A 72,089-nucleotide genomic window follows, 5' to 3' on the forward strand; every position below is an offset into this window, starting at 1 on the left:
TGCAGTTTGCCATGAACCACCAGAGTAAACACCAGGGATTCTTCCTTCAACAATGTTGAAACATGAGTCCACAAAAAGAAGAACAGCGATGATAATCATGATACCCATTCTTAATTGGGGCTTAAAGGCTTATGGAGTTGAGGTGGTTGAAGAAAATGATGGAAGGGGAAGGACTACTTATAAGAGAGAAAAGAAACGAAATTATGTGTATACCTAACTTTGGTCCTCCTTAATCAAAGGACATATTGGCGGAAACAAAAACATAAAAAAAGAGAGTATTTATTTTGTTTTTGGTTTTTCATTCGATGTCTAGAGCCCACATTGAAGATTGAAGTTTCATTGGAGGCTTGACTAAATACAGATCGTACACTGCAAGGCTTATTCAAAGATGGCGCTTCCAACATGATATTTTTTTCATAGCTCGAATCCAAAATCTCTAGTTAAGAGTGAAGTCGTCTCACCAATTTGATTTGATTTGATTGAAATGGAATGGAATAAAAAAAAAAAAAGGAAAAGATAGGTCCACATCAGAATAAAGGTCTCTCATGAAAACAGTTATTGCCGCTTTTTATCTTTAATTCCGTCAATCTGCTACACTTTTTACACATTTTCATTAATTACTTCCGAATTTTCCGCTCCCACTTTTCTCCTCTGTTTTATGGACTATCAATTCACACATCCATCCTTTTAACATTCTTGTACAACCGTTGAATTCAGGAAAATTGCCACAATATGCCCTATTCAACCAAATTTGAAATATAAGTTTCATCTTTTATAAATAACAAACTTCACTCATCATTTTATCAATATAACGACAAATTTAATAAACTTATTTAACGCACTTTCAATTTTTTCATATATGTCTACATTCAATCATACAAAACTGAAACACATGTTTAAATTGGCTAAAGTTTCAGTCATACGTATTTGAATGCAGAAGAAGAAAAAATATAAAATGAGTATTAGGATGATAAAAAATAGGACAATTCGTTAAATTCTTACGATTAGGTGGTACAGAGAGATCAAATTATGAGCCTAAAATGAAGGATAGCCATATTCCCCTAAGTTGCTTGTGTTTGAAAATTGCTGTTACGTTGGATAATTAATTGAAAGTAGGTACAAAAATAATAATTAACAGTCTCATCTCATTGTATGATATAAAATTCTGTCTTAAAGCATCATGTTTTAGGCCAAAACTTTGAGCATAATAATAGTAGTTTTTGTTTTTTTTTTTGTCTAGTAGTTGATTAGTGGTTTCACTTTTTGCCAGCTTAGCTGCTGGAAGTAAAAAATTTGAAGTTTTGAAAAATAAATAAATAAATAATATAGTGTGTTTGACAATATGGAAGGTGGCCAAAATTTGAGGTGAATTATCCGCAATCATCGGTCCATGTATTACGCCCTACATATCTCACTTGGGTCAAACTCCCTTTTTTCTTTTTTTTCTTTAAAGGGAAGCATTAGTAGTTGATGGTCTCACAAATCATGGATGTGGCTCCCTTCCAATAGTCTTTGGTTCCAATTCGTCTAATTAGTTTTAGAGCTTGTTTGACATTATTATTGAAAATTGTTTATATTTACAAGTATTTTTTAAAATATTATTTTAGAAAAATGTTTTCTTTTAAGAAAATAATTTATATTTGATTAATTTATTTGAAAAGTGTTTCTAATAAGGTTTAACTAATCTTTTTCTAAAAAGTACTTTTGTGAGTCATCAATGTACTTTTAATATTAAGATTATTTTATAGAGATAAATATATCTATTATAAAAATTTAATTAATCTAAAATGTACATATTCAATTTTTCAATCAATATTATATTTTTTATTCTAATCTTGCAAAATAATACGTTGGATAACATATAAAATGTAAAAATAATAAAATATATAAATGTAAAATAAAATAAAATAAATTTTTTATATAAAAATAAAAAATAAATTTTTAATTTAAATTTAACCAAACTTATGAAACTTACTAATTAATTAATAAGAGATATATTGATAAATATGTGTATAGGAAAATGATATTTTGGTTTTGAAAAAAATAATTTTCTGCTTCTACTTTTTCTAAGAAGCAGATTTTTTAACTTTTTCAAATGGAAGAAAACTGCTTCTTCTTCGATTTAAAAGTAGTTTTACTGATTTTCCAAACACTTTAAAATTTAAAATTTAGTGATTTGACCTGCCAACAACAATACCAAACAAGCTCTTAAATCTTATTATACTTGTACATTAACAAATCTAAGGATCAAAATCTGCTTAAGAAAAATAACTCATAAATCATGGTTAAACTAAGAATGTTCTAAAAAAATTATTTTGAATCTCACATCCCATGTCATATTAATGTGAGGACTCTTATTAATGGACATATGTGAAGTTAAAAGTCTTACTAATCCAATATTTTCTCTAAACTTTTTATCCTTTCCAATTTCCACACTACTCACCTAATTATTTCTTCGTCCAACAGTCCCTAATTTCTTTAGCTCAATATCTACGGGTGACTATTCTTCCATTTCCTCAACAGTTTTTTGAGTTTTCCTTTGAATATTGATTGGTCATTTTTTTATAGTAATTTTTAGTAATCAAAATATTATGAATTTAATTTTATTATTGTTATTGTCTCAGTAGAGAAAGACCACAATTTTTAGCAGAAAATAGAATTTACGGGAAAATGATTTAGACTTATATGGGTCGTGGAAGAAATTAGGGTGGGGAAAATTTTAATTAGAAATTACCTAAATACGCAACTTATTTTATCATATTCTCTAAAAATCTCTACCATATGAAAAAATTACAAAAGTCTCTGCTCTCTCCTATTCTCGAATACATCACTTTACGCGATGTATCGGGATGTACACGATGTATCAGGACGCTGAGTGATGTACTAAAGCATTGAATGATGTATCAGAAATTGAGATGTGATATATCAGAAAGTTGAGTGATGTATGTGAAATGTTAAGCATAGAGTAGCTGCTAGTCATTTATTTCAGTTAGTTACAAATGAATAGTAAAAATCCAAAAGTTAGTTTGTTATAGGTTAACTATGGTCAGGTTAACATTAACTATACTAGTTAGTTTACAGTTGTTAGTAGATAAGTCACACTATATATGTTGGTACTGATTCATTGTATATGCTCTTGATCTAATAATACATACAGAATACAGTTTCTCTTTTCTATGCTGCCATAGCTGCTCTTAATTCATCATGGTATCAGAGCACGAGAGAGTCCTTTGAAGATCGATTTCTCTTAGATCTTTCTGCTTTCAGTGTAACTTGTAGCTCTTTAGAGGAGGTGCTGCATTGTCCATAAAGTAATTCAGATCGTTTTTTGTTTTTTACTTCAATAGCAGCTTCATTAATGGCACCTGAGATTTCTACCAGTTCGGAGCAAGGAGGAGTGATTGTGATTGATGCACATCATCCACTGTATCTTCAAGCGTGTGATACTCCAGGTAGCTCCTTGGTTTCTATTCAGCTTACGGGATTTGAAAATTACTCTTTATGGAGTAGATCTATGAAAAATGGATTGCTAGGTAAAGGTAAATTAGGCTTTGTTGATGGCAAATGTCTCAAAAGCATGTACCCTGCATCTCTGCATGACCTCTGGAAAAAATGTAATGCTATAGTGCTCTATTGGATCATGATCTCTGTTAGTAGGGAATTACTCAGTGGTATAGTGTATGCAAGCAGTGCTATACAAGTTTGGAATGATCTAAAGGAAAGATTTGACAAAGTTGATGGTTCTAGGATTTTTTATCTACACAAGGAAATTGCAACCCTAAGTCAAGGTGTTTCTTCAGTTTCTAGCTATTTTTCTAGACTCAAAGAGCTATGGATGGAATTTGACTCTCTCATGCCTTGTCCTGGTTGTGCATGTGAAGTGTCAAAGACATACGCTGTTCACTTTGAATATCAAAGATTGATGCAATTTCTTTTAGGGTTGAATGAATCCTTTAATCAGTGTAGAAGTCAAATAATTATGATGGATCATACACCTAGTGTGAACAAGGCATACTCCTTAGTAATGGCTGAGGAGTGTCAGAGGATCCTTGATAAAGCCAATATAGCTGGAAGTGAAGTCTCCTCTAATTCTATGATCCCTAATTCAAGTCAGTTGAGTGTGGCCATGGCATTAACAAGGGGTATCCTACTAGCTCAGGCTCAGGATCTACTTCAGTCTCTAACTACAGATCTCAGAAACCTCAGAATAATAGTAACTTGTATTGTGACTATTGTAACCAGAAAGGGCATACTAGAACTATATGCTTTAGCCTTCATGGTTATCCTGCTAACTGGAGAGGTAAAAGAAGAACCAGTCCTAGCCCTACCACTGCAGCCAACCTTGCCAGAGTCAACTCCACTAATGGTTGCCTCATGGAGTACACAAACTTCACTGGTCAAGGTAGCTCTTCTGGTAACAGTTCCAGCAGGCCTCAGCTGAACCAAATCCCTTCACCAACAGGTTCTATTGCCTTCAATCCAAATTCTTCTCATGCTCTTATGACTAATCTGCAACACTCAGTATTAGTGTCCTCAGTATCAGTATCCTCAGTAATGGCAGTACCTGTATCCACACAGCCTCCTCACCAATACCTGCAGACGTCTCATCTTCCAGCTCCTGAGAATGATAAGCTTACTAGTGATTGTACTATGAGAACATCAGGTATGTTAAGTTGTTCTCACTACACTGTCGATGATAAATGGCTAGTAGATTCAGGCGCTTCCAAACATATGGTAAACAATATGCATCTACTAACCAAGTCCACCAATATCTGTGATTCTTCAGAAGGAAAAGTTCACTTGCCTAATGGTAGCCTAGCTCAGGTTGATCACATTGGTTCTTCTCAGATCCTTGGAGGGATTGAGATTACCAATGTACTGCATATTCCTGAGTTCAAATACAATCTGCTTTCAGTATCAAAGTTGACTAAGGAGTTGAATTGTTGTGTTTACTTCTATCCTGATTTCTGCTTGTTTTAGGACCTCTCCAATGGGATCTGTATGTGCTTCATGTTGATTGTCAGTTGAAGTCACAAGGAGCTCCACTTACCTCCACAGCTAATGCAGTTTTTGTTTCTAAACATTGTCCTCCAATTATCTCTGATAAGAGTAGCTTTTCCCTTTAGCATAGAAGACTAGGACATGTATCTTTTTCTACAATTAGGAAGTTGAATTGTTTCAAAGCCTTAGCTCCTACTGCTGATGAACTGTGTACTGTTTGTCCATTGGCAAAACAATCCAGACTTCCTTTTACTTTGAGTAATACTACAACTACTACTTGTTTTCATACTCTTCATGCTAATGTTTGGGGTCCTTATAGAGTACCTACTCATGCTGGAAAAAGATATTTTCTAACCTTAGTGGATGATTTTTCAAGATATACCTGGTTGTTCTTATTGAATTCCAAGTCTAAGGTTATTGTAGCACCTAGGAATTTTTTTGCTCAGATCAAAAATGTTTTTTCTGCAACTATTAAGGTATTAAGGAAAAATAATGGTTGTGAGTTCTTTAACTCCCAAGTGGTTGCTTTACTTCAGTCTCTAGGTGTGCTTCATCAGAGCTCTTGCATTTACACTCCACAACAAAATGGAGTGGTCGAAAAAAAGCATCGACATATTCTAGATACAGCCAGAGCCTTGAGATTTCAAGCTAGCCTGCCCTTACGATTTTGGGGGGAATGTGTTTTGACCAGTGTGTATCTCATCAACAGGATTTCATCCTCCATACTCAAAGGGAAGACTCCTTATGCATTGTTGTTTAAGTCCTCTCCACCACTTGCACATTTAAGAGTATTTGGTTGTTTGGCATTTGCTACTGAAGTTAGAAAAGTTGATAAGTTTGCTTCCAGAGCAGTCCCTACTGTCTTCATTGGTTGTTCCAGTTTGCAGAAAGGTTACAGGTTGTTCACCTTGCACACCAAGGAATTCATCGTTAGTAGGGATGTCATGTTTAAGGAAGATACTTTCCCTTTTCAGGACATGAGTTCATCTGTTCCAACTTTATTTCCAGTTCTACAACCCACGGCTGTCAGTGAGACCTCTCCTCCTCTAGTTGTTCCTTTGAATGATATTCCTCTATCTGAGACTGTTTGTCCTTCTCTTCTGCTCCTCCTCCTCCTCCTCCTCTGTCTTCTTCTTCTCTCCCTGTGAGAAGATCCTCTAAACCAACCAGACCTCCTATTTGGATGCATGATTTTCACATCAATCAACCCAAGTCTAGGTGTTTATATCCAATGTCCAATCATGTTAGTTATGATCACTTGTCGTCTAGTTATGGTACAACTCTGGCTACCTACTCTAGTGTTTCTGAGCCTTCTTCCTTTGCTGAAGCTGCTTCTCACCCTCAATGGGTTGAATCTATGAAATCAGAAATAACTGCTCTTGAAGCTAACAACACTTGGACCCTTACTGACCTGCCTCCAGGCAAACATCCCATTAGGCGTAAATGGGTGTTTAAGGTCAAATATTTGGCCTCAGGGGCTGTTGAAAGGTACAAAGAGAGGCTGGTTGCTAAAGGTTTTAGTCAAACAGAAGGTATAGATTATTCAGAATGGTGACTATTAGATCAGTGTTAGCTGTTGCTGCTGCCAAGCATTGGTCTGTGGTTCAAATGGATGTACACAATGGTTTTTTACATGGTGATCTTCCTGAAGATGTATACATGGTGGTTCCTCTTGGCTTTTGCAGACAGGAAGGGTCTGGTAAGGTCTGCAAGCTCCTTAAGTCTTTATATGGTTTAAAACAAGCACCAAGACAATGGAATCTGAAATTGACTGAGGCATTGATTCAACTGGACTTTGTTCAAAGTCATTATGACTATTCTCTTTTTACTAGCAGAGTAGGTAAAAAGTTGATAGTAGTGCTTATTTATGTAGATGACTTGTTGATAACAGGAAGTTGCAATGACTTAATTGCTCAGACTAGAAACGACTTAAAGCTCAAGTTCAAGATAAAAGATTTGGGGGAGCTGAAGTTCTTCCTTGGTATTGAGTTTTCCCGATCCAAGGAAGGGTATGTAATGAACCAACGTAAGTATGCATTGGAGTTGATTTCTGAGATGGGTTTAAGTGGAGCCAAACCAGTATACACATTTGGATCCTAGTTTGAGGTTAACATCCATTGATTATGATTCACATGTCCAAGGATCAGAAGTTACAAACTCAGATAAGCCCTTAAAAGATATTGGGAAGTATCAAAGATTAGTTGGGAGATTGCTATACTTAACCATGACCAAAATAGATATTTCATTTGCAGTTCAGACATTAAGCCAGTTCATGCTTGCTCCCAAAGAGTCTCATATGGAAGCTTCCCTAAGAGTGGTGAGATACATCAAATCAGCTCCTGGTCTAGATTTGTTTATGCCCTCTCAGAGTACAAATAAGTTGACTACCTACTGTGATTCTGACTGGGGGACTTGTTTACAAACAAGAAAGTCTGTAACTGGGTACTTCGTCAAATTTGGAGATGCTATAGTCTCTTGGAAATCAAAGAAGCAAGAAACAGTAGCTAGAAGTTCTGCTGAAGCCGAGTTCAGGAGTATGGCTTCAGCAGTTGCAGAAGTAACTTGGCTTATTGGACTATATAAAGAGCTCGGAGTAGACATCAAACAACCAGTGAATCTATTTTGTGATAGTAAAGCTGCAATACAAATTGCAGCCAATCCTATTTTTGTTAGAGAAAAGATAGCTCAAGGTATGATCAAGACTCATCATGTATCTACCAAAGATCAACTGGCAGATTTACTCACAAAAGGATTGTGGAAAACTTCTCATTCGTATTTGATGACCAAGCTGAGTCTAAAAGATATATTTCAGCCATCAGCTTGAGGAAGGGTTTTGAGCATAGAGTAGCTGCTAGTCATTTATATCAGTTAGTTACAAATGAATAGTAAAAGTTCAAAAGTTAGTTAGTTTGTTACAGGTTAACTATGGTCAGGTTAACATTAACTATACTAGTTAGTTTACAGTTGTTAGTAAGTCACACAATATATATTGGTACTGATTTATTGTATATGCTCTTGATCTAATAATACATACAGAATACAGTTTCTCTTTTCTAAGTTGCCATAGCTGCTCTTAATTCATCATGAAACCGGGACACGATGTATCGGAACGTTTTGGGATGTATCCGAATTTCACCAAATTTAAGTGATTTTTATAATTTGAAAAAGAGTAGGGATAGAATGTAATTAGCTTTTAACACTATGAGATTTGTATGAAATTCCCAAAAATTAATCTAAAGGACTTCCTACCCTATCAGCTTTGATTCTGTATTTCTTTTTCATTCACAGTTTTTTTCACAAATTACTACTTATCTCTGTTTCAATTTGTTTTGATTTGACATGAAGTTAAAGAAAAAAAAATATGATTGTAAACTAAAAATATGTAGAACGTATCAAAATATATTTTAATCTTGTTGTCTTAAATATGATACGTAAGAAATTGATATTACAGAGGAGTAAGAGTTACTAAAAATAAATAAAAATTAACGAATTAAAAATTAAAATGAAATAAACAAATTAAAACAAAAAAAATATTATTTATAACTATTTGGAAGAAACTTAGGTTAAAAATTTATGAAGGGTTCATATCTGTATTTCTTTCTTTCCTTATTGTGGGATTTCTTTCTGGAAAAAAGATTGTAAAGTACTCAATTAGTTTTTAAAATCTAAATTTATATAGGATTAATTATTTGAGTGAGTATCTTTTAATAAATAATAATTATTGTGTTTAAATATACTTTTTAATTACTACCATCTATATAGTAATATATAAAGTAGCAATATTAAGTAATTCATTGAACTTTCTTTCTCTTTCTTTGGCGCACGCTCTTTCTCCCTTTCTTTCTCTTTATACTTTTTCTTTATGATCTCTCTTTCTATCTCTCATACCATAAATAAAATTGGGGTTCTATCAAAAATCAAAGAATTAAGATTTACATTGTTATCCAAAGAGAAGTTAGAGCTATTTAATTTTATAGCCCAAGAAACTGGGGTTGCTCAGCTTGTTGGAGAAGTCGGGTAGTTTTTCATTATTTTTTTTGACATTGACAATAATTCTCATTCTAATGACGGTTATTTTAACAACCGTGTCATATCCGAAGAATATTTAAAGATATGGAGATTTGAAGGTATGAAGGTTTGAAGATATGGAGATATGAAGATTTGAACATATGAAGGTTTGAATATATGAGGATTTAAAAATATGAAGATATAAATTTTTGAAGATTCTATTAAAATTGGAAGAGAAAATGATCAAAATAATTCTTAATGTATAGGGATTGAAATGTTTTGATCCTTTATATATACCACTTAATAGATATAGTCATTAATGTATGTAAAATGTGATCATTTTGATCGTAACCCTAAAACTTAACAAAGTATATGTTAATGTTAACCCTAAAACTTAACAAACTTTCATTTGGAACCAATTGTGAAACAATCTAAAAAGAGAGCGAAGAACGTGAAATCCAATTGCAGAAGCAGCCGAGGAAGAAAGGAGGAGAGAGTGTAGAGGATGAGGATGTTTATGAGTTTTCCCGTTAAAGTTAACATATACTATGTTATATTTGGTGTTAGGATCAAAATGATCACATTTTACATACATTAAGGACTATATCTATTAAGTGGTATATATAAAGGACCAAAACACTTCAACCCCATACATTAAAGATCATTTTGATCATTTTTTTTATGTCTATAATTTGCATTGAAAATGTTATATCCTTGTATTATATTGTATTATAAGTGTATTATAAATTATTATGGTTGATATCACTAAAAAAAGGAGTGATGTTTGCAATATCTATTATAAATGTATTGTTCATGAATAAAACATATATTATAGGTGTCTTATAAATTATTTTGACTTCTATTACTAAGAAAAATGGTGATTTTTGCAATATGTATAAAAATATATTGTGACTGCATTATAAATGTACTATAAGTATATTATCTATATATATATATATAATAGGAGAGGTGATAGCACTTATGTGTCAACACCACAATTAATCTTTAATTTTAACTTTTAAATTATCAATTAATTAAATATAACAAGTTACTGTTTTAAAAGAACAGATAAAGGTTTTTTACCCCAATTAAAATTGTTAGTTTTTTAAAATTAAAAAAATGTTTCAATTTCTTTAAAAGACATGTTATAGTCTTTCATTTTCAGTTTTCAAAAAAATTATATTATAATATTAATAATAATAATAATAATAATATATATATATATATATATATATATTATCTATATATCTATATATAAAAGGAGAAGAAAAAACGCCTATGTGTCATTACCACAATTTTTTAGAATTTTAAATTTTAAATCATTTTAAATAATTATTTAAATAATTACAAGTTGATAGATTTTGCGGTAGTTACACAACAGTTTTTTTAAAAAAATATTAATAATTAATTACAAAACAAGTTGATAGATTCTGCGGTAGTTACACAACAATTTTAAAAAAAAATTATAAATAATTAGTTACAAATTATTATTTAACTATTACATCATCTATCTACAAATACTTAATTTTAATTACAAAAGCTTAAATTTTAAATTAATATATACAAAAATATTCGACTGTGACATCATATGTTTTAAAACACATAACCAAGATAGATACCAAGCAATATTCGATAAGACATTATAAATATAATCACCAATGTACAAATTTAAAGTTGTTCTGAACACCTACTTTGCCTGAGAGACAAAACTTAAGAAAATTTTTCAGAATAGCGCATGATGAGCTTCACAATGAAACTTAAATAACTCAACTATCATGGTTAACTGGATCGAGGCAGCCTCAAAATCAGAAGATACATAATTTTAATTACAAAAGCTTAATATATCATTATTTTGTATTTATAATTTATACCAAACAATAAATATATTTTAACAGATAAATACAAGCAGTTTTATAACTTCTCAATAACCATCCAATAAACAAGGAAACTTAAACTACAATTATTTACTGCATCTATTAATTTCCCTACTATATATAGACATCTTTCAGTAATAACTTTACATACAAACTTTACATTGTTCGTCGATTGTTCTGCGATATTCAGTAATATAGATGGCTTTGCACTTTCACACAATCTGAGAAATTACATCTAAATCAATGCACTGGAACTTAAAAGTTCGAGTTATTCGATTGTGGATAGTTCCTGATAAATTCAAACCAGAAATACCTTACTCTTTGGAGATGATTTTACAAGATGAAAAGGTACCACTCATACAAATAGTTTTTATATACTTGAAAACAATTATCATAAAACAATATTTTGTTTTATTACAGGGTGATCGTATTCATGCATCAATTGGAAAGATATTAATTAAGCATTTCAGAGAAATTCTATATGAACTTGGTGTTTTTCGGATGAATTACTTTGTGATTGCCCCAAACATCATGAAATTTAAGACAACAACACACAAACACAAGCTTAACTTCACTGTGACTACAAATGTAAGGAAATTCAAGTTCCTTCTTTTCATATGGATATATTCTATATCCGCACCTTTGACAAATTGACAATTCATCACAATGTTGATGAGACTGAGCTTTTGGGTAATAATGATATGTTATTCCATTTATTATATTTTAAATTTACAATATATTAATAATATATTTTATTTGCAGATGTTGTTGGACATGTTTCTTCATATCAACCAATTCAACAGATAAAGCAAGGAGATAACAATAGTTATTTCATCAATATTGTTCTAGAAGATGATAAGTAATTATTTTAAATTCATTTTATCCTTTTATATATAGATATATATTTTTTATATATTAAAATGTAATTAAATTCCATTCATACAGTAAAAATAGACTGTCAACAACATTATGGGGTGAACTTGCGGACCAAATACAACCACATTTGACGGGATCTGCAGATGAACCTTTGATTATGGTTTGTCAATTAATGAAGGCTCACAAATTTAGAGGTTAAAACATTGTAATTGCAGCAATTGTATATAAAATACAAATTTAAGTAGTATAATTTTTTGACATTGTTTAATATCAATCATCAGAAAATTACTCAGTACGTAGTTGTTGGTATCAAACCAAAATCTGGATTAATCCTAATCTTCCTCAGCCTACTGAATTCAAAGACAGGTTAGAAAATTATTTAGTTTTGCTTAGGCATGTTTCTCAACATTTTGCAATATAGTTAATTCTTCTTTTGTTTAATAATAATAATAATTCTAAATTATATCAAAACTATTTGTTATGAATTTTTTTGCAGATTGATTTCATCATGTGATTATAAATATGAGAGGCTCTCCCAGACAAGTTCTCAAAAACATCATTCTATTACTGATGAGTTGTCTAAAGGTATTGTATCTTTTACATATCTTTCTGATTTGCTTCAATGCTACGAGGTGAGTCTACTAATCTATTTTAAATTTTCTCACTATATATTTACATATTTACTGTATAATTGGTCTATTTAACTTAATTGATATGTTATTTTAATTTTTAATACAAAGGAATCTTCCTTTTGGATTGCTGCAAAAATCATCTGTTTGGAACTTGACCATGGATGGTCATACTTGGCTTGCAACAATTGTATTACAAAGGTTGATACAGAGAGAACCAAATATTATTGTAAAAAATGCAATTCTAAAGTTAAATATGTTATTCACAGGTTTGTATAAAAAATCAAACTATTTAAAATTATTTTTATATATATTATATAACCCAAAATATTATGCTATTTAGATACAGGCTACAACTGTCTGTTATGGATGGCACTGCATTTATTTCAATATTGCTTTGGAATAAAGAGACTATACAACTACTTGGTAAAACTGCAAAAGAGTTGAAAGAAGGATTACTTGAAGATGACGAAAGTTCTTATCCAACCGAGCTTGGTGATTTAATGGAGAAGAAATTTATGTTTAAGATTTTGATCAAGGACTCAAACATTAACAGAAAAGATAATGTCTATAAAGTTGTTAATTTCACCGATGATGATACTCTTTTAAAGGAATTTTGTCATCCTGATCTTCAGGACAGTCTTAATGTAAGTGTTTAAACACCAACATATTTGTTTACATTATACATACAATTTTTTAATTTTGTATAAATTGTTAATTATGTTTATAATGTTCATACATAAATCACTTTTTGAATGTGAGCAAAGCTATGATGAAGATAAACTCTTTGAGGTATTCTAACTTTAGATAAGTTACATCTTCTATATTACTTCAGATTGAAAACACTTGAATTACTTATAATCTTTATGTTATTTTAATTTAATTTTAGACTCCAATCAAGAGCAGCATTTCAGAGTGTGCTACATTAATTACGGAAGATGTGATTGATTTAACTACAAAGATATCTACCAAGAGTAGCAAAGTTGATGGAAAATCTACAAGGCATGAAATTAAAGACGATTTGAATGTCAAACAACCCAGCAACAAAATTCGCAAAGTGATTAAGAAGGAAAAGAATACCTAAAGCTATCTTCCAAATTTGAAAAGTTATTGGAAGATTATGTTTTAATTTAGGTTGTATTATGTTTAGTTTATTATTTTAATATTTAAGTTTTAATAAGGTAGTTGGATGATCTATGTAGTTTATTATATAAATTCAAGCTATTAAGTTGTCTTCTTTATTTATATATCTCTCTCTCTCTCAATCTATATCTATCTATCATTCTCTCTCTCTATATATATATGTGTGTGTTTGTGGGGTTGTTTTTAAATTTATGTTGTTAATCCTCTACATGTTGTCTTAATGTGTATTTTATATTCTCTGACTTATAGTTTAACATTCATTAGTAACAGAAGGATCATTAAAGTTAACTTTACTGCATACAAAATCTAAACAACACACTATTAGCTGATTTCTACAAATACGTTAGTGCAATTTAAGAGACATACCTTATTTCCATATGTTAAATAACATGCAACACTTTGGTGAACAATATGGTGGATCCACATCAATTTCTGAGCTGATATATTCAGAATAGGAATCAGATATTCTAAAGCTCCAAGCAATTCATCTTCATTCTTCCAATATATATGTTCAAAGGTAGTCATAATGAGCAATGATTTATAAAAATTCTATCAAATTTGCTGAAGGAGTACCTTGTTGTATATAACATGTTGAATCTTCATTTATATTCACAATGCTACAGCCCCAAAGTTGCACCAAAACAGCAGCAGAAAAGATCCAAAATTGCACTAAATTTTCACAATAAAAATATTAAAACATCATTTGAATTAAACCAAAACAGCAGCATCAGAATCATCTCTAAAACAACGTTAGAATTGCACCCAAAAAACCACTAGAAAAACATTGAATTTGCACCAAAAACTTCACGATAAAAACAGCGTAAACAGACCCCGAAATTGCACCAAAACATTTGCACCAAATTCACACTAAACAGCACACTGACAATTGTATCAATGTGCGCAAACTTCGTGAACTAATTTTAAAAATAGATAAATCATATATAATAAATCTTCAATAACACATATATGCTATAAAAATAAAGTATTTTACATAGCAAAACATAACATTCTGTAAAATATTATCTTAAATATATTTTTCCTTGATTATTTTATTTAGAGGGAGGGTCAAGAACCTAAAATGAAGCAAACTACAACCTGATGAAAAGAAAGGCAACATCCTACAAATAGTTATAATAAGTTTTGTCTCAAGTGTTGGTGTCAGTATCTTATTTCATATATAATTATCAGATAAACTAACTCATCAAATACTCAAACATGTTCATAGACATTCCTATCAAATCCTCTGCATGATCTTTATATATTTTATGCAATATCTACTGCATTTGGTGCACTTTTTATAACACGTCATATAATAGATGTTACTTAACAGTAACTAATATATGCAATTATAAGAAGGAACCTAGCATTGAATAGATGAAAATTCCAAAGCACAAATAAATTGTAACGAGGAATTTGATCCAAAGCAATGACAAATATTGCTCTCATTGCCTCTGTGTATATTTTGTTACCCTTCATCTGATCAATGTATATTTTGTTACCCTTCACATAATGCCTATAGTTTGGGACAACTCCTTAAAAACAAATGCATATTCAGATCTAACATAAATAAAAGCAATGTCAAAAAAATTATTGATTCACATAATTTTTACTAGGATCACATATGTTACAACATTCAACTACTTCGATCTCTTATGAATGATATGGTAAATACATGTCAAAAACATTGAGAGAGAGAGATTAAACAAATATTAATCTTCTTAGTAATTGTTACAAGTGAAGAATATATTTTCTCAAGTTATTATAAAGTTAAACATGTTAAAAAGTTTCAGCATAACTATAAATCGATTTATTTCTATTTGAGGTCCTTAATCTATTCAAAATCACAAACAATAAAAAAAACAGTTATAATTTTAAACTGTTATACTCCAAAATATTTACTGTCTAATAACTCACAATATCAGAATGATAATAATTAATATTTTTTAAAATTAACAGTTATTTAACTAAATGCACTAATCTGGATTTTAAAATAATTGTTATTTGGTCAACTGCATTTATTCATGGTAATTCACCATATAATTAGATTTCAAGTTCAATAACTCATATCAAAGTCATGACAGATCAGAAGAAATTAGCAAGAAAACAAAGATTAAGCTTACGACAGAATAAAAAGCGTGGAAAATACTCATCAGATTTCAATGGTTTGATCTCCTATCTCTATTTTTATTGCTCAATATAATACATGTCTTCTACAATACAACAGTGAAATATATTACACTACCTATATATTTTTCATTTTTAAAACCATTATCTTCTTCAAATTTCATAAAACTTATTTCATCTATTACGGAAAATGGCATTTTTCAAAGGCATATCACTAAAAGAACATAACAATATTCAATAAGCATCTGCAATATATTCAAATTCTATATTATTTGTAACAGATAACAGAATATCAAATCATCTAACTCATGATGAAAATGAAGATGTAGATATGTTGGCAGCAGATGAGTTTGGTAGTGGAAAACTATACAATGAAGGTAATTTTTATATATTACTATCCCTAACCTTTGCTTTGTTTAAACAAATTACTTTGTTTCTAACGTATTTAAAAAAAAAAAATTTAGACTATTGGGATATAGGAGATCCAATTTATGAATGTCAATACTGCGACACTTACTTTTGGTATGCGAAAAGAATTGATAAGAAGTGTAAAAAAAAAAGGACCTGTTTTCACTTTGTGTTGTGGTCATGGAAAGATAAAGCTTCCCAATCCAAAGGATCCTCCTACTGTGTTGAAGGAATTATTATTTGGATCAGGTAAATTAATTTATTTAATACAAATATAAATACACGTCAATAATTTTGTTTATCAACTTTACATTTCTATAATTTATTGTAGGTGAAAAAAGTAACCATTTCAGAGAGAATATCCGAACTTATAATTCCATGTTTTCTTTTACATCAATGGGAGGAAAAATTGATGCATCTGTCAATCAAATAAAGGGGCCAAGAACTTTCAGATTATCTGGACAGAATTATCATAAAATTGGAAGCTTATTGCCTAATGAGGGATCTACTCCAAAATTTGCACAATTATATATTTATGATACAGAAAATGAGGTAACAAATAGAATGAATGTTATCAGGTGTGTACTTATTTTATTAATGTATTATATAAGATTAATTATAACTGTAGTAATTAATCACTATTATCAACATATTACTATTCACTTTGTAGTAGCGGTGAAAGCAACAATCAAATCCATGCTCAAATTGTCACCGAACTGAAGGAAATGCTTGATAAACATAATGTTCTTGCAAAGAGTTTTCGTATGGTTAGAGATAGATTTCAAGCTGAACAAAGTACAAATGTTAAACTAAGACTTATCGGAAGAAGAAGATCAGATGGAAGAAGATATAACTTGCCATCAGTTTCAGAGGTAGCAACTTTGGTTGTTGGTGATTTTGAACCAACAAATACTGATAGAGATATAATAATCAAAAGTCAAAATGGACAACTTCAGAGAATAAAGAGCTTAATGCAGCATATTTAGGTTTGCAATATCCATTACTATTACCTTATGGGGAAGATGGTTATAGAGAAGATATTCCTTTAAATAGAATTGATGAATCAAGTGAGGGAAGAAAACATGTTAGTTCTTGCGAATATTTTGCATATAAAATTCAAGAAAGGAAGAATGAAGTACCTACAATTGTTTCTGCTAAAAGATTATTTCAACAATTCTTGGTTGATGGATATACAATGATTGAATCTTCTCGCTTATTGTTTTAGACTAAATCAAAGAATTTGGAGAACACATTTATATAAAGGATTACAAGAAGCAGTTTTGCATGGAGACACAGAACCATCTTCTCAAGGACAAAGAATTATATTGTCTTCTACTTTCACTGGTGGAACACGTTACATGTTGCAAAATTATCAAGATGCAATGGCAATATGTAAATGGGTTGGATATCCTGATTTATTCATTACATTTACATGCAATCCGAAATGGCCTGAAATTAATAGATTTGTGCATAGTAGAGGATTGCATCCAGAAGATCGGCCAGACATTATAACAAGAGTCTTTAAAATCAAATTGGATCATTTGATAAAAGATTTAAGAGACAATAAAGTTTTTGGAGAAGTAAAAGCGGGTATGAACTTTATTTTTCTTTATTTTATTATATTACATTTTAAAGTTAATATAATTTGTTTTATTTAAATAAAATCATAAATTACAAATAATATTTTGTTTTTCTCTTCATATAGTGATTTACACTATTGAATTTCAAAAGTGTGGATTGCCTCATGCACATATCTTACTTTTTCTCCATGATAAATTTCCAAATGTTGGAGACATTGCTACGATTATTTCAGCTGAATTGCCTGATAAATTACTTGATTCGGATTATTATGTGGCTGTTACAAACTTCATGATGCATGGGCCATGTGGTTCAATAAGAAAATCATCCCCTTGCATGCAAAAAAGCAAATGTACAAAGCACTTTCCAAAAAGATTTTTACCATCTACCTCACTTGATGAAGAAGGATATCCTTTATATCGAAGAAGAGATGATGGTAGATCTACACAGAGATCAGGAATTTATTTAGATAATCGATATGTTGTACCACATAATAATTTTTTGCTAATGAAATATGGGGCACATATTAATGTTGAATGGTGCAATCAATCAAGATCGATTAAATACTTATTTAAGTATGTTAATAAAGGTCATGATCGAGTCACATCAGCTTTTTGTGATAGCGTTAATTCTTCAGATTCAAAGGTTGTGGATGAAATAAAAATGTATTGTGATTGTCGCTATATATCATCCTGTGAAGCAGCTTGGAGAATTTTCAAATTCCCAATCCACCATAGAGAACCTTCTGTAGAAAGGTTATCTTTTCATCTACCAGACAATCAAAATGTCATATTTTCAGATGATGATCCAATTGATGTTTTATCAATAAACCAACAGTGAAGGAATCAATGTTTTTAAGATGGTTGGAAGCTAATAAGGAATTTCCTGAAGCAAGACATCTAACGTATGCAGAATTTCCTTTAAATTTTGTTTGGAAGCAACAATCTAAGAGATGGGAAAAAAGGAAAACTTCAGCATTTTCTATTGGAAGAATTTTCTTTGTTCCACCGGGATCTGGTGAGCAATATTACCTTAGATTGCTATTGAATGTTGTTAAAGGTCCAACTTCTTATGAGGAGAGTAGAAGAATAAATGATATTGATCATGATTTAGAGATGCATGTTATGCTCTAGGATTATTAGATGATGACAAAGAATATGTTGATGCTATAGTAGAAGCAAGTCAATGGGGAATGCCATCATATCTATGACAATTATTTGCTATGCTACTTATATCTAATTCAATATCCCGTCCGGAGATAGTGTGGCAATCAACTTGGCACTTACTATCAGAAGATATCATTTTTGAAGAAAGAAGAATATTAGATAACCCTATTTAATAATGTTTACACTTGACACTAATCATATATAATCTTTTTATTTTCTTTTTCTTATTATTTTATTATTATTTTACTTTTAATAATTTTTAATAATTAGTAAATTAGAATTAGATTATTTTATTAAATTAGTATATGTTTATATGTTTTTTCAGAAGTTTATCTATCAGAAGCAGATTTGAAGAATCATTGCTTGCAAAAGATTGAAACCTTTTTAAAAGGGTGTGGAAGGAGTTTTCAAGATTTTTCAACAATGCCATTACCTGTCTATAATGAGGATGAGGTCGATTATAGCAACAGATTAATTCGAGATGAAATGCGTTACAATAAAGGTGCTTTAACTGAGGAACATCAAGAATTGCTACAAAATTTAACTGATGAACAGAAAGGAATTTACAAAAAGATTATGTCAGCAGTTATTACAAATAGTGGTGGATTTTTCTTTCTATACGGCTTTGGAGGTACAGGAAAAACTTTTATTTGGAGGACACTATCAGCAGCTATACGATCTAAAGGAGATATTGTTTTGACAGTAGCTTCTAGCGGGATTGTATCTCTATTGTTGCCTTGTGGTAGAACATCACATTCAAGATTTGTTATCCCTCTGAATATAAATGAAGATTCAACATGTAATATAAAGCAAGGTACTCCTTTAGCAAATTTGATAGTCAAGGCAAAGTTGATTATTTGGGATGAGGCTCCTATGATGCATAAATATTGTTTTGAAGCTTTGGATAAAACTTTAAGGGGTCGTTTGGTTTGAATATGAGTTATGATGGGATAAGTTATGTTGGGATAAGTTATGTTGGGATTAGTTATGATGGGATAAGTTGTCCTGGGATTATTTCTTATTGAGTGTTTGGTTTGTTATATTCAAAATAATATATATTGATAAATTTTAAGAACAAGTTGTTTGTTTACAAAATTACCCTTCACTTTATTTAAACTTTTTAAATTTTTCTTTGTGAGCTTTAGTTATTCATTTTTTAAAATAAAACTTTTATTTTTTTTAACTTAAATATTTTTGTTTATGTATTCCCATGATAAGTACCATGTGTATTTAAAAATATAACTTTTTTCTTATTTAGCTTAAAAATAGAACTTTCCTCTTAAGTTTATTAAAGAGAAGAAAATTTATGAGAAATCAAAATAAAATAAACATAAGAATTAGTCAAATAAATTCATAAATAAAAATTATATTTATATAGTATAATTTTTTAATAGAAAAATATGTATAATTATCATAAAAATAAGGAGTAGTAAATATTATTATACATGGTATTAAAAAAAATGTAAATATACATAAATGTAAAAAATGATATATAAAAAGGATTTAAAGGGACATATTTGTCATTTACCTATTCTATCTCGGGATAAGTTATCCCGGGATTACTATACCACCCATGGGGAGGGATAACTTATCCCGGTACTAATTATTAATCCCGGGATAAGTTATCCCGGACTTGCCAACCAAACAACATAATTTTTTTTTTATCCCATCACTATTTCCTTATCCCATCACTATTATTTCTAATCCCTCACACCAAACGAGCCCTAAGAGATATTATTAGCTATAAAGATGCATGTAAGGCAGAATTACCATTTGGAGGAAAAACAATTGTTCTTAGAGGTGACTTTAGACAAATTTTACCAGTTATTCCAAAGGGTACCAGACAAGATATTGTTAATGCAACTGTAAATTCATCATATTTATGGCCGCAATGTCAACTATTTACTCTAACAAAGAATATGAGGTTACAAAGCAATGCAAACGATACACATTTGGAAGAATTGAGAGATTTTTCTAATTGGATATTGAAAGTTGGGGATGGTAGCATTGGAAGTTCAATTGATGGAATAGACAAAGTTTTAATACCAAATGATCTTCTAATAAATGAGTATACTGATCCTATAGCATCTATTGTGGAAAGTATTTATCCAGATTTCATCACTAATTGCAATGATCTAGAGTACCTTCAACAAAGAGCCATTCTTGCTCCAACTCTTGATATGGTTGAATCGATAAATCAGTATATGATTACTCTTAATCATAATCCTGAGAAATCATATTTAAGTTCTGATAAAATCTGCAGATCTGATCATACTTATTCAGCTTTGGAACATGTACATACCCCTGAATTTTTGAACAATATTAAATGTTCTGGCGTTTCAAATCATTCAATCACTTTAAAAGTTGGGGTTCCAGTGATGTTACTAAGAAATATCGATCAGTCAGCAGGATTATGTAATGGAACTAGATTGATTGTTACTAAACTTGGAAATCAAGTAATTGAGGCAAAGGTTTTATCTGGACAAATGGTTGGCCAGAAGGTGTTTATTCCAAGAATGACTTTAACACCTTCAGATTCTAGAATTCCTTTTAAGTTTCAAAGAAGACAGTTTCCTATAACTGTATCATTTGCTATGACAATCAATAAGAGTCAAGGACAGTCTTTATCTCATATGGGCTTATTTCTGAAGAAGCCAGTGTTTACGCATGGACAGTTATATGTTGCTCTTTCCAGAGTGACAAATAGAAAGGGATTAAAAATACTTACTTACGATGAAGATGGGAAAATAAGTAATGAAGCCACAAAGGTAGTAGATAAAGAAGTATTCCAAAACTTATTTGACATACATTGTAGTTTTAACATTTATATATATACTACAATTTTTGTTGTGTATGTTACAATAACTTTTATATTAACTGTTATATATGTTTTAGGTTACATTAATTATGTAATTTAACTTAGTAAGTTAACATTAAGTAGGTACACATTAATAAAAAAAAAGACAAAGAAAGTCCAAATTACTTTGAAATATGCAATAGTCGATATGTACTAACCTTATTTAGCTAATTATAATCACTGCTATTTCCCATCGATACACTGGCAGAAAAAAATTCTTCACATAATCAACTTCTCCGCCATCTATAATACACTTATTAAAAAGCAAATATGAAAATATATTAGGAATTTTTTTTCAGTTAATGCATTAAGACAGAAATTGTATTATGACCATTGCTCAAAATAGTTGTATATATATAAATTATCATAAACTACACAAATCTATATATTAATACTACTACTAAACATTAATAATAAATACAACTTCATAGTTATCAGATAGTTTTATCCATATTTAAAGTACAGATAGATTATAAGACTTCACACATTTACAATCTTTACTACTTTTTTAACTTTACTCATTTCTCTAAAAAGTAATAGTGACAAGTTCCTATATTTTAAGGTCATTTTAACAAATTATGATTTGAGACAAAGAAAATGATAACTTTTTCTTATAATATATAATAAACTGTCTTGACAATTCACATTAAAAAATTTCAAGTACAATTTACTCCGGCTTGCTAGGAAAACTGTAACTCAGATTATAGATACAAAATCTCTGAATCACCTAACAACATACCAAAATCTTTATCAACATAAGCTTATTATAGCTTTGCAATACCATGCATTTACTACTTTATAATTTAAATTACAGTTAAACTATTAGCCGTATCTGACCATCCCAAATAGATATGAAGGAGACATAACCTCATAAATCTCATTAAAATTAATCCAAAACAAGAACTACTTCATGCTGATATATTCTTCAATTGAAGTTCTCATTATGAAGGATCAATATAAAAAAATGTCAAAAATTTAACTCACCATTTCACAGTACATTGAATTTTTGTCGGAACGATGCTAGATCTGAAAACAACTCCTATCAAATCTTTTATGCCATATATATTAATCTTAACATGCTTGAAGAAAGTCATTTTTATGCTATGTTATCATTTGCATGTTCAAATGTTGAAATTGTAAAATAAACTTTACCATATTTTTGCAGAAGACATTCATAGTAGAAAAGACAATAGAAGATTTACTAAAGAGATGAAAGAAATAGCACTCACAACATTGACAAATCACTCAGAAACTTTGCGAAGATCCACACTCGGAAGAGGTACCTCACCTTCCAAATCTGGAAAATTTTGATCATATTTTGGTCTCCTTCCAGAGAGATCCATTTTGTTTGTTTTTTACGTTTTTCCTTTTTACTTTCCAATTACTTTTGGATTTTGGTGGGTTGTCCAAAAATCTATTTGATTTTACTTTTTTCCAATTCACTTAGATTGACCATATTTTAATAAAACTAATAAATACATATACATACAAGCACACACATTAATGACTTGCAATAAATATATACTGCAGGCACGCGCATCAATATTCCTAAAAAATCGTTTCGTTGTCACATCTTACTTTAATACATTATTAAATTAATAAATTATTTATTACTCATTCCATTTCAACTTAATTTAATTGTTGAGATTATAATAAATGTAATTTATATCACATTTTTAAATATATTAAGTTTTTAGTAATTATTATAATTTATATTAATTTTTATTTAATACGTGTTATTTCTTTCTTCAAAATTTATTGTACATATTTATAGTAAATCAAAAATAATATAATTTTTTAAATATATTTAAGTTGTGCATTATTAAAATTTATAAACTTCTTACAGAACTTTTACTATATCATGGCTTGCTTTCATTCGACTATCCTTATTAAATTGACGCATAATAAATTTTAAATATTCAATCAAAGTTTTATATATTTTTCATATATTTCCAAAAACAAAAAAAAAAATATTTATTTTTATTTTAAATAATACATGTTCCTCATCTCAAATATTTAATTACAATTTTAAAAAAAAATTAAATTATAACTTTAATATTTTATAATATCCGCGCAACACGCGGGTACGTTTACTATATATATAATAGGAGAGGTGATAGCGCCTACGTGTCAACACCACAATTAATCTCTAATTTTAACTTTTAAATTATCAATTAATTAAATAGAATTAATTCAATATTTTAATCAAAGAAAAAAAGTTACTGTTTTAAAAGAACAGTTAAAGTTTATTTACCCCAATTAAAATTGTTAGTTTTTTAAAATTAAAAAAGCGTTTCAGTTTCTTTAAAAGACATGTTATAGTCTTTCATTTTCAGTTTTCAAAAAAAATTATATTATAATATTAATAATAATAATAATAATAATATAATAATAATAATAATCTACTATTTTATTTTAAAATATTATTTTAAATCAATTCTTACATTTAAATGAGATAAAATTTTAAAACAATTTTAAAATTTAACGTAATGTAACTGTAAATTATAATTTTTAAATCTGTTTCTAAAATTAACCAAAAAGCAAAAAAAAAGTAACCAACCAAATTATCAGTTTTGTGGGTAGTTATCAATTTCTTTGTATCAATTATTTGAAGTAACTATTTACCGTTACTCCTTTATAATAATAAAAAGACAATGTAAATTGTTAAATCTATATATATATATATATTATATATATATATAATAGGAAAGGTGATAGCGTCTACGTATCAACACCACAATTAATCTCTAATTTTAACTTTTAAATTATCAATTAATTAAATAGAATTAATTCAATATTTTAATCAAAGAAAAAAAGTTACTGTTTTAAAAGAACAGTTAAAGATTTTTTACCCCAATTAAAATTGTTAGTTTTTTAAAATTAAAAAAACGTTTCAGTTTCTTTAAAAGACATGTTATAGTCTTTCATTTTCAGTTTTCAAAAAAATTATATTATAATATTAATTAAAAAAAAAATCTATATATATATAGGAGAGGTGATAGCGCCTACGTGTCAACACCACAATTAATCTCTAATTTTAACTTTTAAATTATCAATTAAATAAATAAAATTAATTCAATATTTTATATCAAATATTTAAAGTAACTATTTACCGTTACTCCTTCTTTATATAATAAAAAGACAATGTAAATTGTTAAATAATAATAATATACTAATATTATTAATAATAATAATTTATCTATATCTATATATCTATATTTATATTTTTTTTAAATCTATATCTAAAATTAACCAAAAAGAAGAAAAAGTAACGAAATAAATAATTCCATGATCAAATTTTTTTTATATTAAATATTTGAAGTAACTTTTCATCGTTACTCCTTTAAAAAAAAAAAACAAATTTGAAATTTGGATTTGAGTTTATTCTTATTGGTTGAGATAAATTTAAATATTTAAAAATTCTACAACTGAAAGTTACTGAGTTGTATAGTTAGTAACCGCAAACATTTATCTATCTATAAAATATTAAAAGCATAAACAACTTTTTGATTCATCCGAATAGATACTTTTTATCAACCGCTTCAGTAAAAGAATTTCAAATTAAGACAACTACTAATGTCATTTTTATAGTAACTTCTTCAACAAAATTTCAATGGAAAAGCCAAAAAATTAGCTTATCCTATTGCCAAAGTTTTTCACTATATACATCAATCTCAATAACACATATTACAATTATACATGGAATTTGTTGGATTTTTAATAGTGGCTATAAAGCTATGAAGAAGGAGATGCAAGAAAAGGGTTGTAAGAGATTGAGAGTTTATGACCTTTATTCGGTAAATTAGATTTACATTTTGTATTTGAAACTCTTCTAATGGCAATCATGAGGGAACAAACATGGATGGTGATAATGAACTTCTGGATGACTCTGAATTCTACGAGCAATTGTTGGATGTGTTCTTAATTTGAGGCAGTAGATCATGCATTTTCTGGTAAGATTTTCAACCCCCTCCACCCTCTTAACATGAGTTTTGCCTGCATGCTATCTTCACATGACATGAGTGTCAAATCTATTGTTTTCATTGCATGTATGCAGCATGCAAAAGTTTCTAAAGATTACAGTTATAGATGAGCTTTTCTAATAATAGTATTAGTATGATTACAATTCCTCTTTTTGGCTGAGAATGCACATAAAATAAGTCCATTCAAAAAGTCACTTACTCGATCATTTTGTAAAGATGAACAGAAAAAACACATATATGAACATATTAAATATTGAGATAAATATACCAATGTTATTTTTAATGTGTATAAAGAAAAACATAAATGTAGGGATAATCAGAAGCAAGACTTTTTTATGAATTTGGAGATTAACTTCTGAATTTAGGTTATTGAGAATTTTAAAATTTGCTAATGAAATAACTTGATTGTTGAATTTATGAAATATCTTAAACTATTTGAAATTTTGATATAAATGATATATTAAAGTTTACTAATATTTTTTTTTGACATAAAGCTATAGCTACTAATTATCATGTAGTCCATGTGATAAGTTATACATCTTAATACATAATTTACATAAAACTTTCTTTTCTTAGTGAAATAAAGGCATAATATTTTATTTTTTTGAATAGGAGATAAGGAGTATTATTTAATTAAAATTACAAAAGCTCTATGTGGATTATGACCGATATAAGTTTTCTTGGGCCTTTTTTTTTTTTCTTCTATTGTTAGTTTGTTTAAAATGGGTAGGAGTTGTTATAGATGTCTACAACTTACAATAGGTTCAGAAAATCATTTCATTTTGGCAATGAAAGAGAATAGTAACACATAAAAATACATATTTTTGAAAAAATTCTAACAATAAAAAATATTTGCATTTAATTTTTTTTTTAAAAAAACATTTGAAAATTTGAATTCTTGGAGATAAGTATAACATTGGAAGATATCAATGAAGATAAAGGCGATAACTCCAAAGTAATTTTGCACTTCTACACTGATTAATTTTGAATATTAATTAAATTAGTAGCAATTGAACAATTTTTCTTAGTATTTCTATTAGAACAATTTTATTGGTTACATATGTTGAGCATTCTGATAGTTATTTAGTATGACTATATATATCAATTAAATATTAATTTTGGCTTTTTTAATTATTTGTTCTATTTTATATTTTATTATATTTATTTGATGGCTGCATTTTACACGTTGTGTTCGATTTGTGACAAAAGTTCACATGATTACGTAAATAAGAAATTAATTAAAGGAATTGAAAGATACTAAATATCAAATTTCTACAATTACTTGAACTTTTTACATTTTTTTTTAACTCAAATTTTAATAGTTGTTAACTACGTGAGATTTGTGTATGCATTAAATATATATTGATTAATAAATATAGTAAACTGTTAGTTTGTGTTGATGTTTTTAAAAAAATTAATGATTTTAAGTTTGTTTATTTGTTTTTGCAGGCTTTGTGTATGAATTCGCTGGATTTTAATTTTAATTGTTTAGATATTTTTAAAGTTGTTATTACTACATATTTAAAGTGTAGCATTTGTTTGATAATAATAATGATATCTTATAAAATTATTGATAAAGTTATAACTACACATATTTAAAATTTAACATTTGTTTGGTAACAATGATATCCAAGTGATTATAATTTTTTTGTTGTATGCTTAGCATTATGATAGGACTTTTCTTAGTTATATTTTGTTTTAATCTAACTATTAATTTTTTTTATATTTTTATTATTCGGATAATAGGGATAGACAGATAATCTTTATTATTCTAAATAATATTTTTTAAAAATCTTTTATTTATAATAGGAGAAGTGAAATAATCTATCTATATATGGTAACTATATATAATAAATCTAATTTAAAAAAAATTGTAAACACTAAAATAAGATGCAATTTTGAATAAATAAATAAATAAATAAAAATATAAATATAACATAACTACTTCTAAGGTCTCCCTTTTTGAATTTATTTTTAAAAATGATAGTTATCCAAATTAATATCCAAACGTATAAGTTTTTGAAATTTGAATAATTAATTTAAAATTTAAATTTTAAAATATAAGAAACTAATCTTACTTTTCTTATCCCTAGAAAAAAAACTAACCGTATAACACAATATTTTATATCTATATATAATCTATCTATATATAATATGAGAAGTAAAAAGTGCCACATATCAGCACCACAAAATTTCTCCATTCTTAAAAAATTAAAATCTAAAAATAATTAAATCTGTATTAGTTAGTAATTTTCAATTTAAATTTAAAATTTCATCAATTATATGCTAAACGAATTCTTTTTAAAATTGGAAAGTTACCATAGTTAATGTAAATCTTCCATATTCTTTTCATTTTTTTTAAAAAGTAACTGATTTTATATATGGCTACTATTTATTTTTTTGGACTCATATTTTTATTCTAATTAGAATATTTATTTTATTCCATGTATTTATGAGTAAGTGGGGTAATGGGGGTAAGTATCGTCTATTTAGTTTTCTTTAACTTATTTTTTTTTTCTTTTTTTTATTACTGAATAGTATATTTGTGAATAAGTGGGGGTAATGGGGTCATACCGTGTATTTTACTTTTCTTTAACTTCTTATTTTTTCTTGTAATTATATTATATAAGTAAATAAATAAATTACAATTTAAAAAACAAAACAGTTATTTTGAAATTGTTTTAAAATTAACATGGAAACAGGTTTAAAATTTATCTATTTATAATTTAAAACATTTAAAAACATTTTTTCCTTATTTGTAACAACTAAATACAAGTTCTTATTTCCTTTTTCACTCTATTTTTAAATTTTTAAATATTGTACTTATCCAATATTTATTAAATATTGAATGTTTTTACCCTTTTAATGTTTATATAACACACATTGAATATTTATACTGACAATTTTTCTTAATATTTAAATGGTATATAAAAACTGAAGTTGAATGACTAAAACTAAAATAAGGTTGAATTAAACTGCCAAAATGAATGATAGGTGCAATTTAAAAGGGTTGCATATGTGTTTTGCCCATAATGGATTTTGAGTTATATTTTTCTTTTAGACAAAAAATAAATAAATAGTGAAAGTACGGTAGAAATGATTACTAGTTTGTGATAATACATCTATAATTTTATATTAAAAACTAATATTTTTATTCTTTTAAAATGGAAGCTTGTGGATAAGATCATTTCCAGGATAACAATGTCTGGCTTCAAGTGGTAAATGCAGTTTTTTTCTAACGAAAAAAGGCCTAAAATATCCTCAAACTATTAGAAATGATACAAAATTACCCTACATCCATCTATTGGCTCCCAAAATATCTTTGACATTCACCTTTGAGCTCCCAAATATCCTTCCATCCACTTTTGGGTCCAATATTGACCACTTTTATAGTGAATTATCATTTAAATACGTGGCTATCATCTATTTGTTACAATTTAATTACTTAAATTAATTTACAAACTTACTCATTATTAATTATACCCGACCCAAATTGACTACACTCAACTCAAGTTAACTACACCAACCCCAAATTACATTTACCCTACCGATTAAAACAAATATACTCTTCATTCCCAACATTTCACTCATGATTTTTTATAGTGATACATGAGTGTATGTAGGTAGTGTTTTTCGAGATTGTAAGCAAATATATTGGGGAAGTAAGGTTGGAAGAGGAAGTGAAATGTTGGGAATGAAGGGTGTATTTATTTTAATCGGTGGGGTAAATGTAATTTGGGGCGGATGTAATTAATTAATTTGGATCAGGTATAATTAATAATGGGTGCGTTTATAAATTAATTTAAGTAATTAAATTGTATCCAATAGATGATCACCATGTATTTTAAAAAATTATTTAAATGATAACCCGTTATAAAAGTGATCAATATTGGATTCAAAGATGGATGACATGGATATTTGTGAGCCAATAGGTATATGACAAAAGTATTTGGGAGGCAATAGGTGGATGTAGGGTAGTTTTCCTTCTTTCTAAATATATAATTTCTGGGGTTGTGTTTTGATATTGCCTCAAAGTATCCTTAAAGAGGTTGACAGAAAGTGTAGATAATACTTATAGGGTGCAACAGAAGAGCATGAGATAGTTAGTTACCTTTATCAAAAAAAAAAGAGCATGAGATAGTCAGTCATCCAAAAAAAAGGTAGGGGGTTTGAATGTTAAAAATTATAGAATCTGAAGCAGACCTTCAGTTGGGAAGCTATTATGGCAAGTGATTGTGAAAAAGGATGCCCTATGGGTCCATGAATTATATATGAGGATATAATATTGGAGGAAAATACATTCCTTCAAAGATAGAAAGAATAAATCTAAGGTAGGTACATAACAAGTCTAATAGACTCGCCCCCAATGAGCGATCATATAAAGTTAATAGGAGAACAGAGATGGTTGGGTTGGATTTACACTGATTGCAGGGAAGATGAGACGAGTATTAAAGGAAGAGATGCAATGAGTTCAACAACAAGAAGATGATATTGGCAGCAATATGGGGGGGGGGGGGGGGGAGGGCTAGGAACTGGAAACATTTTAGAGGAATCTATATGAAGTTGTAATACAAATAAGGAGAGCACATAGTTATAGAGATTTCACTGAGAACAAATCTGCTTTATTTATCATCAGACTTCACTTCCTGACACTACTCTTGGAAGATCAAAGGAGTTGAGTGCCCTTGGAAGACTCGACATACCTGCATCTCAAACTACATATCTCACCCTAATACAAATTTTACAAGATGGTATTGAAAAAGTTATCCTTCGCTCAAGCATATTCAGCAAAGGATATGATTAAGTCACAGGAGGAAGAGCATTGGTGAAGCTCAACCCCCAAATAAAGAGGGCAATTGGAACACAAGAGTGCTTCTTATTCACACAAGAATTCATGGTTTTAATTGTGTTATCAGGAGTTTGAAGTTATTGTCACACACCTACCCCATTCTTGGGGCTGCCTAAACAGCTAAGGCAAAGCACATGGAAGCCTCAATCGGATCCTCTCTTCTTTTTCCACATGTTTAGTAACACAGTAACTCCCTCCTCCAAAGTTGCTTTCTTATTCACTGCATAATTCCACAGCTCTGAGATGATGTATCTTCCACTCGGGTTGTAATCGTTTACCTCCATCAAAGCTGCTGTCACAGCTTTGCAAACTTCTTCACCATAATTTTTCTTCAAGTCTTTCAGCTTTTCATCTTCATCGTCTATCACGTTCTGAAAGGAGTAACACCAGCACTTACATAATTGATGCTACCTCTATGCAAATACAAGTAAACCAAAGAAAAACAAACCTACATACATAACCAGCTTTTTCAACATATCCAACACTAAGACCAAACCAACAGATCCCAGCATTCACAGTAAAATAAATCTACCATCATTGCACAGAGGAAAAACAAAACAAAAAGGGACTAAAACCACACTCATCAAAGCTAATTGTTAATTACATTTACAGGAGGATTCTCCTGCTCAGCTTCAATTTTTCATTTCTCAAATGTAACTAAGGTGAAGTTGATATTTCATTTATAGCTATAATTTCTAACCAGAAAATAGAAAAATATGCTACTAAACTTATCTGCAAATTCAAATAACAAACAAAAGGAAACTAACTCCTAAATTCAAGCCACACAGGACTCTAATTATATAGTTCAAAATTCCTAAAAGTTAGCTACTCATAAACTAAATTTCTACAACAGAAATCTTTATAGAAAATGTAGCCAGCTGTTTTATTTCTGCAATATCCTGAGAGACATATTTTCAACAAAATTTCATTGATTCTCTAGGACCTTCGATAGTTTTTAGACCAAGAATTAAATGTATTAGGAGCATGTGATATACTAGGACCTGTTTTTCCCCTTTGTAGTCCGAAAATAAGATGTATTATAGAACAACAAAAAATGATTGAAATTCATGTGTTGTACGAACAAGAGACTTGCAAATTCTCATCGCCTGAGCAATGAGATGGTATAATAGTATTAAATAAGTTATCCCTGCCAGTAAAAATTCCTAAACATGTAAACATATTGAAAATATATCCCACGACAACAGTAAATCCAACTAATACAAACTTAATAAACACCCTATCAACCTACATGACATCTTTGTAGTAGAAAACTAGAAATTAAAAAAAAAAATTGAAAGTCAAAGTGCTGTTGTTTCCATCCTGTTTTTATATCGAACTTGAAAAATATAGAATCCATTATCCTTGTTAAAAAGACAGAAAAAAAAACTATAGATTCCACTGTGAATGAAAAGCATACCTCAGGTTTCCCGTTAACCATAACGACTTTAATGGGATGCCATCCAGGGTCTCTAAGGTATTCCTCCCACAGTGAGCATAACTCTGTAGCTCTTTCATCTGCTTCTGACTCATTATAGCTCCTCTTCATTGCTTCATGGAATGGTCTGTTGTCAAGCTCCCCCATCCTCTTAACACCAATTGGACCAACTCTTGGCAGTTCCTTCAAACCCTATAAGAGCAATTCAGTTACTCCATTACCCAAAGCCACACAAAACACCCCCACAAAAGAGACGAGGACATGAATTTAATGGAAAACAAGAAAAGATAACAAAGTAGTATTATCTTCTTGTAGAAACCTAAATAATGGCATCCTAGATAAACAATTTCAATGCTAAAAACGATTGGGAAACCATGGTCAATCAGAAAGACATGAATGTATAAAAGTAAATGTAACCAACCATCAAGCCATAGTATAAAACCAGACGTTCAGTAGAAACTAAACTCTAAAAACAATATGTTAAATAGCCACCTCAAGCAGAAACTTATTGAACAATTATTACCAATAGGCTATGACAAAACTTAGTATACAATTAAATTACTTCACTTACATTAACCAATTCTTTGCGAGCGTCTTGCAGCTCATCATTACTGTTTCTTTCCTTCACTATCAGAGTTTGATTTAATGATTCCAAACCATCGTATTCTTCTTCCTTCTCTCTTAAACTTTTAAGGAGTGTGTCCACCTTTTTCAAAACTTCCTGATCACCTTCATCTTCAATATGTTTCATCACGTTCAGTGACCCTCTCAACTGCTCAATTTCCAGCTCTACCGCTTGTTTCGCATCGAGTTGTTTTTCCAGCTGAATTATTCTCTTATGGAGATCTTCCTTTTGCCTCTGCAATCAGCAAGATGACCCCTAAGTGATTAGTTATTTGTTATATGAACTAGACATAAGAGACGAAGAGAGTTACAGTACTAAGAGCAAAACGAGAAATACACGCACCTTCTGCTCTTCAGCCAATTTCAGTACTTTTTCGTCAACCTTCCTTTGCTCTTCAGCCGCGGCACTAAGTGAGGTATTTAAAGTAGCATTCTGGAGTAACAATGATAGGTGTTCAAGTTAACCATCTTCGAAATGGACAAAAGCAGTAAATGTTCTTCCTAGTTTCATGAAAGGATTCAAACATCCACCCAACGAAACTACTTTTAGAAAAAAAACGTTGATGCACATAACTTACGTATAAAATGAAAGTAAACCTGGAAGTGGATTCAACAAATCATATATAATGGATCAACCACTGTCTATGAGCGCACATCAAGTGATCTAAGGGTTTAATTTGTATAATTACTAAAACATCTATGAGTAAGTTTAGTTTTATTATTATTAAAAACACTCACTCTTGTGTTTTATGGTGTGCATTGGAAGTAGTGAGCTTTCATTACAAGAAAATAATGAAAAGCCCAAAAATATACAAAAGATATCAAAAGAGAGTTTTTGACTATTGAAGATAATGTTTTTGAAGTCAGCGATACATGATGAATAGTCAAGGAAGAGAAGACGACAATTAGAGATTGGAGCGACAATTTCAATCAAGATACACATGACTCAATTTCATCAGAGAGTAACGCGTTCATGTTAACAATCTTCGAAATTGAAAATTGTAGCAGATGCTATTCCTTATTTCTTGAAAGGATTCCAACATACATCCAAAGAAACTACTTTCAGAAAACTACTTTGATGCCTCCAACACAAGTATAAAATGAAAGTAAGCCAGAAAGTGGAGTCATAAATGGTACATAATGATCAACCACTGTTTGATGAGTGCACATCAAGTTATCAAGGGGGTTTAATTTGGTTATATCTATTTTTTATTTTTTTTATGACAACGGAAACTCACAAACGCTACCCTTTGGGTGCGCACAGGGTAAACCCCCCCGCTCCTATGCAATAGCTCGCAAACCACATAGGAGAGGTAACCCACACTAGACAAGCCCGGTGCGACGAGCTCGACCCAGAAGGCAAGCCCCTTGCTTTCACTGGCAAGGGGTTTCGAACTTGAGACCTCCAACATGGAGTCCCAAGCCCAAACCCATTCGGTTATATCTATGTATAATATTAAAACATTTATGAGTAAGTTTACTGTTATTATTATTATAATTAGAAACTCACTCTTGTGTTTTATAATGTGCATTGCAAGTTGTGAGCTAACTTAGAAGAAAATTATGAAAAAGCCCAAAAATGTAGATATGAAAGGAGAGAGTTTGATTATTAAAGGTGAGATTTTGAAGTTAAAAGGCGATATATAATGAAGATGATGGTGATTAGAGATTGGAACAACAATTTCTATCAGGAATCACAAGGAGAGTAATGTGTTCAGGTTAATGATCTTCGAAATGGATAAAAGTAGCAGATGATATTCCTTATTTCAAGAAAGGTTTCAAACATCCACCCAATGAAACTACTTTTAGAAAACTTCTTTAATGCACATGATAAGTACAACACGAAAGTAAACCTGAAAGTGGGGTCATAAAATGGTATATAATAGATCAGCCATTGTCTAATGAGTGCACATCAAGTGATCAAGGGGGTTTAATTCGGATATATTTATATAATAATTAAAACATTTATGAGTAAGTTAACTGTTATTACTATTAGAAAACTCACGCTTGTGTTTAATGATGTGCATTGCAAGTTGTGATCTCAACGTTAGAAGAAAATGATGAAAAAACCCATATCAAAGGAGAGTGCTTGATTATTAAAGATGATGTTTTTCATAGTCAAAAAGCGATACATAATAAAAATTCAAGAGATGATGGCAATTAGCAATCAGAGCAACAATTTCCATCAAGAAACACAGTCAACTTCAACAGAGAATAACTCTCAATACATAAGAAATATGATCACACTTTTGGAAGGGAAATGGTCTGAGTCTAATTCCCAACGGTTTATACCGTTCGTCATTCAGAGTCTCCTACAAAAGTTATGACCTTAACACTACAAGATTATGAGCTTAATCATTCGATAGCCTAATCAACTCTCAGATACTAGCTGTGAACCCTAGGTTTGATGGCAACCCTAGTACATAAGTCTCAGACCCTTCACAAGATCACATGCTAAGGAGTTAATAAACTTACAAGCTTATGCAATGAAGATAGATGCCCCGGAAGAGCCTTGGTGGAACCCTTGGAGGAGCCTTGGTAGAATCCTATGACGATGTACGTTTTGCAATTTTATAGAAGATGAGGGAGCTTAAGTACCCAGGGATGGAACCACCAAAAAGGACCAAACCTGAGTTAAAAGGCTGCAGCAACTGTGCAGAATACAGTTATCAGCAACATCGATCGGAATCACGAAGGAGCCAGCAACTTCCACGATAGGAGTGTTTTCAAAGGCACACTTAAGCCCTGAAGCGAGGCTCAAAATATGTTGAGCGCTTCGCCTCGCTTAATGTGTGCTTATGTGTTGTCATCAAGGCTCTAAGACATTTTTCCTTGCCAATGAGTGTTTTCTGATGAGGCTTACACTAAATAATTGATATTTTACTTTCTCATAAATAAATAAAAATCAAATTCGTTCTCCATATATTTGTTATTTGTGCTTATAATTATTAGTCTTGGACTCCAAGATATATATTTGTATTTTTTTCTCCATTTGCGCCTTTCTTCGTGAGATCGCACGTTCAAATCCCAATGGAGGCAAAAATACTAGGTGATTTCTTCGCATCTAGCCAAGCTTTAGTGCACAAAGTTACCCGGTACCCATGCTAGTGAGAGATAGCAGGTACCCCCGTGGAATTAGTCGCGCGCAAGCTAACCCGGACACCACGGTTATCAAAAAAGTAATACACCCTAGATCTTATGAATTTTTTAAAAGTGTGCAAGTTTGTTTTTATTGCTATTTGTTAATTTATTTCTTGATTTTAGTTATAAGTTTAGATTTAATTATTTAAATCACCTAAAATTATATTTTTTTTAATTTTCCCTTAATAACTAGAAAATCTTTAGTCTCTATAGTTTAGTTAATTAATTTCAAGTCCTCAACGGAACAATACTCTAATCATATTTTATTAATTGAGCAAAACTACGTATACTTGTGTGTGCATACTCTACTCAGACTTCATTACTTGAGCGACCACATATCCTTGTTTGTGCATTTTGGAGCAACACTACCCGCCTGGTGTTTCAGAGCATTAGAAACGGTAAAGAACTAGATGAAGAAGAAGATAAAGAACAAAAGAGAGGAAATAAACTGATCGAGTTAGAATCTGACTAAAGACAGAGGCTCCGTCATAGAAACATTGGCAAAAGAAGAGGCTGGAAACACAAAACTGGAATGTTCAAACAACTTTCATAACTACATGCAGTAGTTCTCATACCATGCTTTTATCATAGACTAGACTAAGTCATCAGAACATCAGCAAACATTGTGAGCCACTACAGAAAATTTAACCCTTATGCAAGGATAAGCATCCTGCTGCTAGCAGACCCTCAATTTTGCATGTAACAAATAACAAAGAAGATGGTACAATTTCAGATTCAGACATGTAACAGCCAAGGAGGAAAAGTTATACCTGTTCAAGATCCTCAGACAGTTTCTTCCTATCACTTTCATTTTTCGCCTCACGTTTCTCCAGTTCTCTACCTCGTAGCTCAAGCTCTTTCTTTTGAGATTCCAATTGCAATTTTAACTTTTCATGATCATTAAATATCTTCTGGAAATGATCACGTGCGCTTGACTGGATTTTTCTTATCTCTGCTCATAAAACAAATGCAAGGACATGAAGCATTATAGATAACAAGAGTTTGTAATAGCATATACGGACTCCTAACCTTCATTGTACGCTTGATGCAGTTTATCTTTCTCTTCAACCAATTGTTTCAAAGACTGTGAAGTCTCCTTAAATTTGTCTGCCATCTCCTTTAGGTGTAACTTCTTGACTTCAATAACATTTGTCAAATTAGAAACGAGCTTGTTCGTCTTCCGAGCTTCTTCTTCCATGATATCAGAAATGGTTCTAAGGTCTCCAACCTTGCGGAGATTTTCACCAATGATATTAATAGCTTTATAGTCATCGGCACGAGCAATCCAAGCATACAGATCAGAGTTTTTACAATGGTTGACTTTCCAGTCCTTCTTGCCATGATGGTCAGCCTCATAAGCCTTCTCATATGCCATTGCATTACCAAATCCGGACCAGTCTTTGTTGAATTCAACAAGAGCAGTACCAGAATGGCCTTGGTAATTCCACAGAGGACGTACCCGTGTAGGGTTGAAACCTCTCCTTGTCAATTGATCCCTCAGCTTAGAACCACTTTCTCCCACATTGCGTCCATCCTTGAATTCAGTGGGAATGTTCACAACAATCCCAATCCAAGGCCAGACAAACATCTCATCACGGTCATGATCCGCAAGAGGGTCAGTTTGAGAATCTGGCTCGGTATCAGGTTTAGATGAATCAGCAGCACCTGCAGCATCAGTTTCCAAGTACTTAGCCAACCCAAGATGATTCGCCTTTTCTCTTGCAGTTCTCTTATTAGAGCTACAGCTTCCCACCCCACTTGCATGCTGTACGAGTTCCTTGTACAAAAAGTCACGCTTTCTTTTCTTTGGACAATAGGGGCAAGTGTATGCCACATCTGATATCTTAAGAGAATGACTTCCGCTCTTCAAATCTTCATAAGATTTTTCTCCATATTCTTCGATCTCTGATTCACTTATATCAGTGTCTTCCCCGGAGCTATGATCCATAGAACTCCCCTTCTTGCAAGATTTGAGTGTACAAGAATGACACCTGGATAATAAAAACAAATAACCTCATCAATTGTAGGTGAAAGTCAGCATCTTAAAGTATACCAGCTCAGGGGTATTTGAACCACACATTAGTTCAGCTTACTTAACCCTTCAAACCCGGCCCCTGTCAAAGGAGATACAGAGAGGCTAGAGGCATGAATAGTAGTTGACAAATGAAGCATGTAGAAGCAAAATGTTATATGGAAATTTCTCACATGAAGTGTCAGCTATCAAAGGTTTTGATATTCCCATTAAAAGAAATGTTTATTAAATTTTGATACACTTAGTTTCATTTACAACAATTCATGGAAGAATGAACCAATCAAAAGACTATAACAAGAACTCTTGACAGTCAATAAGCACCAATTTCTTGGAAGGAGAAGAAAATGTAGAACTCATCCCAGTAAGATTTACCTTACATGATAAAGTTCATCCCCTGCCCTCAAGTTCAGAAACATAATTATGTGCAAATAAAGTAAGATATACAGCCATTTTTTACCTTACAAATACAAACCACTTGCACAATGAAAAGAACTAATATTACTTTGAAGTTCTCCCCAATAGCTACCCATACAAAGACCTAGAAATCAACACTAGTATAGGCAGTTTTTGACAGATATTATACATGCACAATAAAAGGAAGCAGGTTTACTTTGAAGGTTCTCCACAATACACCCATACAAAGACCTAGAAATCAACAGTAAAAAATTCGCAGTTTTTGCCAGCAATGGAATACTAGACAACAGGATTACAGATATTAATATAGGGTATTTTGTGCTTCCTGTTTTACCTTTTTCACCACAACATTCTTTGTTCACGATCAAAAACTTGCAAGTTGAAGGAGAATAATCAGGATGATAATGCATGGAGGTCAATCGCAATAATTACACCCTAACCGGACTCAAAAAATAAGTGATTATCCGGAAATAGCTTCCATACATGTCCAATTTTAGCTTCAAACTCATAAATGAAGACATTTTGATAATAACCTAAACCATATGGAAGCTACATTTTACTAAAATAAAATACAGAGCTACTTGAATTGTTCATTTCCTTGGCTTTCTTCAGATTTTTGAGCAGCCAAACAACTAATCAACCAAAAAAAAGAGGCCCAAACAGCAATCAAATGTATACAGAGACATGCATCCAAGGAAGACATAGCAGAGTCAAAAATTACAAATTAAAACTTTGTTAAACAACACAAAACAAGCAGAGAGGTAAAGAATTGTAAATCAGTCTCAGATCTACTTGCCTGGATTTTCCAGAAGGAGCTTCAAGCGGCAAAAGAAGGCATTTGGCAGAAGATTCTCTTGAAGAGTGAATAGGGTTTTCTGGTAGGTAGTGAGCGAGCTCAGTAAATTGGGTTTTGCTGAGCACAGACAAAGACACAGATTTGTAGTCACTTAGTTCCAATTTATATGAGAAAAGAAAAACAATAAATTTATATATTTAATTTAATATAATAATATAAGTTTAAAATGTCTATTTTATACTCATTAAAATAATTTATAACCACACAATATTAATGAGGAAAAAATGTTTTTTGGAAAATAAGTGTTTAACAAATCAGTAAAACTGTTTTTAAATAGAAGCACAAACAGTTTTTATGTTGGTGGGAAGAAGCTAAAAATTCAGAAAATTATTTTTTTCAAGACTAAAATATTTCTTCTATATATACATATTATCAAAATATCTCTTATTAATTAATTAGCATATCCCATAAGTTTGGTTAAGTTTCATTTATGAATTTATTTTTATTTTTTATATAATAGATTTTTATTTTATTTTATGTCTATACATTATTATTTTATATATTATTTTATAGAACTAGAAAAAAAGATAACAACAATATTTTAGCAAGCTAGAAAAAAATAACAATTAAAGTTTCCAACCCTAAAAAGTATAACATTGATAAAAAAAAAATTGAATATGCATATTTTAATTAAATAAAAATAAAATTTAACTAAATTTTATTTAAAATAGTTTCTCTTTATAAAATAATCTTAATATTAAAAGTACATTGATACTTACCATTTTTCGTAATTTGATTCTCAAAAGCACTTTTTAGAATGATTAGTCCAGCTATTATTTGGCATTGCTGCTAAAAACTGCTTATTTATAGAAAAGTTTTTTTTTTAAATACCTTTTTAGAAAAGTGCTTTACAAAAAGAGCAATTTGTGTTTGACAAATTGATTTGAAAAGTGTTTTTGATAAACAATTTGTGTTTGACTAATTTTTTTTAAAAAGGTGGTTTTGAGAGACAAATTACGAAAAAGGGCCATGTATCAATATATTATTAATATAAGATTATTTTATAGAGAGAAACTATTTTAAACATCTAATACAAAAACTTTAATTATATTTTTAATTTAATTAATTAAAATGTACATATTCAAATTTTCAATCAATATTATACATAGATTAATATTGTTGAAAAATATTGAAAAGAAGAATCTTTGTGTTATTATTTGTTACCTATTCTCTTGGATTCAATCTTAGCTATTATAATACTCTAAAGTTTTAAAAAATTCAAATTAAACTAAAATAATACATATCTTAAGAAAATAAAAATGTGTTATTTGTTACTTTTTTGGGAGGGTCTAAATCTTTAATTATTACTTTCTATCTCTTTTTTTAATCTTGCAAAAATATTGTTGTTACTTTTATTTCTAATTCTGTAAAATAATACGTAAAATGATATATACAAAATACAAATAATAATATAAAAACATAAATAAAATAAAAAATTTATTATATAAAAAAAAAATAAAAAAATTCTTGAATGAAAATGAATATATGTAAGGGATATTTTAGTCTTAAAAATAATAATTTTCTGCTTCTACTTTTGCTTTTTTTAAAAACCGAATTTTTTAGCTTCTTTCCAACAACAAAAAAACTATTTCCGCTTCCATTTAAAAGCAATTTTAAGGATTTGTCGAACAGCCTCCCAATAGTAATGCCAAACAGGCTCTCAATTTGCTTGGGAAAAACACTTATCAAATGAATTAGACAAACACAAACTGTTTTTTTTTTTAAAACACTTTTCTAGAAAGACTATTTTTAAAATAAGTAATTTTAGCAGCAATGTCATACAGGTTCTAAGTACTTATAAGTCTACTGATAATGAGGGGAGTACCAACCACAGTAGTAAATTGTGAAAAAAATAATTTATTGCAAGATTTTTAAGATTATCGTAAATGCATTTCACGACCAACAAAAGTTACACAATGTAAGTAGTATATTACTCCTCATTTCTAGGAAAAAAATACTTTGTTCCTCACATATATGACACTAAATGCCTGTTTGGCCATGCGATATGGAATTATGTGTCACGCCCCGAGTCTACACCCTGAACGCGATTGCACTCGAGAACCATTTCTGGCCCCAAGCGAATTCTTGGCCTGACTCAACTCTCAGCGGAAGACTTACTCATAATACAATAAACTCAAATGGAAGCTTTAACTCAAAAGTCTCAAATTAGACAACTTAGAATAATTTAAAAATAAACATTCGCTAGCCAAAAAAGGCACCTCAAGTCACAACATTTAACAAAGGAAATGAAAATGACTCATGTACTACTACTGTCTATCTATGAAGCCTCTAATACTATGAGGGATGTCGGGACAAGACCACCGATTATCCTAACAAAACTGAAATAGCATGACTTATATAAATAAGGGATCCTCCGGAAGCAAGGAGGCTCACCAAACAACTCGGGAACTGCAAATGGTATCAACGAATCGCCTGTTGATGACCCTGATCTCATGTGCAAATGACGTCAGTACATGAAATGTACGAGTATGCAAGGAGAAATCTAAAACAAGAAATAAGCTTGAACTGGAACTGAAGAAACAACTTACTTCATCTCAACTGAACTCAACTCAATCCCAAGGATACTCAAACTTACTTAACTCACTTTAATATAAAGCAGTAGTAAAGATGCATTATGAAGAAAATATTTTTAAAAATAGTAGATAACAACTTAATGTATTAGAAAATACAATATAACTTGGTTTGTATGTAAGAATACAAAATAACTCTATTTGTATATAAGAATACAAAATAACTTTGTGTGGGAGATTCTCTAATCGACAACCATCACTATGAGCTATGTGATGATACAATGTCTCGCCCACACTGCCAGAAGTGTCCTATACTTTGTCGGGGTATAGGACCTACTTACTAAGTGGATCCACTAAGCTATGCTTAAAAAGCAATAAGGAATCATCTAAAAAATATGACCCTTTCTACCCACGTTGGCTATATGGTTTATGAGGACTTTGAGTTATATGAACTCGTCCCCATATCGGTGCTCAATACTACTCCCAAAATATAACTTAGCTCATATGTTTAAAAATATTTCTCTTTCTCTAGTTTGAGACAATTACTCAAAAGATTTCTCTAAAAAGAGATAGTACTCAAAACTCATCTTAAACTCCTTTGGAAATCATAGTTTCCTCCTCTTTTAAATGTAAAAACATTTACTCTTGGGAATACTTAGTTCTCATATATTCATTTTGAAAAATGAACTCAACTCTACTCATCCTCATACTCAAGTACTCAAGTCTTAAAACAAGTTTAAAAAGTTTGCAAAAAACTTCTCAAATGTCTCGAAAGAACTCTCAAGAATTAACTCTTAACTCTACCTTGAATTTGAATTATGAATTCAAGGGTTATGATTATGATGTTTAGGATCTCTCAATGATTACTGGAGTTTATATAGTTGATCACAAGAAATGAGTGAAGACACAAACTTGAGGTCACTGGCGTGACGCGAGAGAAAGATTAAATATTTGGTAGCGAATTAATTTTTGAGACAGAGGACTCTGTATCCTTTCCGCGATGCAGAGAGGGAGTGCTCGAATGGGGTACTAGAAATTTGAGGCGCCTCCGCGACACGGACCTGAGCACATAATCTTGTCCAATCTTTTCCTTCTCTCCCAAACTCGATTCAACTCAAAACCACTACAAATCTAAGGTCAAAATTTACGAATTCTTATAACCCAGAACAATTTCAGTGAAACCCACACAAGGAAACATCAATTAACTCAACAATTCAACATCAAGAATGAATTCATAGGTAAAAGATAACATGATTGGCATGAGGGCGAACAAACCTAGCACTATGAAAGCTTGCATACCTCGATTTGGCGAAACCAAGCCTCGATCTTGATTCGCAAGAAACCTCGATCGTTCTTCCTTTTCTCCTATTTTCCTCTTTTTGAACTCCTCTCAAAACCCTAAGAGTAATTTAGGATTGTAAAACTGATCCAAATCAGATTTGACCCCAAAATATTTACTAAAAACGTTTTAATATGAAGGGGTAAGAAAAATACCAAAATACCCCTCATTAATTTGGGTAACTTTCCTTAACTAGACAGACATATTTCAAATGGGCATATCTCCCTCATCCAAACTCAAAACTTAGCAAACTCGGTGGCATTGGAAAGAGGATTTGAAGACCTTTCATTTGATATCTTATGGGCCACCTAACTCATCATGTACTAAAAGTTATGATCGTTTGAAGTTGACCCAAAACTCACAACTTAAGCATAACTTGCAAAATTCCCAATTTAGCTATTTCCAATTTAGCGCTTTCTAAATTTAGCTCTTTCTAGGCGGGATGTTACACATGATATGAAATCATGATATGATATCATAATATGAAATCATGAGATGAAATTGAAGTTTTGTTTGGACATGCGATATGAAATTTTTGTGTTGTATATTTTCTCATAAACATAAGAATTCATAAGTTGTAAAACTATTAAAATAATCCCAATTATTTATTCAATCTTACCAAATAAACAAAAAATTATAAAATCGCATAATTAATTATTACAAAACTATTTGTTCTCCACTTATGTAGCTTTTTCATCTAACTTTAATTGATCAAACTTTAATTCAATAAAAAAATTGAATATAAATTGTAGTGTACTAGTCTTTAATATAATCCTCCAATAGTACGAACAATCTCCTCACATTGAACCTGCATTTCTCGATCATATGACCGCGAAGACGTACCAACATTGTTACTTTGAGTCATTTGTTGGTCAATATCATCCGCAACTATATTTTCATGCTCATACATCATAAATATTTCATCACTCTTTCGGTATTCTTGCAAATAATTATGTAACACTACACAAGCTATGACAATTTTCACTTGTTACTATCATAATGATTCATGTATTGTTTCACTTATGTGCAATTACACATTTTCAATGCATTAATTTCGTGTTAAAATAAAATATATTGGAAGTAGTGATTATCAAACATACATACCATTTTTTTCCTTTTTCATATTAAATTGTTTTAAACATTTTCATATGTAGCCGAAAGAATAGTATTTTTTATTATGAAAAATCAAAATAATATTACTCGCTCCGTTCTTATTTATATTCACCAAATCAATTTCCACTTTATCATTTATATTGATCAAATTTAAAGTAACAATAAATTTTATATTGGTGAGAATAATAATTTTTTTAAAAAGCAATGATGTGATTATATATTTAATTTACATATGAAATAAATGGTTAGTAGTTATAAATGTGGGGTTGTTTTAACAAAATATAAACTTGTGGATCAATTTTTGTATATAAAAAATCTCAAATCATGATATGAAATTCTCATATCATGATTTTTGGAGATTTTGGTATTCCATCTCATGATATGAAATCATGAGATGGATCAACGTAAAATCGCATGTCCAAACGCTGATTCCATCTCACGATTCCATATCGTGATATGGTATCGCATGGCCAAACGCCTAACTCACGCTGCTCAAATCCCTCACATCGAATCATCTCTAACTCTTTGGCAGCATCAACCACCTTCTGAAATGGAACACTAGAAGCAACAACATGAGAAACTCCCAGGCGAATCGGAATAATTAGCCCATTAACAAACCTTCTCACTCTCTCAACCTCAGTGGGTAGTATGATTGAAACATGCCTTGCCAAGGCATGAAATTTACCCACATACTATGTGACTGACATACTATCTTGTTGCAAACCCTCGAACTCGGCACTCTTGCGTTCCCTCTCACTGTGTGGAACAAACTTGGCTAGAAACACCTGAGTAAACTGAGTCCATGATAATGGAGGTGATCCAGCTGGCCTATTACTAATATAATCCCTCTACCACTGCTTGGCAGGGTCAGTCATCTGAAACGTTGTGTAGTCAACTCCATGGGACTGCACTGACCAAGATTATTCAACCTCTCACGACGGCTAACTATAAATTCATATGTATCCGCAGTCAAGTCACCAGTATAAGTCGGAGGATTCATTACTCTGAATCTTTCGAACATATTTTGTTCATCAATGCTCATGGAAGGCATGCTAGCCAAATGTGATGCAATACCTAGCAATTCCATACTATTTAAACGGGGAGCTACAACAACAATTGGCTGAGTCCTGGGAGTCTGAGAATTTGGAGAAACTATCGGATCTAGAATCTGACCTTCAACACAGGTCTGTGAGGCATCAGAGGTGACATGCAATGTTCCCACCTGAGACATCCCTTCTAGGAGTCCTAGCATACGAACCAAGGTATCTTGAAGCATTGGGTGGCAATGAAACCGGGTGGATCCTGAGCTGGCCCATCCCCCATCGACACGATCTTGCACATCCCCATGAATAACATCTGCATCGGGAGGTACTGCCCTATTGATTGAATAACGTTATCAAAGACACTTCAGTCGAATATCACATGGAGCGGTACATGTTTGAGAATCAATTGAAAAGCATGAATATGTTCTAATCAGCCATAGGAATAGACATTATCGAAGAAATATATAATTCAAATTAGGGGTGACACGAATGTCAAATAACAGAGGGTTTTGGTTTTAGTTATCAACTACATCAACATCAAATAGCAAGGAATAACAATAATGAGACGAGTTCTTGGGATGTGATTCGATTATAGGCAAATATAGACAAATGGGTAATTGCAACTGTTAGTAAATAACTGTAAATTAGTGAATAGGCTAGACTATAGAGGAGGTAAACTTTCTCTCGAACAGTTTACCCCAAATCAAGTCGGATTCTCTCGAACACCAACAAGCAAGCAAATAAGAACAACCTACGCCTTAGTCCATTCACTCTCTTGAGCTAAATGTGTGGAAAAAGGTTTAGGATTCACTCTCTCGAGTTGAACCCATGACAACCCAATATCCACAGACCATCAATCAATAATCTTGGTTTTAAAACTTATCTCGAGCAAGCCAAAAACACGAAGGTAGAACTGCATTTGCAACTACAATCCTTTAATTTTAACCACAATTACTGATTGAAATCACTTCTAACAACATTTAAACTAACAATTAACAATACCCATAAGCTAAATCAACCCATAATCACATAATCACACCCCAATAATTGGGGTTTTAGCTAGACATCATAAAAAGATAAAAAATCGTTACCAAATTGTGTTTCCATCAACTAGGTAAGATTAATTTCGTCTTTACAAAGGTCCAAATTGAAGAATCTCAAAGACCCACTTCCAATTTCTCAAAAATGGAAAACTTCAATTCTTCAAAGCTAAGGAAAAATATCCTCTCAATACTTAGAGCTCAAAACTCGAAATTACTCTCCTATGAAAATTATATATGTAAAAGATCAAAATTAGATACTAAACTTAATGTTTGAAAACGTATTTACAATGGCCAAAAAAATGTTGCGAAAGACCATTCGGCGCAGTAAGTTGGGCTCACCGATTAGCTCGACGATCTGCCTTTTGGTCAGTTCCATCACCTTTTTGCTTTGGCCTTCAACATCTTCAAGTTCTGTAACATTGGGCGATCCAACATTGTATTGCGGAACCACTCGGTGACGCACCGACTGCTTTTTTTTCTCGCCAACTTGATTTTCTCCTTCAGGGCTTGGCACACTGGAATTTTAGGCGGTCAAATGGCCACTCGGCGACTCACCAAATGGACTTGGCGATCATCAGGCTCTCTTTCTTCCTTCTTTCAGCTCGCTTTGTTCCTTTTTGCAAGTTAGTGTCCATGCTTTGTTCCTCAATCCATATACCTGGAAATCAAGGATTTTACATTAGTTATTTGCACAAAATAAGCATTTGAGGACACTAAATCTATCAAAATAAACCCCTGAATGAGTCCAAATCTAGGACTCATCAACACCCCCAACTTAAACTTTTGCTTGTCCTCAAGTAAAATTCAAGTTCAGCAGTTCAAAAAAGATGTGTCAAAAAGTGCTACACAAGACTCAATCATGAACGCACATAACAAGACTCAACTTACTTATGCAAGGATCAATTGTGCACTCAAAGATTCAAGTTGTGACTCACCATTATCAAAGATTCTCAAGTTCACAATACTTGCTTCAAATGCAAGTTCAAGCTCAACAAAGGTACTCAAATGCCCTCACACAAAGATGATTCCTCATTCACACACAATGGATCAACAATTTATAAATCCAGAATAAAAAATAACTCTCACACTTACAAAGATGAACACATGTATGACTTCACCCATAGGTTTGCCCTTATTTTTCAATCAACACTTGTTTCAGCTCACTCAAGATCAAAAAAGTCTTTTCAAGTCTTGTAACGTGGCTGAGTGTAAAGATATGGTCATTTAGGCTAAGTGGATACTGTCCTCATGAAATGTGGTATGAACAACACTTTCTTCCCTTTTCTTCAACATTTTCAATCATGCTCAAAAGTCACCCCATTATTCACTTTTCATGGAATACCGGACACCCCATTTCTTTTACACTTTCACAACTTTATTTCAAACTTTTTCATTCCTCTTTTCTTTTTCTCTTTTCTTTTGTATGGAGGGGTTCCATCTTTCTCAAAATTATGGGTCAAAGGGGTCTTTTTTGCACTTCTTGATTTACATTGTCTTTTCACCACACCCCCAAATTAGGCTTTTGGCCTAAGTTGGCTATTCAAACTAACCACAAATCATGAGGATTATGGGTAATGGATAAAGAAAGGTCACAATTGCATCAAGTTCCTTCCAAGAAAAAGGGTAAGGTTCAAAGGGTGTTCAAACAAAGTTCACACACTCACAAGGTAGGCCACAAAAAAGGTTTAATGTCAAATTGTTTCACTCTTTCAAATTTGTTGCCTAAGATCATTTCAAGAGCTTTGCATCACTTAGTCAACCGGACCAACGGGGCAAAATCTAGGTGTCATCACACATGGTTCACGGTAAGCTCATCACACACAATATTGGAACCAAATATTAAACAAGACTCCACACTTTTGCTAGTGTGCAATGTTCATCACAAGAGACTCATCCGATAACCGACTAGTTACAACGAGATGCAAAAAGTTCACATATTGTCTATGCAACTTCATTTGGCCTCATCGTAGCCACACATTCATTTTTGTTCGATTATGAGCACTATTCAAGTCATCGATATTGAACAAGACCGTTACTAAAATTTGCAAAAGAATAGCCACATTCAAACACAAGAGGTGGTAAAAATTTTCAGAAGGGTCCAAAATCATTTACAATTAGAATAAGGATCCACAAGCTCAAGCATCCACAAAACAGTGCCAAAAACTCAATATACAACACAAAAACCCAATAAGAGACAAAAGATGTCATCAACACAAAATGTAGGTATGGAAATACCTCACCCACCACAAAACAAAATGCAATTTGTCCTCAAATGCAAGAAAATATCCAAAAATCAATAAAAATGACAGAGAGGGAGGTAAAGAGGAATCTTGTCTAAATAGTCACTCCGTTTGTTGGGGCATTAATGCCCTGTGTCATAGCAGTCTGATCATGGGCATCAGTTCCCGGAGTCACATCAACAGTACTAGATCCACTAGGGGCTGCCATGGACGTCTCTATCAGCGATGTCTGGATCACTGACTGTACAATCGTCTCCTCTAGATCTGGCAGGTCTCTATATATGCTCTCCTCCTTCACCTCTATCTGCTCCTCATCGGTCTCTTCTTCCGACTCATCAGCTGCTAGGTCATCCCTATGTACATCCCGGTGGTGGCCGGAGGAATCTCAAAAGTCGCTAGGGCATCCACATCATCCGCTGCCTCCAATAGTAAAGTGAAGTCTGTCGACTTCAAGTAGTCCACATCCTTCCTCAAATTTGTAACCTCGACTTTCAAAGCCGTTACCTCTGAAGTCTCCCCATGTCTACTCTCACAAGCCTCAACCCTCGTAGTGAGAGTTTCAATGGATGCTCATAAAGGGGTTAGTGCAACTACAATAACACTCTCAATCATCCATGGAACTGCAACCTCTAATCGAGTAGCCCTCACATCAGTCGAATTGGCCAGGTGCCCCATCTTCATGATCATAGCCTGAGTAATCTTGGTAGGCTGAGAAGAGGTAGAAGTACCAGGAGCCTGGGAGGAAGAAGTGGGAGCAGATGTACCTGAAGACCCGGAGGCTGGAGTAGGCAATGATGCCTCTGTAGGTATAGAGTTAATGTCCACCTCTGGAGATGTATCCACTGGAGTTGCTTTTCTCTTGTATGCCTCTTCCCGTGTGTACTCGACCTCTATACAACGAATATCTATGAAAGATGAATGAGTGACCTCAATATCTCTTTTCGCATCCCGAGGAACTCCAGCACAACTATGTAATCAGCACCGGGAAGGGAAGGTACGTCTGCCTCTGCTTGGCCCTCATGGTCATCTCCTGCTCTATGATAAGTCCTATGTCAATGCTTTTCTTAGACATAGTCAACCCAAGGCAGGCCGCCTTAGGATGGCGGAGAATGGACTAATTCTGGGATGGCATAATGGAGTTGTTGATGAATCCAAACCAATATCGTGCAGCTACACTCAAGTCCCTCTTCTTGATCGGGACTCCTACCTCAATCCACCTCGGGGTGGTGTCAGAAATGAGGGGAGATAGACATCCCTTGAGCTGATCCAAGGGTGTTGTTGAGGTAGCCAAATTTGGGCAGTCAAAGCTTGCCCCTCTATCAAGTACCGAGTTGATGTGATCATGGCTACAATGCACTACTGTCCCCCGTACCATTATGGACCCCACCGGTCTGAACTCACTAGCCTTCTTCTTGCCTTTAGAAACCAGATCACTATACGCTAAGTAAAACTCCTGGACCCATGTAGGGATGCATGGGCCTCGGGGTCTGGTAAACTGCTCAAAGCTATGGTACTGGAGTGTTTCCTTTACCCTGGAGTATTTGCCATCTAGGCATTCTGTAGAAAGTAGCTTCTCCTCAAGAATCGTTTGCAACCCATCGGCTTTCAATCTGTTAAGTAGCCGTGGAGAAGGAACTACTGGTGGCATTGGAGCCACAGAAGTTGCCGGAGCTGGCACAGTATCTGCTGGAGAGGAGGCTACTGGAGCTCTCGATGAGTCAGGATGAGACCTAGCACGGATCTCAGCCCGCCAGGACTGTAGTGTCTGGTCGTCGTCTGGCTCAGAAAATGCGGCTTGGGAACCCTCACTATCGGAGTTGTGCTTCGGAGCCTGTTGCCTTTACCCTTACCTCATTTTAGAGCCCCTGCTCTTCCCACCTTAGGAGGGTTGGGTCCTCCTTCATTTATAACTATACCCCGTGCTCTTTTGCGGGGCGACATGTCTAGGTTGGTTCTATCCATATCTGCAAAAACATAAAAAAGAATTAGGCATAGTTCAAGTAAAATTGCAGAAAATAGTTGCAGACAGACTCGCTGAATGATCGGTGAGTTGCCGAATCACTTTGGCGAGCCAGATCGGGCTCGCCTAAAGAATTGGCTCAAAATATTCCAGAAAATTTGGCATGTCGGTGATGGGATGGGCCTTTTGGCGAATCGCCAACAGAATTCGGTGAGCAAGGACTAACCCATTGAAAGTTACCATGCATTTTAGGGGATATGAGCGTAGAAAGGGAGATCAAGAAGGACTTTCGGCGAGTCATCGAGTGCACTCGGCGAACTCAAGCTTCTCGCTAAAAGTTACAGAACCGAACTCAAGTTTTAGCATGAGATTAAAGGCAATAAGGGGGATTCGGTGAACCGCCGAGTGGTTCGGCGAGCTCGACTCAGCTTGCCAAATGGCCCAATGTGCCTACTTTCAACCCCTACATCCAAATTCAACCCTGCAGCCACCGAAAATAAAATCAAACTATGCATCCATACAATTAAACTAAGACCCATTACACCCATCCCCCTAGGGTACTCAGACTTCTCCCGGTTTGGCCAAATTTGGCCATTTGATGACTTTTGCCTTTAAGAATGACGTTGAAATGACCCAAAAAGTTCTTAAAAATGTGCTTCGAAAGTTACCGGAAACTTGTTTAGCTATATATAAAAAAAATCCGTTTCGCTTTTCGAAAATCCGACTTCATATTCTTGTTTAGGGGGTCAAATTGAGTGGGAAATGGGTCTAACCCAAATTTTAGAGCAACCGTATCAAAATCCGAAATTTCCAAGTGAAGCCTTTTTCGAGGGTCTACTTTGGAGGGTCATATCTCCTAGCACACAAATTATTGGGTGGCCAATAACATATCCATGAAAAGCCCTTTGAGTTAGCTACCTAACGCACTTCGTTTCACCTCATTCGGAGTTCGGACGAAGAAGTTATGCCCATTTTCGTAAAATCTGTCCGGCAAGAAAGACAATTTCCAGTGAGCGTTTTTACTGTTCACCCGCCTCATTTTTTTTTCTAAGTGTTGGACCATTTTTCCAAAGGGCATATGTTATTTCCTATATACCATTAGTTCAATTCCCATCACTAAAACATTTCCCAAAACACCTCTCCCATACTTAGACACATTTTCTCTCAAGTTCTCTCAAGAACCCTAATCCAAAACCTTTCTCAAGATTGAAGAGACTCTTGCTCCAAGTTCCAAGCTTCCATTGAAGACACTTTCAAGACCTTCATAAAAACTCAAGGTATGTGGTGTTGAACTCATGGGTCCTTCCACCCATAGTGCCTAGACTCTATTCTACTCACTAATTCATGGTTTAAGTTAAGATTCATAAATTAGTCTTGTTCTTTGTAATAATTTCCTGCACATTGAATTTTAAACATGAAAAGTGATTGTTTTGAGCATGTTGTGACTCTAGAACTTGAACCTAAATTTGGAATGAATGTGGAGATTTTCATGTGGTATTGTGGGTGTTAAAAATGTGTTGTTGTAGGTTGTTCACTGGTTTGGCTGCATAATTACTACCCTATTTTCCATGCTTTTTGTGATTCCATTACATGCCTTCAAGGTGTTTGACAAAATGTCCAACTATGGAGAATTGATGAATCGATGCTTTAAATCTTGAGTTATGAGATGTATGGAAATCCAGAGATGTGTTGATGACAAACTAAGCTTGTGTATATGTTCATTCCATACGTGAGATTGCATTAGAGCCTAATGGGAATTTCCTATATAAAGTGTTGCATGACCATGCCCGGTCCGGGGGAAAAGAATCGGACAACCATGTGAGAGGTTTATATCTCACCACCTAGGATGCTTGGGGTGTGACCAACATCAACCATGTGAGAGGTTTATATCTCACCACCTAGGATGCTTGGGGTGTGACCAACATCAACCATGTGAGGGGTTTATACCTTGCCACCAGGGTGTCCGGGTGTGAACGACATCCCCCATCCTAAGTTGGGGTTATAGATTGGTTGGATCACGCATACACATATGATATCTACTATTAGTATAGATTTACTTAAACATGTTTTGACTTCACTTTGATCATGCATCCTCATATTGTTATTCATAATGCCTATGAAACTATTTCTTGTATTTCGATTGTGTCCTTGTCTATTGTTGTGTTGCACCCCGCATACTTAGTACATTCCAAGTACTAACGCATATTTTGCCTACATGATGTCACCATATAGGGACCGGAGCTACTCTTGATCCTTCTCTCCATTCACGAGGCTAGTACGGTGCTTATCCGAGTTGTTGGTGAGTCCTCAATGATTCGAGGGCTATGTTATGTTTCCTACTCCTATGTTTTGAGACTTTAGCTTGCAATTGTATTTTGACTATGAGGGGAGCCGGTTGTATGTCATGGCCCCGTCCTATCTATGTATGTAGAGGTGTGCGTTGGACAAGTATTTTGTAAATGAGCTTGACTCTTGTCCTATGATGTCATTTTGAAATGGTTTGCCCTTAGTCCCTATTTCCCGTTAATTAATGTTGAATGTACTTCCGCGACCGATGAAGTGTGATGACAAGTTTGAGAGGCTTGTTTGGGGTTCCTTCGGGTTCCTCATTCGCTATGTCACGTCTAGGCCCTAGGCTTGGGTCGTGACAGACGTCAACCGCTGCTTCATTGGGAAAATACGTCATTTGGCACAATTGCGGGTTACTTAGACTTCACCCGACTAGACTCAACATCATTTAAGCACAACCCAATAATTTTGATCAATTTTAAGGCACACAATATTTGGGAAATCAACGATAAAGGCATTATATGCATGATATATTAATTAAAACAGGCATTCAAGCATACATTTATGATCAGAGAGGCTCAACACACATCACTAAGATAAAATCACTTGCAAATCAGTAAAATCGCACTATAAGAATTTGGGGTTCGGAAAACCAACCTTAGAAGCCGAATACGAGAAGTTGTAAAGCTAGGCGACAAAGAATCCAACTACGAACACACAAATAGCTACTAGAAAGCAATAATAAAGCAAAATTACGGGAAAATATAATACGGGTGTGAGTTTGGAAAGTTCAAAGGTGAGGGAATGTGAAGGATTTTGAACTTTTAGCCTTTAAAAATCGTCCAGTTCTTGCCCGTTCGGCGACATATGTTTTGCTCGCCGACCCACTCTGCGATACGCCTAGTGGGCACTTACCTCACCGAGTTTTACAGGACCTCTAGTTAAGGTGGGGGTCCAAACGGTGGTCAAAATCATGATCGCCGACCTGGTTGGCGGTTCGCCAAGTTGCTCCTGGGATCACCGAGTTTTATAGACTCCAATTTCAAAACTCCATGAGTTCAACGGCGGTCCAAGTCGGGCTCACCGACCTCTTCGGTGAGTCACCGACTGGACTTCTTGCTCGTGAATCACCACTTTTCAAACACATTCCACACTTTACCCTGCACACTCAACACACCATTATTTCAAAATTAAAAAGAAAGCAAATGAAAACTTGAGTTGCCTCCCAAGCAGCACCTTAGTTAACGTCATGGCACGACTTCCCCACTCAATCTTGATTTGTGGGGTAGAGACGAGACAACACATGACCCATTTGGGTCTCCAGCAGCTGAACTGATATTGAATGGGAAACAATCATATGATTCAGCAGTGAAACATTCTCCTTTAAATCATTCAATACTTTGTCGTGTTCTTCGACTTGTAGAGAATGGTGAGAGTATATCTTCTACTTGACCACCCTCGTATTCCTTGGACTTTCTACGCTCATGAGGGGGAATGTACCGATTTTTCTTTTTGTACGGTACCTCAAATTCCATAATCTGCTTGGCCACGAGATCCATCTGAGTCAACAATGTGGCCAAAATCTTGTCCTTCTCAGTCTCTTTGTTGGTCTTAGCCATGTGATCAAGGAGCTAGGCTGCTATTGCATAAGGTAGATGTGTGAGACCCCCCAGAGAAATTTGGTCAGCCACTCCTCTGCTTTTCGGACCAAAACCTCTATAGAAGTAGTCCAGTAGCATGCTATCTGAGATTCCATGAGCTGGGCATTGCAACAATAGTGACTTAAATCTCAGCCACAACTCATAGATTGACTCACCCTCCATTTGCCTAAAACTTAGGATGTTATCCCTAAGAATCATCATTCTCAAAGGAGAGTGGTCCATTTGGTCACCGTTGCTACAAGACATGCTCTTTTATTCTGCTCTAAACAAGAAACATGAAAACCAAAACTAAAATTAAGTAAGTTCGACTATAACTAACAAGAACAAAATTCAACTTAACTAAAAAATCTTAACCAACACCACATACCCAGCAGCGACATCATTTTGATTGAATAACGTTATCAAAGACACTTCATCCGATTCTAAGCGTCAATGGTCGTTAGTCAGTATGTAACCCAACTAAATGAGTTGGGGTCGAATCCCACAGGGAGCGGTACGTGTTTGAGAATCAATTGAAAAGCATGAATATGTTCTAATAAGCCATAGGAATATAAATTATTGAAGAAAAACATAATTCAAATTAGGGGGTGACACGAATGTCAAATAACAGGGGGTTTTCGTTTTAGTTATCAACTACAACATCAACAAATAGCAAGGAATAACAATAATGAGATGGGTTCTTGGGATGTGATTCAACTATAGACTAATATAGACAAATGGGTAATTGCAACTATTAGTAAATAACTGTAAATCAGTGAATAGGCTAGACTATAGAGGAGGTAAACTTTCTCTCGAACAATTTACCCCGATTCAAGTCGGTTTCTCTCAAACACCAACAAGCAAGCAAATAAGAATAACCTACGCCTTAGTCCATTCACTCTCTTTCGAGCTGAATGTGTGGAAAAAGGTTTAGGATTCACTCTCTCGAGCTGAACCCATGACAACCCAATACCCATAGACCACCAATCAATAATCTTGGTTTTAAAACTTTTCTCTTGAGCATGCCAAAAACACGAAGGTAGAACTGCATTTGCAACTACAATCTTTTAATCTTAACCATAATTACTGATTGAAATCACTTCTAAACAATATTTAAACTAACAGTTAGCAATACCCATAAGCTAAATCATCCCATAATCCCATAATCACACCACAAGAATTGGGGTTTTAGCTAGACATCATAAAAAGATAAAAATCGTTACCAAATTGTGTTTCCATCAACTAGGTAAGATTAATTTCGTCATTACTAAGGTCCAAATTGAAGAATCTCAAAGACCCACTTCCAATTTCTCAAAAGTGGAAAACTTCAATTCTTTAAAGCTAAGGAAAAATATTCTCTCAATACTCAGAGTTCAAAACTCGAAATTACTCATCTATGAAAATTAGATATGTAAAAGATCAAAATTTGATACTAACTTAATGTTTGAAAACGTATTTACAATCGCCAAAAATATCCTACGAAAGACTCGGGCTCGCCGATCAGCTCGGCAATCCGCCTTTTGGTCAGTTCCATCACCTTTTTGCTTTGGCCTTCAGCATCCTCAAGTTCTGTAACGTTGGGCGATCTAACACTGCATCGCGGAACCACGTGGCGACACGCTGACTGCTCCTTTCTCTCGCCAACTTGATTTTCTCCTTCAAGGCTTGGTACACTGGAACTTTAGGCGGTCAAATGGCCACTCGGCGACTCGCCAAATGGACTTGGCGATCATCATGCATTCTTTCTTCCTTCTTTCAGCTCGCTGTGTTCCTTTTTGCAAGTTAGTGTCCATGCTTTGTTCCTCAATCCATATACCTGGAAATCAAGGATTTTATATAAGTTATTGGCACAAAATAAGCATTTGAGGACAGTAAATCTATCCAAATAAAACCCTAAATGAGTCCAAATCTAGGACTCATCATCTATCATGGCCATGTGTAGCTGTCGGTACTTGGCGTCCCATAAGTGTTGCAATACGACCCCTACCCCGACCTCAACCTCACCCTTTACCTCTACCTCGGGTAGTCATCCTAGAAGTAGGCGCATGAACAGGCTCCTGATCACCACTTGCAGATGTATGAGTCCTCACCATATGAGAGAGAATGAGACAATAAGATTATAATTTCAATAAAGTCAAGTGTGCACGATAAGGAATGAAAGAATAAAAGTTTTCTAAATGTCCTATAGTCTTTCGAAGATTCGTATATACGTCATCATATCGATCCACAAGACCTACTAGACATTAATATTGTACTCGTGAGACCGATGAACCTAAGGCTCTGATACCAAATTTTTCACGACTCAAATTCACATGTCATGATGACACCTATGTTCCAAACCGATAGGTAAGCCAACTCACTAGTTTTACCAATTTCATTAAATATCAAAGGTGAAAGACAAATGACAAGTAGAATATCTCAAACAATATGTTTGTCATAAGTATGAAGTGCGGAAAGCTAAAATACAACCCAAGATTTTGGTTTCATAGTACAAAATCTTCTAAAATACGGTACAAGTCTGAAACTAAAATGACAAGTCTAAACATAAGAAATGTCCTATCTAAATACTAAAGTAACAAAAAAGTAATAATAAGATAGAGGGAGGTATGGGCTACAGTACAACCAAGCAGCTCACCACAAGTCCAAGATAATCCAAGCTCGGACTAAGAAAGCTCCACGAGATATGCTTGTATTTGGAATCGAATCTGCACCACAAAAGAGTGCAACAAGTGTAGTATGAGTATGAAACCAAGTGTACGTAGTATATTTCATAGACTGACAACGAAAAAGTAGTGACATGAGTACATATAAGAAAATCATCCTTTTACATAGACAAGTCTACATTATACTTATCATTCAATTCCCATCAAATAGGGGTAATCAATTATCATGCAATGTCCAACCACCAATAAAACACATAATCAATAAGAATGAAAGATGTAATGAGATGCAATGTGACATCAAGAAATGATATGCCTCGGATGCCAAGTACTCTCTCAACAGTGTATACATGATACTTCTCGAAAATACATTGAGAGTTCATGACCCATGGGGGACTCGCGAGGTCCATATATTCACACGGACGATCTCCATGTGTTTGTGTGGACAATCTTAACGTGCCCAAATTATAATCATAACATCTCGCAATCCCAGCACGGACGATCTCTATGTGCCCAACTTATACTCGATCTCATGTTAATGCATGTGGACAATATGATTTCAATAAAAGGGGATGATGGTGCATCTCAATCAATCAAATATCGCTATGATATATCATTATCTCAACTATCACAATTATACGAGTTCAGATAAAGAAACACAATCACATAAAAGAATTCAAGTCAATAATACATCAGCTAATTCTCATATGGTTTGGCATTCTTGGATTACAATTCACATTCTATAGTAATAAACTTTCCCTTTATAACACCGATACTCGTACCAATTCCTGTCACACCATTGGTATGAGACCCTCATCTTTTTCCCTTACCCATTGTCTATTTCATTTTTAATCTATAATTAGGAAAACGTCCTTCAATGAAGTCTAAAAGTCTTAGCATACCTTGAATGTCTAACACATGTCACGAATCCTCAAGATTTTGACTTTCCCTTTTGTAAAGCTTGTGAATGTTCCCAATCTATTAATTATACCTTACTCGTAAATAAAAAAGTTTGTATAACATCTCATTATATAATTCGGATATTCCACTATTTTCGTACCCAAACAACCATTCAAAGAATAATAACAAGAGTAATAAAAGAAACCTAGAAGTCGTAGCTAGCCTAACTTAATTTACCGTAGCCATGCTTGACAAACGCACTTGAAAACAAAAATATATACTTTCTGACATTAGCAGATCACTACCACACCTCAATATGACCCCAATATCTTTTATTACATTAATTGCAACAACTATGCTTTTATTAATAACAAGGAAAGAGTAGGCTTCAACTATGAAGGAAAGATAACAAAATTATTTCCTGTTACTATATTTAAATTATCTACCAAATCCAATCTATCCAATGATTAGCTATTTATTGCCTCCCTTAATTTATTAACAATCATTAGTTATCAACCAAATTAATAATTTGTTCCCCCAAAATCTTAAAAAAAAGAACGATACTACATTCTGCCAACTACACTTTCAAAATTTCCTATCTAACCCATTAAAATAATAATAATAAAGTAAACATACATTCATTATTATCCATATAAAGATCAATAAAAGTTCCAATTGCTTCTTACCTGAAGTTTTTGTTTCGTCCCTCTTGCTCTGTATTCACGCCGCGCATGCTAGTTTCTAACCTTTATTTTCTTTTCTAAAATAAACCCCACTAATCTATTTTAATTATATGGGTCAAGTGGTAAAGGGTATTATATTAATTATATAATAAATATTTATAGACTAAATACTCGTAGTTACTAAATAGTTCAAAATTTCCATTTAAAATTTTTACGGGAAGAATCAAAATAGTTCTAGTGTTCAAAATGAACTAGTGGGTCATTAAAATTGAGGACCAATTCATGGTGCTATGCTGACATTTGAGAATGGTTAGATACCTCGTGGGTCTTACAGTACAGGTTAGGGTTCATATGGTTGGTCCGCAGGACGAGACAAATATAGTCATTCATTTGGTCTATTGTAGCAGTTCTTCACTCAAAGATCTTGTTATGGTTGTGGGGAACCTAATCACTTTTATCGACATTGACCTATGCAAACTTAGACATGGCCTAAACATAGTTATTCTACTCCAACTAGAGGACCAACGCCTCCGACCAGGGATCAAGTCAGAGTTTAGTCATGCATAGGTGGTTGGATTTCTAGTATTGGTACTACAACATAGAAGAGTGGGGGTATAGGTACCACCTAGGCTGGAGGTGGTAGAGGGGATCACTATTATGTATTCTCGGGGAGACCTGAGGCTGACACTTTTGATACGGTTTTTATGGGTATCATATAGTCTATCATCGATCTGTGTTTGTATTATTTGATCTACGATATACTTCTCTTATGTGTTGGCCTACTTTGTTGATAGGTTTGATTTGATGTGTGATCATATGTCTGTGCCTATTTGTGTTTCTACACCCATGGGTGAGCCCTTCGTGGTGGATCGAGTGTATCGATCCTGTATTGTTTCTTTGGTAGGGTATGAAACTTGGGTAGTCTTGATTATTCATAGGATGGTGGACTTCGATGTTATATTGGCTATGGATTGACTCACTCTTTATCATTTTCTTCTTGATTGTAATGCTAATACTGTGACCTTAGTAATACCTAGTGTTTCGAGAGTTGAGTGGAAGGGTGCTAGTGGTTCTTACCCTAGCATGGTCATTTCCTTACTCCGTGCTTAGAGATTGGTGAATAGAGGGTGTTTGTCTTACCTAGCCTTCATTCAGGACACTAGTGTTGAGTCACCTCTCATGAAGACTATTCATGTGTTTCAGGAGTTTCCAGATGTATTTCCTACTGATCTTCCAGGTGTTCCTCCCGATAGGAATATCGATTTTGCTACTGATTAGGAGTTGGGCACTAAGCCCATCTCTATTCCTCCCTATTATTTGGCTCTGATAGAGTTGAAGGATCAGTTCCAAGATTTGTTGAGTAAGGGGTTTATTTGCCCTACTATGTCGCCTTGGGTGCACCAGTCTTGTCCGTGAAGAAGAATGTGACTAGAGGATGTATATTGATATGAAAATTGCCATGTCCTCATTATTATGTGAACATGCATATGTGCTTTGGTTCTAAAACACTGTGATGAGATCTATTGGGATGCTTATGCCAAGGTAAAATGGTTCCAGTAATGCTGAGGGGAAATTATTCTGGCGGTTGATGATTATGCCGAGGGTAAATGGTTCAGGCGGATACATGGACCATGTGCGTCCCCCATAGGTTCTAGCTTGAGTTTTAGTGGATGTGTATCGTAGGACAAAAATACATCAATACACTTGACATTTCACCTCATTGCATTGCATATCATTACCATTTGTAAACGTTGTGAGTTTCTGTTGTGGAAATTTTGATTGATGAATATGATAATCTATATCGGTAACCTATGTATGTTGGAGTGTTGTTATACGTCTTGTGTGTTATATGAAATTTGAACTATGCTTATAAGGCCGCTTCATCTAACTCTTAAGGAAAAATAATGCTTACATTAGCCTATTTCATATTGACAACTTGTACATAAAATCTAGGCACACATGAAAATCATAAACTTAATTGTAACCTCGTCTAGAAACATATGATCTCGAGTACACTCCTTAATGCTAGTGCTAATATAATGACTTGGTCATACTTTATTTATCTCATCTAAGGGTAATAACATCACACTTGAACCATTCACATGCATTGCAACTAACATCTTAATTCCTCACCTACTCTATGTCAAATCTACTAGATCAGATCTCAAAACTAAATCATCACCTTTATGTTGCCATCCTTTTTTATCATGACACTCATCTCAAATTCAAGCTTAGTGTCTTGTACTAAATACAATTATCAATACAATTTCTCACATACTATACTAACTTATGAATACTAGATAAAATTAAGAAACACTCGCCCACTAAGATCTCATGACAAGTAGGCAATCTTTATCTCTTAGTCTACTTATTTACAGATTATTGTCACATTTCATTTCACAACTTAAGTACTATTTATCCATTCACTATACATCATTGCCTAATTAGTTCTATAACCCTCCGAATATCATGGGGCTCTCCCTTAAAAATCATAAACTCAGCTCAAAGAATCTGAACAATGCATCTTCTCATAAGATAGGTTGTCTTTGATACCAATATTCTCGGTAGGTACAATAATTAAAGGATTGCCCAAACACTTCTTTAGCATAGATATGTTAAATACCAGATGGACTCCTGCTAACTCTGACGGTAGCTCCAACTCATAAGCTACAGTGCCAACTGTCTTGGATATTCTGTAGGGACCAATGTATTGGGGACTGAGTTTTTCCTTCTTACCAAATTTCATAACACCCTTCATGGGTGAAACCTTCAGGTAGACTCAATCATCAACCTCAAATTCTAAGTCTCTCCTTCTAATATCCATATAGGATTTACGACGACTTTGCATTGTTTTCAGCCTCTCCTAAATTATTTTCACTTTCTCTATGACTTGATGAACCAAGTCTATCCCTATCAACTCAGCTTCACCAACCTCAAACCAACCAATAAGAGATCTATACCTTTGCCCATAAAGAGCCTTATAAGGAGCCATTTGAATACTGGAGTACTAACTATTATTGTAAGCAAACTCTATGAGAGGCAAGTGGTCATCCCAATTACCTTTGAAATCCATGACGCATGTCTTCTAGGGTCTGAATGGTGTGCTCTGCTTGGCCATCCGCCTGAGGATGAAAAGTAGTACTAATGTTCACCTTTGAACCCAAACCTTTCTTGAAAGACTTCCAAAACTGAGTGGTGAATTGTGCACCCCTATTTTGAGATGATAGACATTGGAACTCCATCAAGTCAAACTATCTCTTGAATATACAATCTGGCATAATCTTCGATTGAATTTGTAGTCATTATCGGCAAGAAATGGGCTGATTTAGTAATCCGATCTACAATCATCCAAATCAAATTATGCTGACTGCAAGATCGCTGCAAGCAAGTAATGAAGTCCATATTAATCATCTCTCATTTCCATTCCAGGAGAGCTATGTTCTGAGCCACACCACCGAGCCTTTGGTGTTCTACCTTGACTTGTTGGTAATTTGGGCACTTAATAATGAACTCTGTAATGCACCTCTTCATACTAATCCACTAATAGACTTCCCTCAATTCATGGTACTTTTTAGTGGAACCGGGATGGATTAAGTATTAGACCTATGAGCTTCTGCCATGATCATCTCTTGGAGCTCATTCACCTTTGGTACACACAATCTACCTTGATATCTCAATACACCATCTCCCCCTTGTTCAAAAGTCATTACCTTTTTCTTATGAAAATTTGCCTTTATTTTTAGTAAAAGAGGGTATTTATCTCGTTTCTCCTTCACTTTAGACACAAGTGATGATTCAACCCCATTCATCACCACAACTCCACCTTCAGTGGAATCTAACAGACGGACTACCAAACGGGCAAGTTTGTGAACTTCCTTAGCTAACTCTTTCTTGCCTTCCTCAACATGAGCAGTACTCTCCATGGACAACCTTCTCAAAGCATCCGCAACAACATTAGCCTTACCTGGATGATAGACGATACTCATGTCGTAATCCTTGAGCAACTCTAACCACCTCCTTTGTCTGAGATTAAGATCTTTCTAACTGAAAACATACTGTAGACTCTTGTGGTCGGTGAACACTTCCACATGAACACCATATAGATAGTGGCACCATATTTTAGAGCAAACACTACCACTGCCAACTCGAGATCATGAGTCGGGTGCTTCACATCGATAAGAAGGACTTTACAGACATGACTTCATATACATCCCAGGACTCTTGAACTCTGTGCTCTGATACCAAGTTTTTCACGCCCAGAGTTTATAATTAGCCTGGACATGGCCGGCACTCGAGAACCATCGCTGGTCCCCAAGTAAACCCTTGTTCTGTCTTACTAATTAGCGGAAGACTTACTCAAATAGAAATAAGAACTTCAATTGCATAGATAAAATTTAAAGTCTAAATCAAAATCAACTCAAATGAACATCTGGAAATACTTATGAAGTTATAAAATCAATTGTCTCAAGATCTTAGAACATCTCAACATGAAGGGGAAATAAAAAGAGACTCCTAAACATATAACCATCTACGAAGCCTTTAATGCTAAGATAGATGTCGGGGCAGAACCCACGACAACATAACAAAAGTAGGAAATAAGTGTGAATCCCTTCGGAAAACAATGAGGCTCACCAAAGCTAGCTAGAATGCAAATGGTATCAACAAAGTGCATGTTGATGACCCAGAGCACTTGTATCTGCATCATAAAAATATACATGTCGAATGATGTCAGTATTGAATCTGCAAGAATGTAAGGGGAAACTGAAATGATAGACAACTGAAATGATAAGACTAGAAGATATACTCACCTCAACTCAACTTCAATACAAAAGCAATAATAAGAGATGAAATGTATAAACATTATAAAACATAATATATAAACTTAATGATGTATAAAATACAATAAGATACTCTTTACTCTTATTTGGGAGATTCTCTAACCAGCAACAACCACTATGAGCTATGTGATTATACATCGTCTCGCTCACGCTGCCAAAACTGTCTTATACCTTGTTGGGGTATAGAAAACCTCAACTAAGTGGGTCCACTAAGCTATGCTTAAAAGCAATAAAGAGTCATCTAAAAAGTACGATCCTTTACCCATGTTGGATACATGGTTTATGAGGAGTGTGAGTTGTCTGAACTAATCCCCATATCAGTGCTCAATACTACTCCCAATAAATATATACTCATGCTCAATGTTAAAACATTCTCTTTCTCAATTTGAGGTAATTACTCACAAGATCCTCTTAAAAGAGGTAATGCTCTGAAATATATCTGAACTCATAAACTTATTTATAAATCAAAGTTTCTCTCTTTTAAATATAAACGTATTACTTTTAGGAATACTGAGTTCCCTTGAAACGTACCTATGTTTTCTAGTTGATTTCCACACTCTAAGGTACGTCTAAGCAACATGAAATCATCCATAACATGAGATCATGAGCCGTGAATCCATAATTCAATTCAAGGAAAGTTAAGAGTCAAATCAAGAAAAGTTCATAGAGTTTCCAAAAGTCTTTTACAAACGTTTTAACTTTGTTTTAAGACTTGAGTTTTGAGTTGAGTAAATAGTAAAAATTGAAGTTCATTTTTTAAAAGAGTATATCGAGACTATGTATTCCTAAAGAGTCAAATGTTTTCACATTTAAACAAGAAAGGAAACTGAGATTTCCAAAAGAGCCTTTGAGCTAGTTTTCAGTAAAGAGTAAATGCTTTCACAATTAAGCAAGAAAGGAAACTCTTATTCCAAGATAACCTTTGAGCTAAGTTTTGAGCAATTATCTCAAACCACAGAAAGAAGTTACGTTTTTAAACATAAGAGTTAGGAAAAAACTTTCAAGAATTGAAAAAAAGGTTGATTACTGCCCCAGTATTGACCTTAGCAGAAGGTACGCAAGGCTTTGTTGTATATTGTGATGCGTCTAGAGTTGGTTTAGGTTGTGTGTTAATGCAGAATGACAAAGTTATAGATTATACCTCGAGATAGTTGAAAGTTCACGAGAAGAACTACCCAACCCATGACTTAGTGTTGGCTGCCGTAGTATTTGCTTTGTAAATATGGCATCATTATTTGTATGGTGTTCATGTAGATGTATTCACTGATCACAAGAGTCTTTAGTATGTGTTTAGTCAGAAATAACTTAATCTTAGACAGAGAAGGTGGTTAGAGTTACTCAAAGATTATGACATGAGTATTCTTTATCACCCAGGTAAGGCTAATGTTGTTGCTGATGCCTTGAGTAGATTATCTAGGGTAGTACCGGCCATTTTGAGGAAGATAATAAAGAGTTAACAAAAGAAGTGCATAGACTTGCACGATTAGGAGTTCGAGTAATGGATTCCACATAAGGAGGAGTAGTGGTGATGAATGGGGCTGAATCATCATTAGTGTCAGAAGTAAAAGAGAAGAAAAACCAAGATCCTATTTTGCTTGAATTGAAGGAAAATGTTCATAAGAAAAAATTAACAACTTTTGAACAAGGTATGGTGTATAGAGGTATCAAGGTAGATTGAGTGTACCAAGGGTGAATGAAATCCAAGAGGATCATGGAGGAAGCTCATAGCTCCAGATATTCTATCCATCCGGGTTCCTCAAAGATGTATCGTGACTAGAGAGAGGTATATTGGTGGAGTAGTATGAAGAAAGGTACTGCAGAGTTTGTTGCTAAATGCCCGAATTGTCAACAAGTTAAAGTAGAGCACTAATGGCTTGGTGGTATGGCTCAGAATATGGAATTTCCAGAATGGAAGTGGGAAATGATCAATATGGATTTCATCACAGATTTACCAAGGTCTCGCAAGCAACATGATTCTATTTGAGTTATTGTCGATAAAATGACTAAATCAGCCCACTTTTTACCGATAAAGACTACCCATTCAACAAAAGATCATGCTAAGTTGTATATTCGAGAGGTAGTCAGACTTCATGGGGTTCCAATATCAATTATTTCAGATAAAAGAGCACAATTTACTACACAGTTTTGGAAGTCATTCCAGAAAGGCTTGGGTTCAAACGTGAATTGAGTACTGCTTTTCATCCTCAGACAGATGGTTAAGCAGAGCGCACTATTTAGACTTTAGAAGATATGTTGAGGGCCTGTGTGATTGATTTCAAGGGTAATTGGGATGATCACCTACCTCTCATTGAGTTTGCTTACAACAATAGTTACCACTCTAGCATCCAAATGGCTCCTTATGAAGCTCTTTATGGGAGAAGATACAGATCTCCTATTGGATGGTTCGAAGTTGGTGAAACTGGGTTGATAGGACAAGACGTAGTTCATCAAGATATGGAGAAGGTGAAAGTTATTCAAGAGAGGTTGAAAATAGTGCAGAGTCATTAGAAATCCTATACATATGTTAGGAGAAGAGACTTAGAGTTCAAAGTAGATAATTGGGTTTACTTGAAAGTTTCATCTATGAAGGGTGTTATCAGATTTGGCAAGAAGGGGAAACTTAGTCCCAGGTATATTGGTCCTTACAGAATATCCAAGAGGATTGACAATGTAGCTTATGAGTTAGAGCTACCACAAGAGTTAACAACTGTTCATCCAATATTTCACATCTCCATATTGAAGAAGTGCATGGCCGATCCTTCACTTATTATACCTACTGAAGATATTGGTATCAAATATATCTTATCATATGAGGAGATTCCTTTTCAGATTCTAGATCGCCAAGTTCGCAAGTTGAGGACTAAAGAAGTTGCATCAGTCAAAGTTTTGTGGAAAAATCAGTTTGTTGAGGAAGCTACTTGGGAAGCTGAGGAGGATATGAAGAATAGATACCCACATCTCTTCGAATCCGGAGAAGTTCCAAATTAAGGTACTAATCCTATTCTTGGATTTTATTTTAAGTTGGCATGTTGTAATTACATTTTTCTTGTTGGGTGTTTGAGCTAGATGTTAGATGTTATGCCTTAGCCTACTAAGAGTAGTCTCATTCGAGGATGAATGTTCCCAAGGGGGAGATATTGTAACACCTCGCTATTTGAAAGAACTAGGAAGTCTTAGAATTAGAAAGAAATCATTTTTGGAAATAATCAAATTTGGAAAGTTTGACAAAGTTAAGCTAAATATGAGTTTTGGGTCAACTTCAAACGATGATAACTTCTAGCTCAAGATGAGTTAGGTGTGATAAAAGATACCGTAGGAAATATCTTTGAATTCTCTTTCCAATGCCACATATTTTGATCAGTTTTGAGTTCGTAGAGGAAGATATGCCCATTTGAAGTTGGGATGTCTAGATAAGAAAAGTCAAAACCGGATTTTAGAAGGACATTATGGTCTTTTCACTACCCAATTAATTAAATTCATTTTTGATAATGAAGTTGGGGTCTCAACTGATTGGATTCAGTTTACACTATTGAAAATAAGTTAGGATTTTGAGAGAAGAGAAAAGAAGAGGAGAAAAAAGAAGAAGAAGGGAATCACCAGTTCTTGAAGATTTGCTTGTGAATTTTGCCAAGGGGTCATCCCTACGAGGTATGTGAGATCACATAGCATTGGGTTAGTTCACCCACGTGCCAATCATGATTTTATTCAGTGATATTTGGTTCTTGAAAGTATAGAAATTGAGTTCTTGATGGATTTGTTTGAAGTTTCTATTGGGTTCTTGATTGTTGAAGTTGTTGAGAAATTCTTGATTTAAATTCATGAAATTAGATATCGTTTTGAGTAGATTCTTGCATACTTTGGTTATGTAGTCGAACGCAAGTGTTTGGGGGAAAGAACCAATTGAATCTAGAGGGTTTAGAGTTGAAAAATGAGCAAGAAAAATTGGGAAAATTCTGGGGAAAGAGGTGGGGTGCCGCGCCAGCCAAAGCGCCCCACTTTGTGTTCTGTAGTGTGGGCTCTGGAGTGCTGGGCCAGCTAGTGCGCCCCATCCCCAGTTTTGAAGTTTAAGCTTTGGTTATCCGTGCCACTCAGAGCGCCAGGGACGCTAGGTTCTCTACCCTTTCCCACTTCTTTCCGTAGAGTTCCCTTGAAACGTACCTATATTTTCTAGTTGATGTCTACACTCTAAGGTACGTCTAAACAACATGAAATCATCCATAACATGAGATCATGAGCCTTGAATCCATAATTCAATTCAAGGAAAGTTAAGAGTCCAGTCAAGAGAAGTTCATAGAGTTTCCAAAAGTCTTTTACAAACGTTTTAACTTTGTTTTAAGACTTGAGTTTTGAGTTGAGTAAAGAGTAATTAAGATTCAAGTTCATTTATTCAAAAGAGTATATCGGGAATATGTATTCCTAAAGAGTAAAATATTTTCACATTTAAATAAGAAAGGAAACTGAGATTTATAAAAGAGCCTTTGAGCTAGTTTTCAGTAAAGAGTGAATGCTTTCACAATTAAGCAATAGAGGAAACTTTGATTTCCAAGATAGCCTTTTAGCTAAGTTTTGAGAAATTATCTCAAACCACAAAAAGAAGTTATGTTTTTAAACATAAGAGCTAGTATTATATTTTGGGAGTAGTATTGAGCACCTATATGGGGGAGAGTTCAGAAAACTGCCAGCCCCCATAAACCATGTAGCCATCATGGTTAAAAAAGGGTCATACATTTTAAATAATTCCTCAGTGCTTTTTAGCACAGACTAGTTGATCCACTTAGTAGTCAGGTTCTATACCCTCGGCAAGGTATAGGACGACCCTGGCAGCGTGAGGTAAAATACTGTATCATCACAATCACTCTTAAGTGATGGTTGTCGGTTAGAGAAACTCCCACAAAAGTATTTTGTATTCTTACATCCACAGAAGTAAATAGTATTTTTTTTATACATTACAGAGTTTATATTGTATCTTTGCATACATACAAAGTTACTATTGTATTTCTAAACACACAGAGTTGTTATCCATGTTTTAAAAGGTTTTATCTATATTGAATTCATATTATTGCTTTATATTGAAATGAGTTAAGTTGAGTTGAGTTGAGCCCATGTATGTTCTTTCAGTTCCTTTCAAGCTTATGTCTTGTTTTAGTATTCCCCTTGCATGCTCGTACATTCAATGTACTGACGCCATTTAGCCTGCATCGTTATTATGATACATATACAGGTAACCAGGATTAGCATCCAGTGCTTTGTTGATCCAGTTGGGCATTCAGAGTCTTGTGGTGAGCTTCCTTTCTTTTCGGAGGATTCCTATTTACATTGCTTTAGTAGTTTTCAATTGTTATGATGATTAGGGGTCTTGTCCCGACATCCCTCCCAATTTTAGAGGCTTCATAGATAGACAGTTAGTTAGTTCATTTGTCACTATTTTGTTATTGGCTTATGTTTTGAGACTTGAGTTGTCATCTTGGCTAGTTGAGTGATTCTTTAAGACATTCTAAGTTTATTTCATGAGTTCTTCATTTAAGACTATTTTCTTGTGTTTAAGTCTTCTGCTGAGTAGTAAGCCAGGCCAAGGGTTCGCTTGGGGCCAATATTGATTCTCAAGTGCCAGTCCTACCCAAGGTGTAGGCTCGGGGTGTGACATATGTCTCTTATGAAATTGATGGAAATGATTTATCGATGTTGTTGTTGTTGTTGTGAAAGGATTTCTCACATACTACTCAAAACATGAATGTGAAAGGGTTTTCTCACATGAAGGATTCATAGAGTTGAAAGGTTTTCTCAACTAAAAGATGAATCAAGATTTATGACTATTCTAATGAACTCTAGCTTGGATTGACTACTTTATTGTTTCTCTCCATGGATTATAAGATGAATATGACAAATGACTATTCCATGGTATTTATGCTTTTCATCGAGAGGATATTGAGATGTAAGCTCTCCCTAAGAAGAGGCCGAGTTTCTAGTAGGAAACTTATTATCCCATAACTATGTGCCACCATAAGATGATTGTCTTAGATAGACATTAGGTAGTGGATCCACTTAATCTAGAAGTTTATGGTTCTTACCTTGGCAAGTAAGGACATCTTTTTCGGTGTGGGATAGACACCAGATTCCATGTTATAGCTCACATAGTCTGTTGACACCGAATTTTGACCCTCCTTTCTTCTAATTTATTGTTTTCGAGCTTCTAAATTAATAATGTATGAAATTATCCTTTTTCACAACTATTATTTACTACTACGACCATTTATCATTACTTTGTTATCATCATTATTATGTTTCTATAATTACTATTAAAACTATACGTTTTATTATCGAAATTACTATTATCAATTTTTACACTAGTTTTCTTAAATAAGGGATTTGTCGTCACCTTATTTCAAGTTTTGCATTTATTAAATTAATTATAAATCCATATTTTTTGTATTTATTTTATAGTAGCATAGAGTCGTAATAGTAATATTTTGATTTCATAAATTCTTAATTGTCATCTTACAATATATATTGTATTGGTTATTAAGTTAGAAGCCCAAAAAACATTTAAAAGAAGAAGAAGAGAAACGACCTAAATAAATTTTGCCAAAAGCCCAATAATCTTGACCTACTCAGCCTTAATCTGTCCTAATTTTTTATCTAACAAAAATGAATTTGCAGCACTTAATTTGTCTCTTTCTCTTCCTCAATCGCCGCTTTCATTCTCTGTGACAACAAAGGAGGAATTTTTGGCTCCATCTTCATTTTTGGACAAAGTTTGACCTCTATGTCTAAAAATCAATATTTGTGTGCCCATTTTAAATGATTTCCTGCAGAAATCTAAAAACTTTGACCAAGATTTTCAGATGAACTTTTGAGAAGAGTAGGAAAAAGTGAGACCTTTTCTCATTTCGATTTTCTCTGCTTTCTTTTTGTCACTTTTGACTTAAGATTTTGCTTTATCTCTGTTTTGTTGTCATCTATTGAAATGACTTTCAGCGTTCAAATTCAAATGACCATTTTTCATTCAAATCCCGCTCGAAATTTCAAGAAAGAAGAACCTTAGTTTGTCCACTATAAAAACCAACCTTTGCACTCATTTTTAAGGAGAAGATTTTTTGACCTCCATAGCAGCCTTAGACATTCATTTTAAATTTTTTTTTACCATTGCACCAGTGTACTGCTAACTACTATTTCTGTTTAAAAATATTGTCTTTACATTCTATTTCGATCTTGGCTGAAGCTCTGTTTTTGAGGCTTATTCGAGTTCGTCATTATTCAAAGTTAGACCTTCGACCGAAGTACCCATTCACTGCCCGAAAACATGTGATATTCACTTCCTCGTCCTCTCTTTTTGCTTTGTTAGTTAATCAAGATGTTTTCTTTGTTACTATATTATGATGCTATAAAATGATTTCTACTTAGCATAACTAGAGTAAGAGGGATATTTGCCTCTGTTTTCTTCTAATTTTGCTTCTGTAATAATTATTATTCCTATTTTGAAAAGTTTTTTGGGTCAAGAGCAATCCATATTGTTTGGCTAATGTTACAATATGTTATGTTAGGCTTAAGTCAGGTAAGAATTTTGCAATTTATGTTTTCTTCAAGATAGATACACACTTAAAAGAGTCATGCTTGTAGAACACAGTGCTTCCCCTATCCCGTAGCTATCCTTTTTAAAAAAAAATATATACAAAGTAGGAGTTAGAATCTTTATATATATGGGTATATAAGTTTTGTCGTTATATATATATAAATGGCATGTGTAGAATCTCAAAAAAAAATAAAAAATCTTGCTTGACTTCACTCATATCTTGTTTTCTTGTCTGTAGGTTGGTATTGTAAAAGAAAAAATAATAATCATTGGCATATTGTTTGAAGCCGTTTCGTTGATCCATCTGAGATTTAGTTTTAAATCATTGTTTTTCCAATTAGTTGAATTATGTGAGAACTATCTTATTCCTAGTTTGAGTAATAATATAAACAATATCTTGGTAGCTTAGATATGAGTAGACTTACCCATTATTTTTATGCTTTAAAGTTGTTGAAGTAGTGGCTTAAGTTTTGTTTGACAATTGTGTATTTTCATATATTTGGATATTATATTCATTGTATTATTTAACTCAATTCTATTTCTAGTTTATTCGGTATTTAATTTTACTTGCATGAACTTTGGGAGAAAAAATGGAGTCTCAATTAGGACTCTCACAAAATTTGAGTCTCATAGACTCGATTCCATCTCTCATCCGAAAAAGGAGTCAATATTCTATATTCCTATGTCACATCCGATAGAAATAAGAGCAAATGACTTGCTTGGGGTGCCTATGGCGTCCTCTTTTCTTTCCTTCACTTATTTCTTATGTCTAACTTTTTGTGTTTTGATTTATTAGTGTGTTTGAGTTTATCTTCATGTTTTGGATTATACATTGAAACTTATGATTAACATAGAAAATGCTAGTCAATTACTTGGGGTGTCTTATGTAGCTAGACATTTAATTTAGTAGTCGAAATCTAACAATTACTTGAGAAAAGATTTTTGATGACTTATTATTACTCTTATATTTAAAGAAGTTTATTTTAAATAAGTTAAATTTATTTTCATAGAAGCATTTGACTAAAAACTATTTCTTTACTTTGTTCAAATTTTATTGCATCAAATGTTTCGATTATAACGTGCAAATAAATCACAATTTAGTGCATTGTTTTGGCTTTCAAAAATGAATTGATTTAATTTTAGTTCAATACTCAAGAGAAGATAGTTGAACTTGTAACTTCATTTTATAAACTCAAACTCATGAAAAACAACTTTTCTATTTAAATGCTCAATTTTCTACTT

At 33.2% G+C, this 72,089-nt stretch overlaps 2 protein-coding genes and 1 pseudogene across 2 annotated transcripts in view; 1 reads left to right on the top strand and 2 right to left on the bottom strand.

The window, feature by feature from the left end:
* The window catches only part of LOC125837622 (expansin-A4-like), a 1,004-nt gene extending 853 nt beyond the window's left edge, over positions 1 to 151 (bottom strand). The window contains exon 1 of the mRNA XM_049516718.1: positions 1 to 151. This exon is cut by the window's left edge and continues 368 nt beyond it. Coding sequence (XP_049372675.1) covers positions 1 to 108 — 108 coding nt within the window. The 5' untranslated portion in view covers positions 109 to 151.
* Positions 152 to 15,845: 15,694 nt separating this feature from the next.
* Positions 15,846 to 27,125, top strand: LOC125837638 (uncharacterized; annotated as a pseudogene).
* Positions 27,126 to 30,501: 3,376 nt separating this feature from the next.
* Positions 30,502 to 37,695, bottom strand: LOC125837613 (protein INVOLVED IN DE NOVO 2-like). Its single transcript, XM_049516703.1, has 6 exons — positions 36,726 to 37,695; positions 36,467 to 36,648; positions 32,899 to 32,988; positions 32,503 to 32,790; positions 31,914 to 32,123; positions 30,502 to 30,867 (listed from the first exon to the last, which is right to left on the bottom strand). Exons 1-6 carry the CDS (start codon positions 37,642 to 37,644, stop codon positions 30,640 to 30,642), a joined length of 1,917 nt encoding a protein of 638 aa, XP_049372660.1. The 5' UTR covers positions 37,645 to 37,695; the 3' UTR covers positions 30,502 to 30,639.
* Between the last annotated feature and the right edge of the window lie 34,394 nt (positions 37,696 to 72,089).

Source organism: Solanum verrucosum, unplaced genomic scaffold (assembly GCF_900185275.1).
Source record: "Solanum verrucosum unplaced genomic scaffold, falcon-dt-bn FXZP01000156.1, whole genome shotgun sequence".
Taxonomy (NCBI): domain Eukaryota; kingdom Viridiplantae; phylum Streptophyta; class Magnoliopsida; order Solanales; family Solanaceae; genus Solanum; species Solanum verrucosum.

Excerpts from the sequence above, each read along its gene's own strand:
- LOC125837613 (XM_049516703.1), bottom strand. The coding sequence starts at position 37,644 with ATGGATCATAGCTCCGGGGAAGACACTGATATAAGTGAATCAGAGATC. Across the intron at positions 32,989-36,466 it reads TGTCTGAGGATCTTGAACAG|AATGCTACTTTAAATACCTC; the intron begins GTATAACTTTTC and ends TTGTTACTCCAG. Across the intron at positions 30,868-31,913 it reads TGGTTAACGGGAAACCTGAG|AACGTGATAGACGATGAAGA; the intron begins GTATGCTTTTCA and ends TACTCCTTTCAG.